At 45.7% G+C, this 62281-nt stretch overlaps 3 protein-coding genes and 1 long non-coding RNA gene across 4 annotated transcripts in view; all 4 read right to left on the bottom strand.

Annotated features, from left to right (window-relative positions):
• Positions 1 to 2063: 2063 nt before the first annotated feature.
• Positions 2064 to 18483, bottom strand: LOC130103404 (uncharacterized). Its single transcript, XM_056269649.1, has 8 exons — positions 17875 to 18483; positions 10858 to 11145; positions 7810 to 8128; positions 6789 to 6883; positions 6304 to 6374; positions 6145 to 6189; positions 5079 to 5133; positions 2064 to 2182 (listed from the first exon to the last, which is right to left on the bottom strand). The coding sequence occupies exons 1-8, from the start codon at positions 17921 to 17923 to the stop codon at positions 2064 to 2066; spliced, it is 1041 nt and encodes a 346-aa protein (XP_056125624.1). The 5' UTR covers positions 17924 to 18483.
• An 805-nt stretch (positions 18484 to 19288) lies between these two features.
• On the bottom strand, positions 19289 to 20079 carry LOC130103409 (uncharacterized). The gene is made up of 5 exons (XR_008809352.1): positions 20019 to 20079; positions 19851 to 19922; positions 19675 to 19749; positions 19517 to 19585; positions 19289 to 19362 (listed from the first exon to the last, which is right to left on the bottom strand). It is a non-coding gene; the product is annotated as an uncharacterized LOC130103409 (long non-coding RNA).
• A 1360-nt stretch (positions 20080 to 21439) lies between these two features.
• LOC130103403 (uncharacterized) lies at positions 21440 to 35975 on the bottom strand. The gene is made up of 6 exons (XM_056269648.1): positions 35794 to 35975; positions 35050 to 35131; positions 25623 to 25722; positions 24563 to 24853; positions 21990 to 22314; positions 21440 to 21642 (listed from the first exon to the last, which is right to left on the bottom strand). Exons 1-6 carry the CDS (start codon positions 35973 to 35975, stop codon positions 21498 to 21500), a joined length of 1125 nt encoding a protein of 374 aa, XP_056125623.1. The 3' UTR covers positions 21440 to 21497.
• A 16323-nt stretch (positions 35976 to 52298) lies between these two features.
• The window catches only part of reck (reversion-inducing-cysteine-rich protein with kazal motifs), an 87699-nt gene continuing 77716 nt past the window's right edge, over positions 52299 to 62281 (bottom strand). Inside the window, exons 17-21 of the mRNA XM_056269652.1 lie at positions 58274 to 58469; positions 57461 to 57671; positions 57302 to 57375; positions 56462 to 56617; positions 52299 to 53432 (exon numbers count right to left, since the gene is read on the bottom strand). Coding sequence (XP_056125627.1) covers positions 53214 to 53432; positions 56462 to 56617; positions 57302 to 57375; positions 57461 to 57671; positions 58274 to 58469 — 856 coding nt within the window. The 3' untranslated portion in view covers positions 52299 to 53213. The remainder of the gene's footprint in view (positions 53433 to 56461; positions 56618 to 57301; positions 57376 to 57460; positions 57672 to 58273; positions 58470 to 62281) is intronic.

Below are 62281 nucleotides of genomic sequence, written 5' to 3'. Positions count from 1 at the left end.
TGAGACACATTAGAAACGCTCCGTCTGGCGGCGCCCAACTCAGAAACACTCATTAATTTACACGGCAACAGTGTTATTACTCTAAAAATAACTTTCTCTGGTTATTAAGCAATGGTGTTAAGCAGAAGTAGGGCAAACAAAAAGTGTGTTCACTTAAGGGAATATTTCAGTCCACAGAGTAATTCTTCAACATAATACGTGTTCAAAAGAAGATAATGATATTTTTGTGCTAATTGAGCAAATAAAAGAGGTACAATGTGTTACATTAAGAACAGCAGCGCTGAGATTGAACAGCGTTATAGAGTTCACTTCTAATGCATCAACACAGCATTTCTACTCTACAGAAACGCTCATAAGAGCTTGAGTTCTGTGGTTGCATCCTCAAATCTCTATAATATTCTGATATGACCTGGATCTGATACATCTATGGGATTGTACTATTTTAGCATCTGCCATTGAAAATTCTAAACTCTTAGAAAAAAGTCTTTACTTAAAGTCTTGTTTATTCACCCGTGATGTACATTTACAGGTCATATGTGTGCTCTATTCAGCATTAAAAAGGTCTGGTTAAATCTTAGTCATTGCACTTCCTTAATGAGAAATGCTTGTTGTTCCATCAGTTTTCCCTGAAGGAGTAAACCCTTCCCCTTACGTCTCCTTCAGCTGTGGGATGTGTGCTGAAATCTGTCTCTCCCACGGAGGAACTTGTGGAGGATCCAGACACGTGAGGAACGAGACGAGCAGATGAATCAGGCCTGGACACACACACACACACACACACACACACGCGGCTCCCTCGCGTCTCACCCGCTGCTGAGGGTCACACACCATTCATCCTTAATTACTGCTATTCCAGTCTGTCTAGAGCACGCTCTCGTCGGGGCAGGGTGTTTTTAAGGGAGGAGAGTTATGTAGAGATACATTCATGTTCTCATTATTTTTAAGGCTGGAATGATTAAACCGTTACGCGTCGTCCAGCAGTGTTCGGGCCAGGGATGTGAATAACCTCAAACTGTGCGAGTTGTTGAGGAAACAGTGTGAAGGTTCTTTCAAGTCAGCATTAAATTATTAATATACCCTTTATTCAAAATTCAAGTTATTACACTCGAATTATTTTTTTTTTTAACCTAATCATGGGTTGAGCCTTTTGGGTCAATTTTTTGGGGTTATTTTTTCAGTGTTTGGGCAGTATTTGTGTTACCCAGCTCCTGGGTCAGACGTAACAACCCAGTGTTTGGGTAGTTTTTGTGTTACCCAGCTCCTGGGTCACCATAACAACCCAGTGTTGTAACAGTGGAAACGGGACAATAGAGACAGGTCAATTACACTTCAATTACTTATAAATGTTTAATTTTTACTTCTAATATTTGTTAAACGAGCGTAAATGTATGCAATATGTATTGAAAAGTAAATAAAATATGCTATACTGTAAAATATGATCGAAAATAAAGGAATTATCATGGAAACCACTGGTTGTGTGAAGTATTTCTTTTTTAAGTTTAGAGGATTTAAGTTAATCTGTAAACATTAATTCATGTATGAAGTAAAATAATAAAAAGCTAATACTACGGTCAAAATGAATCAACCCATTATGCTGGGTTAAATCAACAACCCAATTTGCTGGGTAAAATTAACCCAACATCTGTTCTGTCCTATATTACGCAGCCCTTGGGTTTAAAACAACCCAAATTGGGTTGTTTTTAACCAAATGTTTTTTAGAGTGTTTTGTGAATGATGCATGTGTTTCATTTTTAATCACTGGTCAGTCTTCTCTCTGGTGATGTATGCAGGATTCCTCCAATCATTTAGTGTGCTTAAGCTCCGCCTCTGCAAGCTCATCTGCATACACGCCACGCCCACATCTCAAACATCCAATCAAGAACCGACGCACAGAACCAAGCCCCGCCCTACATTCTTTCCTTTTTGATGCTCCGTTCCACTTGGATGCTCGCGTCGCTCTGATCCCGCAGTCCAGCACGGCTCGCACACAGAGCCTGGAGGATTTCAGCACACTCCTGACGGCTGCCAGCGTCCCGCTGCTCAGGTGACACTGGAGGCTCTCTTTAACTGCTAATGGACATCACCAGCTGTCCACACAGGTAGATCCCGATCCCTGCCCCGAGCCATCTGTGCATCACCACTGAGATGGAGAGAGAGAGAGAAGAGGAGTCTGTGGCCGTAGCTGGGAATAAAGAAACGGAAAGAGGGATTAATGGAGCAGGAATAATGAGAGAGAGTGGTGAGCTCCCGGTGGAATAGAGCCAGCTGTCACTCACAGTGCTGTCGGACACCTGCACTTCTTTCCCACACTCGCTGATGTCAAGAGCTTAATCATGTGACCCAATGCAAATCACAGCCGGGCTCGGATAGGCTGATCTAGGACCAGCTCTCCGTGATCAACTCGTGATGTGTTGTGCTGAACCGGTTTGCTTTTGACATGATGACTAAAGATGTGAACTATGGAGCATTTAAACCATTTATCAATTTCTAAAATATAAATGCCAAATGCAGTTTTATTCATTTAAAATCAAGTGCATGATGTGGAAACACATCAAAATAGGTGCACTTCTGTAATGCATGACAAAACCGTAACAATTTGAAATGTACTTCAAAATAAACTTTTAATTTATTACAAAGAAAAATTTATTGCACTTTTTAACCTGTAGTCAATAATTGTATCCCTTAAAACTCATCTTTAATCACCAAAATGACATATTTAAAAAAAATTCCTTGAATAAAAATGTCTTCATGCCTTAAAATATCTTGAATGTAACTCGACACCCTTGCCTCATTTAGTATGCGCGATGGTTCTATGAATATGCAAATGAGCCCCGCCTCCACTCACTCACTCAGCTCAGATCCACTGGTTGACGATCACACGTTGATCTGATTGGTTACAAGGTCGTTTGTGACGTCAGAAACACCAGCGATTTCAACCCGTGTTTTTGAGACTGTCTTTGGTTCACTGCAGTTTTAAGCAGAAAATACTCAGCAATGCTGTCGACTTATGAACTTACACACGGTGTGTCTTAAAGCATATTAAACACACCACATACACACATAAACAACATTAAAAGCTGGAGTTTCACCACAGCAGGACTTTAAAAATCATAGTCATGAAAGTGTAAAAAGTCATCTTTTATTTTATTTATATATTTTCACCAAGTACGGTTTTGTAAAAATAGACTTTTAAGATTTAAAGTTCACACTAAACTTCACATTTCAAACAATTTGTTTTTCACAAAGGTAGGAAAGAAAGTTTCTGACATTCACAGTAATGGGAAAATTGTTATTGTCACTCACATTCTCTTTATAAAATGTTAAACGCAGTTTATCAGCATTAATCATTAATCATCCATCACTCCCAGAGAGTGTCCCGGGGTCAAAGGTGACGGGACACTGGCTGAGATCAGCAGGGCAGCTGCTCTACTAATCAAATTACATTCTTAAATATTAACCGCTGCACTGTTAGAAATAAATATAATTTTACAGCTATAATGGTCAGCTAGAATTTTCCTGTTTTGTCATACAAAGAAATACATTGTAAAAATACAATTGTTTACAGATCTGTCCTGTAATAGAGCAGAGTCTCCGCTGCCAGACCTTTAACAGGTTTTTTTTTGTTTTTTTCAACAGTGTGGCCTAATAAACATGTACACTGTATGGAAGCCCATTTCTGTCGCTTTAGGGGGAAAATCATGCTTCAATGCATGGTATCAAAAGTCAGAATTATGATATTAAAAGTCAATTTAATGACATAAAGGTTGATGTTGGTTATCAGCATCTAAACACGATTGAAACTAAACTTGTATTGAGATTGAAACGGAAAGCAAGAGAAAGATATCCTTTATCATCACAGTAAAAACTCGAGACTCAGTGGAACGACAACAAACACTCGAGGTCGAGAGAGTTGAAACGCGTTTGCATCGCGTGAGATATGGCAAGCCAGAAGGGTCAGAATTGCGCTATCTGAATCGTGTTTACATCGCAAACGCCGTGTTTGACTGCGTTTAAGAAGGATTGAACGCCTCCTGACAATCTTAAGCTCAAGCTCACTGATTCTGCACTCACTCTCGCCAAAACTCATGTTAACAGAAGCTGTCTTAATTGTAAAATTAATGAGTGTGTTTACCCTGTGTTGCTCATAGGATTCGCAAGCGTGTGGCTCGCACTGAACAAAACAAACCCTCGTGCATGTCCAGTGGTGAGTGGACTCTGGCCTCTGATTGGCCACCGCGATCACGTGACCAACAGATGTGATTCTGACGCTCCTAAAGCATGTTGTAAATAAACTGATGCATGCCGGGTATATTTAGCGGACTGAACACACGCTACTGCAGAAAAGCCGGACACTTTTTTCTACATGTTGTAGGCCTACCTAATGGCACCAGTAGTGCAGGTATTCGACAACCAATCCGACATACTAAGTCATCATTTTAAATTGAAAAAATGTTAATGATAAGATAAAAACTCTGTAGGGCTTCAATCTTCAGCTGGCTGGCAGGAGCCGCCACTGGCATGGCATGAGTCAATTGGGATAACCGTCCCCAAAACATCAATCATAATCACATAATCATAATCATATCAACAGTTGCATAATAAATGAGCCAGAAAGGGAGGAACACAAAAATAATTGGTTTCTGAAAGAGGCAGGTCACGTGACTGAAGCCTGAACCCCCACTCTAAAAACTATGACTTTAGTTTCTATGTGATAATTATGACTTTTTATGTGATAATTATGGCTTTTAAGTCTTTAAGCTTTATTTTATTATTTATCTTTAAGCTATGATTTAGAAAAGCTGTTTTTTTCTTATGTGGCAGAAATGGGCTTCCATAAAAGTGCACTATTTATAAACTGTGAAAATACTGTTATCTAGAAACAGAGTCATGCTAATCATTGGTCATGTTGAAGCACCTATTGAAAAGACACACACACACACACACACACACACACACACACACACACACACACACACACACACACACACACACACGAAAGCGAACAGCATGATGTAGAATGATGATGAATGTCCCTGAGGCCCCCTGGAGGACGGAGCCGGTCGTCACAGCCGTTATACAGTGGCTCTGATCAGCGCTGAGGCTTCTGGGAATCAGTGGATCTCCTCCTGTTGCCTAATGAGACAAAACACAGATCAAGACACAATCAGAAAAGTCACTCTGATCCTAACTACAACAAGTATCACATCAGATTATTGCTGTTTATTTATATACTTATCATTTTGTGTGCACTATACTTTTCTAAGTCAACTTTTTTTAAAGAAATATACTTTTTATTCATCAAGGACAAATTAGATTGATCAAGAGTGACAATAAAGATATTTATAATGTCACAAAAGATTCTATTTCAAATAAATGCTGTTCTTTTGAACTTTCTATTCATCAGAGAATCCTGAAAAATTAAATATATGACGGTTTCCACAGAAATATGAAGCAGCACGACTGTTTTCAACACTGGTAATAATCATAAATGTGTCTTGAGCATCAGATCCTCATATTAGAGTGATTTCTGGAGGATCATGTGACACTGAAGACTGGAGTAATGATGCTGAAATTCAGCTTTGATCACAGGAATAAATTACACTTTACTGTATATTCACATAGAAAACAGCTGATTTACACTGGAGTAATATTTCACTGTTTTACTGTATTTCTGATCTAATAAACGCAGCTTTGATGAGCAGAAGAGACTCTTTCAGAAACATTAAAATAATCTTACTGAACCCAAACTTTTGAACGCTAGTGTATTAATAATCGAAGTTCCCTCAGTTTCTAAATAATAATTCACAAGATCAGGGGATTTTCTTAAATAAATAAAACTTTAAATAAATGGAAAATATTTTCATGCTGAAATACTGATTTATTGACCAATAGAAGATATTAATGAACAGACACACACTCACAGTCACGTCTCCCTGAAGTTCACATAATCTGACTCTCTGCGGGGCTGGAAGACAAAAACAAGACTCAGTTATTAATATTCATATATATATTCATATATTACATTATAAGTATTTACCAAATATGATAAATCCCTTTTTTTTTACCAAAATCGGGAAAGATTTATGGCCAGAATCAGGTGTAATACACACACACACACACACACACACACACAGGTAGATGTACCTCAGCTGTGAGTTCAGCCATGATCTCATAAGCTTCTTCACAGGCCTGAAACAACAGAAACAGCAACACGCATTCATAAGACTCATGATGATGATGATGATGAAGGGGGTGATGATGAAGATGATGATGATGATGATGAAGCACTGCTTCTGAACTCACGTGTGAGGCCTGTTCCCGGTGCATGATCACGTACTGGCCCTCCTCTGCCGGACTCACAGCTCTCAGGAATCCTGAGAGAATAGGTTCAGTTTAAAACAGTTAAACCTATAGACTGTCCATTATGGTTCGCCAGACAACAAAAACATTTCATAAAGTTATGAAAACATTGTTTCTCTGAACGTTCAAAACATCCAGCGTTTTTTAAAAAATTAATTCTTGGTTATGTGAACATTAAAGGAACATTACATTGTTTCATTCTTCAAACATTATGGAATATGACTTTTGAATGTTCCTGAAACATTACATTAAATTATCGTCCGACTAAAATGTTTCAGGAAAAAACGTTCCATAAACGATATATAAATAATGTTTTTGTGCTAACGCTTTAGAACATTAATAAAGTCCTAATCATGTTTGATTAACGTTACTGGGAGAGTAACTCTGAGAGAACTTCACCTTATGTATTTATTCACAGAAAAACTTACTTTCTTTGATAAACGTGAGCAGTTTCAGTGCTGAGTAAATGATTATGATCAGGAGAATTTCCAAAATCACAGGCAACAGAAAGAAAAAAGCCGTCCTACAATAACACAGAATACAGACAATATTTGAGCTTTTGAATAACTGCATGCATGCATGAAAATGGCATAATGTCAATGCTAATATTATTGCAAAAACGAAAAACAAAAGCCACAAATGTACTGTTGGAAGTTCTGGAATTCAAATAGACATAAGTGGTTATGAATAGTTGAATTTTCTGTTATTATCTCGTTCCAAAACTATATGACGTTATTTCTAGATATTTTCACAAATATTGACAACAATTAAGAGAATATCATGTATCCAAAAAGCAACCATAAGCAACAAGCTATTATATGATTTATTTTACTTTTATATTTTGAAACTGCCTGCACTGATCTACATGAAAAAAAGAGCAGCTTGGACATTATTAACAATATCTACTTTTATGCTGCACTAAAGCATGGTTTCATAAACTGGGACTAGTTTAGAGTTGATGAAAAACTAATAATTCAAGAAATTCAATCCTAAAATTGAAAATTAAAATAATAAAATAAACGATTAAATAAAACACTAAAACTAAAAAAACAGAAATATTTAGCATGTCAGAGAACTGTGGATGTGTTAAATTATTGAAATCTTAAAGGGGTGGTTCAGAATTTTGGACATCTTTAACATTATTCTCTTAACAGAGAATTTACATCAATAGTCTGGCGTTATAATTTATTTGCTTTTGCTGTACTGTGGAGTGTATGTTTTTAATGACAGGCTAGCAGTTACCGTTGACTCGCGCTAGCCTAGCACCGGCGAACTATGCAACTGGAAGGACTGGATGAACATTTTTTAAACCTGTCTCCACTGATAAATAACTTGGAAATGAGGCCCGATGTCCAAAATTCTGAACCACCCCTTTAACATTCAAGACAGTATCAGGGGTTCAGCGCTGGAGCCGCGGATGTAAAGGCTGATCTGTGGTCTGTGCTTCACCTCTTGCGAGCGCTGGGTGTGGTCTCGTCTGTATGGTTATGTACAGTAATATGCACAGGCATCTGCAGCCGGCGTGTTGAGCACAGGTACCAGCCCGTGTTCTTCATCTTCAGCTTGCTCATCATCACCGTCATCACGTGATCCTGATTGTCTGTGATCTCGACCGAGGCTCCGTCTATAGTCCCTCGGCCCGTCACGCAGAGCCCGTGGAGCTGACACCACTGCACCGGCGCGTCCCCGTGATGCGCGCAGGACACGCGCACGCCGCCGCCCTCGGACGCGCTCTCGCTCTGGCGCTGCACAGACAGCCTCGGCCGGCCTGGGGAAACATCACTCAGCTGTGTGGCAATCACAATAATGCTGTTTATACTCATGTTGTGTGGAACTCATTACAAGTAGTTTGAGTTACGTAATCAGATTACTTTTTAAGTAATTAGTAAAGTAAGGCATTACTTTTTCAATTTACAGCAAAATATCTAAGTTACTTTTCAAATCAGTAACGCTATTATCGTGTCACATGTATGGACTGACAGCTCTCCTGTCCTCATGTTGAGAGAAATCAACTGAGGAGGTGTGTGTGTGACTGTGTGTGTGTGTGTTTGTGTGCGTGTGTGTTAGAGAGTGTTTGTGTGTGTGTGTGTTAGAGAGAGTGTGTGTGTGTGTGTGTGTGTGAGAGAGTGTGTGTGTTAGAGTGTGTGTGTTAGAGAGTGTTTGTGTGTGTGTGTGTTAGAGAGAGTGTGTGTGTGTGTGTGTGTGTGTGTGAGAGAGTGTGTGTGTTAGAGTGTGTGTGTTAGAGAGTGTTTGTGTGTGTGTGTGTTAGAGAGAGTGTGTGTGTGTGTGTGTGTGTGTGAGAGAGTGTGTGTGTTAGAGTGTGTGTGTTAGAGAGTGTTTGTGTGTGTGTGTGTGTGTGAGAGAGTGTGTGTGTTAGAGTGTGTGTGTTAGAGAGTGTTTGTGTGTGTGTGTGTGTTAGAGAGAGTGTGTGTGTGTGTGTGTGTGTGTGTGTGTGTGTGTGTGTGTGTGTGTGTGTGTGTGTGTGTGTGTGTGTGTGTGAGAGAGTGTGTGTGTTAGAGTGTGTGTGTTAGAGAGTGTTTGTGTGTGTGTGTGTGTTAGAGAGAGTGTGTGTGTGTGTGTGTGTGTGTGTGAGAGAGAGAGTGTGTGTGTTAGAGTGTGTGTGTTAGAGAGTGTTTGTGTGTGTGTGTGTGTTAGAGAGAGTGTGAGTGTGTGTGTGTGTGTTAGAGAGTGTTTGTGTGTGTGTGTGTTAGAGAGTGTGTGTGTGTGTGTGTGTGTGAGAGAGAGTGTGTGTGTTAGAGTGTGTGTGTTAGAGCAGCCTTTCTCAAAGTGGGTGCCGCGGCACACTGGGGTGCCTCCTGACTTTGTCAGGGGTGCCGCCAAAAAATTACGTAGGCTAAAAATATATATATATATATATATATATTTGAATTTACATAAATACATTCTTCTTCTTTTTAAACATATGAACGTATTAATAAAATTGTAAATTCATTTTAGATAAATATATATATATAAAATTAACCATAAAAATCCGTCTCACAAGACCGAAGCAAGACACACACACAACTTGACGCAAGTGACGCAACCCATAGCACCGCGTTATAGCAACAACACCGACCGCGCGAACGCGCGTCACACAGCAACTACAGGCTCTGACAAACACACATACAAACTATACTATACTTCTGCATAACGTGTCTCTTTTTACAACAAAAATGTGAATTCTGCCGGTATTCAGACAGTCCCATGCATACAGATACAGATCCGGCCTACAATCGCCTACGTAGGCGAAATTTGTTTGACATTTCTAATCGTAAACACAGCCATGTTGAAGCCTGCAGTAATGTTTTTCATTGATGTTATGGCAGTCCACTCTGCTTATTGTTTTTCGAGAATCTTGCACTCCTGTTTGTCATTGTGCACGAAACTTCATGCCAATAAATCATCAGAAATATTGCTGACTTGTGCGCGCCTCAAGCGCACTCTTTACGCTCGTGCTAATGCCTGTTAGTTGTCCGTGGATTTGCCTATATTTGGCGCTGAAAATGGAAACGTCTTTAGACACGTTTATGTCTCAAAAATCGATCAGGATTTTTTCACAAAAGTGATAGCCCTGTAAAGTTGTTATTATTATTGTTATTGTTATTTACAGTTCGTATTATGCTCTGTTCATTACTGTTCTGTCTAAATAAACAGGACATTTGCATTTACATTTGGGTTATGCAGTGTTTTTAATTTATATTTTACACTGGGGTGCCTTGAGATTTTATGCACTTTTGAAAGGTGCCCCGACTGAAAAAAGTTTGAGAAAGGCTGTGTTAGAGAGTGTTTGTGTGTGTGTGTGTGTTAGAGAGAGTGTGAGTGTGTGTGTGTGTGTTAGAGTGTGTGTTTACATCTTTGTGTGTTAGAGTGTGTGTGTTAGAGAGTGTTTGTGTGTGTGTGTGTGTTAGAGAGAGTGTGAGTGTGTGTGTGTGTGTTAGAGAGTGTTTGTGTGTGTGTGTGTGTTAGAGAGAGTGTTAGAGTGTGTGTGTTAGAGTGTTAGAGAGTGTGTGTGTTAGAGTGTTAGAGAGTGTGTGTTAGAGAGTGTTTGTGTGTGTGTGTGTTAGAGAGTGTTAGAGAGTGTTTGTGTGTGTGTGTGTTAGAGAGAGTGTTAGAGTGTGTGTGTTAGAGTGTTAGAGAGTGTGTGTGTTAGAGTGTTAGAGAGTGTGTGTTAGAGAGTGTTTGTGTGTGTGTGTGTGTTAGAGAGAGTGTGAGTGTGTGTGTTAGAGAGAGTGTGAGTGTGTGTGTGTGTGTTAGAGAGAGTGTGTGTGTGTGTGTGTGTGAGAGAGAGTGTGTGTGTTAGAGTGTGTGTGTTAGAGAGTGTTTGTGTGTGTGTGTGTGTTAGAGAGAGTGTGTGTGTGTGTGTGTGTGAGAGAGTGTGTGTGTTAGAGTGTGTGTGTTAGAGAGTGTTTGTGTGTGTGTGTGTGTTAGAGAGAGTGTGAGTGTGTGTGTGTGTGTTAGAGAGAGAGTGTGTGTGTGTGTGTGAGAGAGTCTGACCTGCTGTGACCTCCAGGGAGAAGTTTTCCCGTTGACCAGATCCCGAAGGAATGGCAGCAGGACAGGAGAACTGAGCCGACTCCCGGACATCCTCCATGTGGACCGTCAGGACCTTACGGGAGTCTTCAGAGATCACTGGAGCGCTCTGATCCGACCACTTCCCAGGATCACTCCGTAGCCGAGAGCGTGTGTGTGAAAAATCATATTTCTGTTTATATAAACATGGAATTATGATAGACTGTCCACTCTGAACAGACACTGTCCTGACCGTATTGACATTTTGAGCACCTGACAAAAAAGAAAAAATACATATTAAAATATTGAATTAATCCAAAAGTCTGTGGCTTTTTATTCTATTTTGATTTATTTCAACATATATTCAAATAAATACATACATTAAAATAACACTTCCAAATCTTAAATATTTCTCATTTAATAAAGATTTTGTTTTTTCCAAATCCTAAAACAATAAAGGTACATTATTTAACTTTCTTTGTTCAAAATGAACAAAATTAAAAATAATGAGTCAGTTCAGTTTATTTCTTCAGCACGTTTAATAACAGCAACAAGCCTGACCAAAGTGCTGTACAATACAAAATAAAAAGATTATAAGATAACAGAGAAAAGAGAAAAGAGAAGAACAAAACAAAGTGTAAGTGTTAAAAGCCGATGAAAAGCAATATGTTTTAAGACTAGATTTGAGTGCAGATAAAGTAGAAGTTAATGTGGTTTGGAAGCAAATCACAGAAAAGCTCTATTAAAGTGTCGACACATTGAGTGAGTTCTTGGAATTTGAAGTTTTGATCTTCAGACGTTAGAGAGGGATTATAGTGGTGGAGTAAATTAGACAGATAAGTGTTTGATTGTGTAAAGATGTATTTTCAGAAAGGGAGTGACATTTTTACATCTTTTCAGAAATTGTGCAGCTGCATGTTGAACCACTCGTAAACAAGACATCTGACACTTAGATGTACCACAGTGGATGGAGCTGCAATAATCCGGCGTAGTCGTAATAAAAGCATGGATTGCAGTTTCCAGAGAATTCTCGGATAGAAACGGCTTAATTTTAGCAAGCACGCAGAGATGAAAGAAACTAGATCCAATCTCAGAGATAATATGCTTTATAAACTTCAGAGAATTGTCAAACTACTCACAGAAGGAGAAACAAAAGATATCCAAGATCGATCATGCCAGTCCACTCAACCTGAATGTCACACACACACCTGGACAGAGTATAAATGAACACAGGACCTCAGCACCTGAATGGACATGTGGTTCACATATCACACAAGGACAATGATAACACCACGACCACGCAGCCACAACAGTCTCAGCTGAGCCCTGCCCACAGACAGACTGTGACGGATTACAGCCTCCGGTAACACCAGAGCAACAGCCCCTCTCACCAGACACGTCAACCCTCTCTCCAGCAACTCCACTTCTGTGCTTCTCAGAGAAAATGGAGGACCTGGTGTATGCTGGAACTAAACTATCTCACTCTTTTGCTGCAAGCCCAAGATATCAACCAAAAAGGGGCCCTCCCCCTCCTCCAGTGAGAGCTCTCCGGACTCTGCCACAGCACCAGTGCCCTCCCCCTCCTCCAGCTCGCCCTCACCCTCCTCCAGCTCGCCCTCCCCCTCCTCCAGTGGGCCCAGCTCGCCCTCACCCTCCTCCAGCTCGCCCTCCCCCTCCTCCAGCGGGCCCAGCTCATCCTCACCCTCCTCCAGCGGGCCCAGCTCGCCCTCACCCTCCTCCAGCTCGCCCTCCCCCTCCTCCAGCGGGCCCAGCTCGCCCTCCCCCTCCTCCAGCGGGCCCACCTCACCCTCCCCCTCCTCCAGCGGGCCCAGCTCGCCCTCCCCCTCCTCCAGCGGGCCCAGCTCGCCCTCCCCCTCCTCCAGCGGGCCCAGCTCGCCCTCCCCCTCCTTCAGTGGGCCCAGCTCGCCCTCCCCCTCCTCCAGCGGGCCCAGCTCGCCCTCCCCCTCCTCCAGTGGGCCCAGCTCGCCCTCACCCTCCTCCAGTGGGCCCAGCTCGCCCTCCCCCTCCTCCAGCGGGCCCAGCTCGCCCTCCCCCTCCTCCAGTGGGCCCAGCTCGCCCTCACCCTCCTCCAGTGGGCCCAGCTCGCCCTCCCCCTCCTCCAGCGGGCCCAGCTCGCCCTCCCCCTCCTCCAGCGGGCCCAGCTCGCCCTCCCCCTCCTCCAGTGGGCCCAGCTCGCCCTCACCCTCCTCCAGCTCGCCCTCCCCCTCCTCCAGCGGGCCCAGCTCATCCTCACCCTCCTCCAGCGGGCCCAGCTCGCCCTCACCCTCCTCCAGCGGGCCCAGCTCGCCCTCACCCTCCTCCAGTGGGCCCAGCTCGCCCTCCCCCTCCTCCAGCGGGCCCAGCTCGCCCTCACCCACCTCCAGTGGGCCCAGCTCTCCCTCACCCTCCTCCAGCTCGCCCTCCCCCTCCTCCAGCGGGCCCAGCTCGCCCTCCCCCTCCTCCAGCGGGCCCAGCTCGCCCTCACCCTCCTCCAGTGGGCCCAGCTCGCCCTCACCCTCCTCCAGCGGGCCCAGCTCGCCCTCACCCACCTCCAGTGGGCCCAGCTCGCCCTCACCCTCCTCCAGCTCGCCCTCCCCCTCCTCCAGCGGGCCCAGCTCGCCCTCCCCCTCCTCCAGTGGGCCCAGCTCGCCCTCACCCTCCTCCAGCTCGCCCTCCCCCTCCTCCAGCGGGCCCAGCTCGCCCTCCCCCTCCTCCAGTGGGCCCAGCTCGCCCTCACCCTCCTCCAGCTCGCCCTCCCCCTCCTCCAGTGGGCCCAGCTCGCCCTCACCCTCCTCCAGCTCGCCCTCCCCCTCCTCCAGCGGGCCCAGCTCGCCCTCACCCTCCTCCAGCTCGCCCTCACCCTCCTCCAGCTCGCCCTCACCCTCCTCCAGCTCGCCCTCACCCTCCTCCAGCTCGCCCTCCCCCTCCTCCAGTGGGCCCAGCTCGCCCTCACCCTCCTCCAGCTCGCCCTCCCCCTCCTCCAGCGGGCCCAGCTCGCCCTCCCCCTCCTCCAGTGGGCCCAGCTCGCCCTCACCCTCCTCCAGCTCGCCCTCCCCCTCCTCCAGCGGGCCCAGCTCGCCCTCACCCTCCTCCAGCTCGCCCTCACCCTCCTCCAGCTCGCCCTCACCCTCCTCCAGCTCGCCCTCACCCTCCTCCAGCTCGCCCTCACCCTCCTCCAGCTCGCCCTCCCCCTCCTCCAGCGGGCCCAGCTCGCCCTCCCCCTCCTCCAGTGGGCCCAGCTCGCCCTCCCCCTCCTCCAGCGGGCCCAGCTCGCCCTCACCCACCTCCAGTGGGCCCAGCTCTCCCTCACCCTCCTCCAGCTCGCCCTCCCCCTCCTCCAGCGGGCCCAGCTCGCCCTCCCCCTCCTCCAGCGGGCCCAGCTCGCCCTCACCCTCCTCCAGTGGGCCCAGCTCGCTCTCACCCTCCTCCAGCGGGCCCAGCTCGCCCTCACCCACCTCCAGTGGGCCCAGCTCGCCCTCACCCTCCTCCAGCTCGCCCTCCCCCTCCTCCAGCGGGCCCAGCTCGCCCTCCCCCTCCTCCAGTGGGCCCAGCTCGCCCTCACCCTCCTCCAGCTCGCCCTCCCCCTCCTCCAGCGGGCCCAGCTCGCCCTCCCCCTCCTCCAGTGGGCCCAGCTCGCCCTCACCCTCCTCCAGCTCGCCCTCCCCCTCCTCCAGTGGGCCCAGCTCGCCCTCACCCTCCTCCAGCTCGCCCTCCCCCTCCTCCAGCGGGCCCAGCTCGCCCTCACCCTCCTCCAGCTCGCCCTCACCCTCCTCCAGCGGGCCCAGCTCGCCCTCACCCTCCTCCAGTGGGCCCAGCTCGCCCTCCCCCTCCTCCAGCGGGCCCAGCTCGCCCTCACCCTCCTCCAGTGGGCCCAGCTCGCCCTCACCCTCCTCCAGCGGGCCCAGCTCGCCCTCACCCTCCTCCAGCGGGCCCAGCTCGCCCTCACCCTCCTCCAGCTCGCCCTCACCCTCCTCCAGTGGGCCCAGCTCGCCCTCCCCCTCCTCCAGTGGGCCCAGCTCGCCCTCCCCCTCCTCCAGTGGGCCCAGCTCGCCCTCCCCCTCCTCCAGTGGGCCCAGCTCGCCCTCACCCTCCTCCAGCTCGCCCTCACCCTCCTCCAGCTCGCCCTCACCCTCCTCCAGCTCGCCCTCACCCTCCTCCAGCTCGCCCTCACCCTCCTCCAGCTCGCCCTCCCCCTCCTCCAGCGGGCCCAGCTCGCCCTCACCCTCCTCCAGTGGGCCCAGCTCGCCCTCCCCCTCCTCCAGCGGGCCCAGCTCGCCCTCACCCACCTCCAGTGGGCCCAGCTCTCCCTCACCCTCCTCCAGCTCGCCCTCCCCCTCCTCCAGCGGGCCCAGCTCGCCCTCCCCCTCCTCCAGCGGGCCCAGCTCGCCCTCACCCTCCTCCAGTGGGCCCAGCTCGCTCTCACCCTCCTCCAGCGGGCCCAGCTCGCCCTCACCCACCTCCAGTGGGCCCAGCTCGCCCTCACCCTCCTCCAGCTCGCCCTCCCCCTCCTCCAGCGGGCCCAGCTCGCCCTCCCCCTCCTCCAGTGGGCCCAGCTCGTCCTCACCCTCCTCCAGCTCGCCCTCCCCCTCCTCCAGCGGGCCCAGCTCGCCCTCCCCCTCCTCCAGTGGGCCCAGCTCGCCCTCACCCTCCTCCAGCTCGCCCTCCCCCTCCTCCAGCGGGCCCAGCTCGCCCTCACCCTCCTCCAGCTCGCCCTCACCCACCTCCAGTGGGCCCAGCTCGCCCTCACCCTCCTCCAGCTCGCCCTCCCCCTCCTCCAGCGGGCCCAGCTCGCCCTCCCCCTCCTCCAGTGGGCCCAGCTCGCCCTCACCCTCCTCCAGCTCGCCCTCCCCCTCCTCCAGCGGGCCCAGCTCGCCCTCCCCCTCCTCCAGTGGGCCCAGCTCGCCCTCACCCTCCTCCAGCTCGCCCTCCCCCTCCTCCAGTGGGCCCAGCTCGCCCTCACCCTCCTCCAGCTCGCCCTCCCCCTCCTCCAGCGGGCCCAGCTCGCCCTCACCCTCCTCCAGCTCGCCCTCACCCTCCTCCAGCGGGCCCAGCTCGCCCTCACCCTCCTCCAGTGGGCCCAGCTCGCCCTCCCCCTCCTCCAGCGGGCCCAGCTCGCCCTCACCCTCCTCCAGTGGGCCCAGCTCGCCCTCACCCTCCTCCAGCGGGCCCAGCTCGCCCTCACCCTCCTCCAGCGGGCCCAGCTCGCCCTCACCCTCCTCCAGCTCGCCCTCACCCTCCTCTAGTGGGCCCAGCTCGCCCTCCCCCTCCTCCAGTGGGCCCAGCTCGCCCTCCCCCTCCTCCAGTGGGCCCAGCTCGCCCTCACCCTCCTCCAGTGGGCCCAGCTCGCCCTCACCCTCCTCCAGCTCGCCCTCACCCTCCTCCAGCTCGCCCTCCCCCTCCTCCAGTGGGCCCAGCTCGCCCTCACCCTCCTCCAGCTCGCCCTCACCCTCCTCCAGCTCGCCCTCACCCTCCTCCAGCTCGCCCTCACCCTCCTCCAGCTCGCCCTCCCCCTCCTCCAGTGGGCCCAGCTCGCCCTCCCCCTCCTCCAGTGGGCCCAGCTCGCCCTCCCCCTCCTCCAGTGGGCCCAGCTCGCCCTCACCCTCCTCCAGTGGGCCCAGCTCGCCCTCACCCTCCTCCAGCTCGCCCTCACCCTCCTCCAGCTCGCCCTCCCCCTCCTCCAGTGGGCCCAGCTCGCCCTCACCCTCCTCCAGCTCGCCCTCACCCTCCTCCAGCTCGCCCTCACCCTCCTCCAGCTCGCCCTCACCCTCCTCCAGCTCGCCCTCACCCTCCTCCAGTGGGCCCAGCTCGCCCTCACCCTCCTCCAGCTCGCCCTCACCCTCCTCCAGCTCGCCCTCCCCCTCCTCCAGTGGGCCCAGCTCGCCCTCACCCTCCTCCAGCTCGCCCTCACCCTCCTCCAGCTCGCCCTCACCCTCCTCCAGCTCGCCCTCACCCTCCTCCAGCTCGCCCTCCCCCTCCTCCAGTGGGCCCAGCTCGCCCTCCCCCTCCTCCAGTGGGCCCAGCTCGCCCTCCCCCTCCTCCAGTGGGCCCAGCTCGCCCTCACCCTCCTCCAGTGGGCCCAGCTCGCCCTCACCCTCCTCCAGCTCGCCCTCACCCTCCTCCAGCTCGCCCTCCCCCTCCTCCAGTGGGCCCAGCTCGCCCTCACCCTCCTCCAGCTCGCCCTCACCCTCCTCCAGCTCGCCCTCACCCTCCTCCAGCTCGCCCTCACCCTCCTCCAGCTCGCCCTCACCCTCCTCCAGTGGGCCCAGCTCGCCCTCCCCCTCCTCCAGTGGGCCCAGCTCGCCCTCACCCTCCTCCTGTGAGAGCTCAGATATGATCAGATGTGCTGGAACAGCTTCCAGAGGAGATCAGATGTGCTCCTACAGTCACACTCACATCCAGACTCAGAACACTTCTGTTTAGCTGTGCATTTACTGAATGAGCACTGTGCCACAGTGTGTCTGACTGACTACACTGTATTTTATTTCTGCATTCTCCTTTTTTTCTAAACTCAAATGGCACTGAAAATTGGGTAAGAGACAAACATAAATGACTTAATTGGAGAAATTGAGAGATAAAACCCTGCTGATGGCCCGGGTCTGTGGTGGAGTAGTGGGTTTGACGTGATTAAACTCGAGGTTCTGTGGGGTGCGGACTGGATCCACTCCATTCCTAGAATTTCCCAACAAATGGGTTTTTGGGGTTTGGACTGATGGGGCAGTGACCCCGAGGTCCGCCCTAGAGCTCCTCCCGTCCGGTTTTAGGGAAAAATCGGGTCTCTTGGAGACGTCAAATCGATTTTTAGGCGCATCAAAAGATCACCACAGACACAGTGTAATCCCCATCTTTCTATAACTGTATTATAAACTGTATTTATAACTTTAATTTTCCTTGCTTTTATTTTGTGATACATTTTTATTTATTTCTATGTAAAGCACTTTGAATTGCCATAGTGTATGAAACGAAAGCAGTGAAGCGTATGGATGAGTGTGTTATTGTTCTCACCTGAGAGTTTGATCAGGATGAAGATGAACAGAAGACCGTCTCGATCCATCGCTGGCTCATTGTGAAGATGTTGTTGGCTATGTGTGTGAAATCTTTCCCATCTCTAGTTCCTCTTTTTCTGCAACACTCTTCACTATGTTGCAAGAGTATATTTGTGGGCAGTGTGACAAAACGAATTATTTATTTATAACAGTTTTGAAGTCATTGGAAACCAGTGTGATGCATTTCCTCCAAAGAGAAACAGCATTAACTGACAGATTTGTTTGTTGAAAGACCAACTAATGACTTTTACTCTACAAAGTATTTCCTAGGCTAACTAAGAAAGAAAGAAAGAAATAAGCACGATTTACACCCACAGTTTTTCCACTTCATGAATACGAAGCCTCAGACTCTGAAACACTGAGGAAATGAAGCTTTTGAACACAGTAGACGACACTCTATGAACTATAACTCACCGGAAAATTAAACATCTGACATTTACTCATGTCTGCATGCATGCTTTTACACATTACAATTATGCTCAAATTCTGTGTTTGATTGTTAGGTTACAGGTGAAATTGACCGTTGGCAAGTCAAGTTTATTTATACAGCACATTTCATACACTATGGCAATTCAAAGTGCATTACAGAAAGGAATTAAAATAATCACAAAATAAATGCAAGGAAACAGTTATAAAGGAAATAGAGATTTCAAGAGATATATGATACAGTTATAAAATGAATGAAAATAGTAAAAAGATGATACATAGATAAACTTCTCATCTGGCAAATCACCGGTGTATAATATTTAGCACAACTCCCAGTTTTACTCTGAGATTTTCCCAATTCACCAAATTGAATGTGGATTCAACACAATTCACCAGAAATCACAATATAAAAAAGAAAAGAAAGGTAATATAATATAAAAATAGTAAACCTTTAACATTAATACTTCTTAAACATTACAAAAAAGTAAACATGAGAAAATATGGTTTATAAAACAGCATTGAATTTTTTTTTCTCACAAAATGTGAATATTATATTTTATGCCATTTAAATAAATGAAACATTTATATATTTTTTATGTGCTCAAACAGTAGAGCAGGCTCTCGCAACGCTAAGATCATGGGCTCAATACCCAGCAAAATTCACATTAATTTCGTTCACATTTTCATCAACAGCTCAAAGTGTCGAAACTTTACCCTAAATGAGAAACAGTAAGACAACTAAGACAGAAAAACATCTTAGTATGAAAGGCGTTCGGGTCAAATTGACCTGGAACTTAAAAAGTTCAAAAGAAAAAACAATCTTCACATTATTTATTTTTCACATCACAGAAACAAAGGGCTGAATGCAACTAAACATATTGCTGTTCTTCACATGTGCTTTCATAAAGACTGATCAACACAGAGGACACGAACATCATAAACAAGATTGCGTCTGCTTATATAACTATTTCACTTTTCTGACCATAGATTCATATATGTTTTTATTATCCATTTCAGGCAGCTACAACAGCACACGAGAACACAACGACAAAACAGAACAAAAAACAGAGTTAGGTTTACATGAACCCACATTACTGTAAAATGATGTATACATATATAACTGCATATTACTGTACTTTTATTACTGTATCAACAAATATTACATAAAAAAGTACCTGAATGATTTGTTTATTTCCAGTCATGATTTCATAAAGATCTTCAACCTTGCTGTGTTTCTCATTTCCCTGTTTAGAATTAAATGTATGAATACATTAATAATAATAACAACAACAACAACAACAGCAGTTTATAGTTCAAGCAGATAAAAAATGACCTGCATGTTTTGTGTATTTCCAGTCATGTTTTCGTAGATATCGTCACATGTAACCTGCTCGCATTTCTCATTTCCCTATTAAAAATAAAAAGTATAAATAAATTCATAATAATAACAGCAGCAGCAGCAGCGTATAGAGCCAGCAGATGACTGCTACGAATGTTATAAAAAATGACCTGCATGTTTTGCTTGATTTCAGTCTTTTCATAGAGATTTTCATATGTAACCTGCTCGCATTTCTCATTTCCCTATTTAAAATAAAATGAATAAGTAAATTAATAATAAGAAGAACAACAATATTTAAAAGTGCAAGTAGGTATGCTAGAAATGTTTATAAAAATTACCTGAATGTTTTGTTTATTTTCAGTCTTTTTATAGAGATTTTCACATGTAACCTCCTCGTTTCTCCCATTTCCCTGTAAAAAAAAAAAAACATTATTATTATAAATAACAATAAGAGTGATCAGAATCTGTGATTTTTCCAACAGCCATACATCACGAACATGACAGTAAACGTGGGACGCTGGCGATGGACGGCCACTTACGCTGGGCAACTGTTGATTGTTCATGCCTTCGGACGGACCCGGAGCGCCAGCTCTCCGCTCTGCAGAAACACACACACACACACACACACACACACACACACACACACACACACACACACACACACACACACACACACACACACACACACACACACACACACACACACACACACACACACACACACACGCATACACACACACACACACACACACACACACACACACACACACACACACACACACACACACACACACGCATACACACACACACACACGCACACATACACACACACACACACACACACACACACACACACACACACACACATGTGTAATAATGCACATGTTCTGCTCTCTCTGATCAGTCGGTCCACAGACGAGCGGTCAGCCTGTGGACGCGGCAAGAGCGCGCAAGTGGTTTTTCCACTTATTATAATTTATTATTATTAATAATAAATAAATTAATTAGTTAAATTAAATTAATTAGAGTCCCTTATTATTATTTCACTGGTTATATCCAGTTCTCCTGTTACTCAGTTTTGTATTTGGCACTTAAGTATCTTCTTCTCCCTTTCCTTTCACTCAACATGTGCTTTCAATACATTCTCTCTAACAACTTCTCTTTCTCTCACACCCCTCGCCACTCGGTCTTCTCATTTCTAACAACGGGAAATACTCAACTCTCTCTTCTCTATGCAATAACATCTCGTTTGAATATCATGCCATTACACTTACAACTCCCATTGAGATCCATATTGTAGTCATATATCGCCTCCACAACTGGGAAGCTTTGTAGAGGAGCTGGACGTGCTGCTGTCCTCTTTCCCAGAGGATGGCATCCCACTCGTAGTCTTTGGCGTTGACACTTGCTTACAGATCCACCACAGACTCAGCTCCGTCCTACTTCCACTCGCTCCTACAAGTCTACGTCCCTGCCAGAAGCCTACGACCGGTCAATGAGTGACGCTCGTGGTCCCATCACAGAGAGCCTCTAAATCACTCTCCAGGACACCCTCATTCACGGCTCCATGCTGGTGGAGTGATCTCCCGTCCCTCATCCGGACGCAGAATCCCTGACAGCATTCAGGAGACTCATGAAAACTCCTCTCTTCCGGGAGCACTTGACCTCATAACAAATAAAACTCTTTCCTTTTCCCTCAATCCTCCCTTGACTGGCTTATGCTACTCTGAGCAATGCCTTGCGTTATTTTTGCCTCTTCACGATGACTCGCTTTAATTTAGTCCTAATTTGTAAGTCGCTTTGGATAAAAGCGTCTGCTAAATGACTAAATGTAAATGTAAATATCTGAGTCTCTCACTTCTGCTGATGTTTCGTCTGATCAGAGCCACAGCCACACAGAAGACCGCGGGCAGCATCGCTCCCAGAACGGCCCGCCACAGGAGACCCGGACCCCACGCCACGCTGAAAGCAGGAGGAGAGGAGGAGTCATGTCTCAGGAGGATTCAATACATGTGCACTAATGTCAAGTCACGGCACCTCTATTTATATAGTGCTTTTTACAAAACAGAAGCTTTACAGAGATAACAGGAAAATAATGCAACAAGTTTGTTTCCAGAAGAAAATAGTGTCAGCTAAAGTAAGTTCAGTGATGTTTCAATTTTGCTGTAAAAAAGTTATTAATTTAGTTCATTTATATAGAGAAAGAGAGAAAACCGTGAAGTCATCGTCCCGCTCAGTTCAGTTCTCATATAATGGTGTCAATGCAGGAGATCAATAATATTGAATATTAAATGAAATGTGTATCTTACTTGTCTTGGCTGGATGCTGTGGTGTGGCCTGTGTAGTGAACAGTAACTGGTCTTGTGGCCTTCCTCACACTAATATGAACTGGCATCTGGTATTTCCCATCGGAGCAGAAGTACCATCCACTGTCCTCTATCTTCAGCTCGCTCAAGCTCACGCTCAGAGCCTCCCCGTCTCCTCTGACATGAGCTTTATCTGAGCTTTCTTCATCTCTCCCAACACACGAGCCTCCGATCTGACACCACAGTGACGCTCCGTGACAGAGGACGGTGACGCGGCCTCCCTCGTAGCCGGACACGCTCTGACTCGACACGTGGAGCCGGGCTTTACCTGGACAGGGCACACTGAACGTCAGAGACACGTCTAAATGTGTACATTCTGGAATATGACAAGAAGAAAACTATGGAAGCTTGTTTGCGCCACAGAGTAACAGATAAAAAAGGTAATAATTGCAACTTTTCATCTTGCAATTCTGACTTTTTTTCTCGGAATTGTGAGATAAAAATATGCTATTGCAAGTTATAATGTCTGAAATGTACGGTGGCCGAGAGAGCTCAACGCGCTGCAACTGAAGCAAACACATGCAAACAGAAGAAAAACACCTGCAAATTAAAAAAACATCTTCATCAGTTTCACAACACACCTGTGCTCCAAATACAGAAACGCGCTGCAAATAACACAGACCACAGCGGAAATGATTCCAGGGGAACCAAATAAGTCATTAATTTGCAGGTGTTTTTTTTCTATTTGCAGGTGTTTTTTTTCTATTTGCATGTGTTTTTTTCTATTTGCATGTGTTTTTTTTCTATTTGCATGTGTTTTTTTTCTATTTGCAGGTGTTTTTTTTCTATTTGCATGTGTTTTTTTCTATTTGCATGTGTTTTTTTCTATTTGCATGTGTTTTTTTTCTATTTGCAGGTGTTTTTTTTCTATTTGCATGTGTTTTTTTTCTATTTGCATGTGTTTTTTTTCTATTTGCATGTGTTTTTTTTCTATTTGCAGGTGTTTTTTTCTATTTGCATGTGTTTTTTTCTATTTGCATGTGTTTTTTTCTATTTGCATGTGTTTTTTTCTATTTGCATGTGTTTTTTTTCTATTTGCATGTGTTTTTTTTCTATTTGCAGGTGTTTTTTTTCTATTTGCATGTGTTTTTTTCTATTTGCATGTGTCTTTTTTCTATTTGCATGTGTTTTTTTCTATTTGCATGTTTTTTTTCTGTTTGCATGTGTTTTTTTTCTATTTGCATGTGTTTTTTTTCTATTTGCATGTGTTTTTTTCTATTTGCATGTGTTTTTTTTTCTATTTGCATGTGTTTTTTCTATTTGCATGTGTTTTTTTTCTATTTGCATGTGTTTTTTTTCTATTTGCATGTGTTTTTTTTCTGTTTGCATGTGTTTTTTTTCTATTTGCATGTGTTTTTTTTCTATTTGCATGTGTTTTTTTCTATTTGCATGTGTTTTTTTTTCTATTTGCATGTGTTTTTTCTATTTGCATGTGTTTTTTTTCTATTTGCATGTGTTTTTTTTCTATTTGCAGGTGTTTTTTTTCTATTTGCATGTGTTTTTTTCTATTTGCATGTGTTTTTTTCTATTTGCATGTGTTTTTTTTCTATTTGCAGGTGTTTTTTTTCTATTTGCATGTGTTTTTTTTCTATTTGCATGTGTTTTTTTTCTATTTGCATGTGTTTTTTTTCTATTTGCAGGTGTTTTTTTCTATTTGCATGTGTTTTTTTCTATTTGCATGTGTTTTTTTCTATTTGCATGTGTTTTTTTCTATTTGCATGTGTTTTTTTTCTATTTGCATGTGTTTTTTTTCTATTTGCAGGTGTTTTTTTTCTATTTGCATGTGTTTTTTTCTATTTGCATGTGTTTTTTTTCTATTTGCATGTGTTTTTTTCTATTTGCATGTTTTTTTTCTGTTTGCATGTGTTTTTTTTCTATTTGCATGTGTTTTTTTTCTATTTGCATGTGTTTTTTTTCTATTTGCATGTGTTTTTTTTTCTATTTGCATGTGTTTTTTTCTATTCTGCAGGTGTTTTTTTTCTATTTGCATGTGTTTATTTCTATTTGGATGTGTTTTTTTTCTATTTGCATGTGTTTTTTTTCTATTTGCATGTGTTTTTTTTCTATTTGCATGTGTTTGCTTCAGTTGCAGCGTGTTGAGCTCTCTCGGCCACCGTAGAAATGTAAGATAAAAAGATGCAATTCTGAGAAAAAAGTCAAAGTTACAAGATAAAGTTACAATTGCGAGAATGTCAGAAATTTTTAGATATAAAGTCAATTGCAAGAAAGTGTGAATTTCAAGATATAGTCATAATTGTGAGAAAGTCCGAATGGCAAGATATAAATTCATAATTGCGAGATTACAAATTTATTACAAGATTTTGAATGGTAATTTTTACAACTTCTTATTACAAGATACGTTTATCTCATAATTGTGAAAAAAAGTCAGAATTGTAAAATGTAAACTCGCAATTATGAGAAAAAAGAATTGAGAGATAAAAAGTTACAATTGCCCTATTTTTATTCTGTGGGATAAACAAGCTAAACACCTGGATTGATTTACATACGCAAAATACCTTTTATAACCTCCAAGTGGAGTTGTGCGTGCGGATCAGACCCAGTGCCCTCGATGGCACACCAGTAGGAGCCGGAGTCGCTCTCCTCGGCGCTGCTCAGCGTGGCGGTGAACACCTTCTCTGTTCGGTTATCCGCTAAACACATTCTGCCGTGCTTCACTTCTCTACTGAAGAGCCAAACGCCTCCAGAACTCACATATTTACGGTTACTGACATATCTCTCATTATATAAACAAGGGATTATGATGGTTTGATGTTTTTGAACTGATATTTTGCTGACTGTAAGAATAGCTGTGGAAAGAAAAATAATAATAATAAAATTATTATTACACTAAAGATTTTATTTAAGCTGAAGTGAAACATTAAATGTTAGGCTTACAACGCCTTGAATGCATGAGCTCATCTGCATATATATGCATATTCCCATCCATGTTATAATGTTACTCGATATTAATATTTCAGATCATTGGGTGGACTGAAGGAAAGCATCTCCTTTCTCCTGCGCTGTGCTTGCTCTCACTGTTCTTAAAAACTTGCTGAAGCTGCTAACTAGAATCTGCTCCAAATGATTCACTAAGAACGAATCACAAAATTAACTAAGAACCCGCTTATGAATTATTGGCATTGGATGTTTTGATTTTTGATTAAACGGGACACACCATAACTGCTGAAATGTCTCTAGAGATATTCATGTCTGAGGTTATTCGGAGTGCAACATTGGCTGTATATGCTGTTGAATTATCCATCTATGAAATAACCAAAATAAAAGATATGCTAAACTTATGATAATATAATTCTTCTTAAGATGTTAAGATGCTTTTCTGTTTGGTTTCAGTTGAAAACACAATCCTGTATACAGTAGATAAAATGACCATTAAACATTAACACTTAGTTCTTGTCAAGTTGATGGTGATGAATATACAAACCCAGCTAAATATAGATAAATTGTGCTGAAAAGCTTGTTATTCCACACACCATATCAGCACTGACTTCAACACACATTCCCAAACTCCCAGACAGACGGACAGGTAAATCAGCGGCGTATAACAGCTTGTCGTACCTGAAGAGTGTGTGACGAGGAACATGACGAGCAGAGTCGTCTTCATCATGCTGGCGGAGTGAGAGCGAGCCGGTCGTAGCAGGACTATATTTATTTCACTCTAGAGAATATGTGAACACAGTTTACACAGCATGTGTGAGCCGTGGTGTGTGTGTGTGCAAACACTACACACTCCACATCACTGAACACTTTCTCCTCACAATGCACATCATAATAGTTCATATTGTAACACTCAATGCCAAGTGGAGAAAACCTATATAATGCAAGAGCATATTCTTGTTGTATTGTTATATTTGCATGAGCGCTGCTGTTTCTGTTGTTCCTTCCTGCTGTGTCTCAGAAACTCAGCGTTTATAAGAGAACATCCTGCAGATCTGATCAAAGATGAGATCATATGATCAGATCTGTTGCAGATAAGAGGTTTGAATGATGAAACTTACAACCCTTTAAGGGATATATACAGTATGTATATCCAGTGAAATAAAACAAACTACATATATAGCCTAACTCTCAAGTGCAGTATAGCCATAAATACTCATTAGAGCATTAGTAGTTCCTCATACTTACTTTCCATATCAGGCCCAGAAAACACTCTACTGACGCTCTTTAAAAGGGCTTTACGTGAGAATGTTCACTGAACGGCCACCGGTGGCGCTATAACAAGAGCTGCTCAATTCTACATAGAACCTCTTTCACGAGTTCACACTATACAATTAGAGGGGGCAGGGGCGGAGCTAGACTCTCAGTACAGTGGGGGCGGAGCTAGACTCTCAGTACAGTGGGGGCGGAGCTTCATCATGGGGCCCTCTGCTACCAAGTCATTTAAAAATTAAAACCGTAAAAAAAAAAAAGGAAAATATCTGATGAATGCATATGTAATAATGTGTCACTTGTTGAGCCAAGTAAGCTTAGGCCTATATGTTAAATAAAACACAAAGGCTATCTCGTTCTTTTCAGAGAACAGTCTGTTTTCTTTCGCTTTGAATCGTTCTGTAAAAGTACACATTTTGAGCTTCCTATAGATATATTTCTCAGGTGTGTGAGGCAAGTAGGCCTACTCTGTGTTTCGGCAACGGCGCCTCCGTGTCGTGATTATCTATTGTCTGCTATATTTACTTCTTATTTATTAAATCCAGGCAATTGGTTGATGAAACATTGATTAAAATTAAGATAAAATTAATACAAAACGAAATTCGCCTTAATGAATGACTTTGTACTTTGTTTGATGTCTCTGGGAAAATTTTAAAGCATCTTTCAGTGCCGCTTTCAGAGCGCTCGCGTCCGTAACCGGGAACTGTCTCGTAACATTGTTTTTCCCTCATAAATGCGAACACGAAAAATAAGACAAAATTAATGTTTTGTTCTGTGGAGAGCCAGCCCTTCTTCATCCGGTGGGTAGTATTACTTTTTGTAGCTACTTTTGCCACCTAAAAGTTAAAGTTTTTTTGTGTCACGTCCGTGTATTTCCCTCATATTAAATATAAAACGCATGTGTAGACTGATATTTTTCTAATGTCTGGAGTCTGGACTCCTTTATTAAGGAGGATAAACAGACGTTTCAATATATTGGTATTAAATGCATTTTCTGAGAATTTACATTTCAAGTTTTTTACCAAATGTCACGTCCATAACGCTGGAATTGCCCAATTTTAAAGAAATTATCCTCAACTGTGGTGTAGTGTAGGTCTACGCATTTTATAATGTTAACTTCAAACAATAGCCTACTAATAGTAATTTAAAGATGTGGTAGCATTGGATCTGGACGGAAGGATAACGCTGGGAGTTGGAGTGTGTTGCGATTCTGCCTTCTCACTCACATTTCGGTTTCATATCGCATATCAGCCATCATTTCTACTAAAGAAAATGACAAAAAATAGTAACGCACAGTAATTTGGATCAGTAATTTTAATCTGATTACTGGTTTGGAAATAGTAAAGCGTTAAATTACTCGTTACTGAAAAAAGTTCCCGGCATCACTGCTGGCGAGGGCCCGTTCCTGTCCAGTGACGCGCGATCGGCGGCGTTTGAGGGGCCCCTAATTGGCACGGGGCCCTGGGGCGACCGCACCCTAGCACCCACGCTATCTCCGCTACTGAGAGGGGGTACAGTTTAATGCGTATGTGGCGTGCTGTCCGGGGGGAGGGAGCTCGGCCCGAACCCAGAGTACTCCCCCTATGTACGTGTTTAGGACTGGAAGTGTGGAGAAGGGGCGCTGGAGGGACGCTGCTAAACTATCAATGGAGTGAGGTGAGATTGCTGAATCTATATATACACCTCTTATCATTGATTGCTGAGTGCTCTCCACTCATGTTAATTATCTGAACGTGCTCCTCGCGAACTTTGTTAATAAAACATCATATAAAGTCATGAAAGGGAAGCAGCGCTGGTCTTCTCTCCTCTATTGTGTCGTATATCGAGTGAAACGCTTCTGGAACAAGAACACATGTGGGCGGGGCTTGATTGTGTCTGTGGGGACCTGATTGGATGGTTGTGGTCTGCTATTGGCTGATCTCATGTGAGTGACAGGTTTTAGCCCCGCCCTCGTCATCAGAGAAGAGAAGAGATGCTGCAAGAGGAACTGATTCTCATTCAACATTATTAACACAATAAAGATGACGTGCACACATAAATCATTTACAATAAACACTGCGATATTACATAATTTATTTAATGGTGACTTTAATGGACTTAACTTAAATACATCAGAACATGTGAAGAACTGGTCTAAAATACAGGTTTCACACACAATTGAACTAAACTATATAGTTATATAGTTATATAATTCTAAAACTATATAACTAACTCATATCGCCTCCCGTTAGCCGTGATCGTAACTGTGCTCCAGGGTTGTGTATGAACCTCAGGTTAGTACTTTCTTTCAGCTAAATGTCAAAAAGTCTTTGTTGTATTTTCTAGACAGTGTTATCTTGTTTTGTCTAAAAGGTCTGGGCTCTCTATTGGTCGCTCTGGTGGCGTTTCCTTGATAACGAACTCTGACTTCCTGTGTTGGCCACGATACACTCAACACACTCAACACACTCGACACACTCAACACACTCAACACACTCAACACACTCGACACACTCAACACACTCGCGGCCTGTCCGTGAAGCGCTCGTGCGCTGGGCTATAAATGACACACACACAGAGAACCGGAAGGCTGTAAGACACAACCTCAGGGGAAACACTCACTTTAAACTGCACGTCCACATCATATACAGCCGAGGAGAAATGTGTATAAAAACAGAAATGTTTGAATAAGATTTCAATGTGCAGTATTTATCAGACACCATTTAATTAGAATATTGTCTTGTTTATTTTATTACTTGTTATAGCTTTCGTAAGATAACTAACATTAACTAACAATGAGCAATGCATTTGTTACAGTGTGTCTTAAAGGGATAGTTCACTTTGAAATTAATTTTTGGTGTGTTTTAGCTTACCTCAAGGGCATCCAAGATGTAGGTGTCTTTGTTTCCGCAGTAGTTTCAATTTTGGTATTTTTAGGTCAAAGCGTTCTTGTCTGTCAGTCATATAATGCAGGTCTATGGTCACCACCTCAAAGAGCAGCACAGAGAAGTCCAAATTAAACATGATTTAATGACTCGTAAATGTAAGTACACATTGATGGCCTAAGACACGAAACGAGCGGTTTGTGTGAGAAAACGAACAGTATTTATATCGTTTTTACCTCTTTTACCGCTCGTTTCGTGTCTTAGGCCATCAATGTGTACTTACATTTACGAGTCATTAAATCATGTTTAATTTGGACTTCTCTGTGCTGCTCTTTGAGGTGGTGACCATAGACCTGCATTATATGACTGACAGACAAGAACGCTTTGACCTAAAAATACCAAAATTGAAAATACTGCGGAAACAAAGACACCTACATCTTGGATGCTCTTGAGGTAAGCTAAAACATACCAAAAATTAATTTCAAAGTGAACTATCCCTTTAATGAACACATGTTAGTAAAAACACAGCTGTCCACTGTTAGTTCATGTTAACTAATGTAGTTATCGAACGTTAACAAATAAACCATATTGTAAAGTGTTACCGATGTCTCTTTATGTCATCAGTATTTCAGGATTTGTACTGTAGTTTAAAAGGGTCATGAACTGCATTGTTTTGTAATGTTTCCTAGGGTGCACTAATATAATGTTAGTATGATTTATACTTCAAAAATGGTCATAATTGAGAAATAAAAGGCTTTTTTCTACAATGATTTTAACCTCTGATTTAAACGCTCTGTTTAAAGAGGCGTGTCTGTGTGAGTCTTCAGTGTAAACGCCCACTGCTGTGATTGGCTTTGAGACTTCAGTGTAAACGACCACTGCTGTGATTGGCTGTGAGTCTTCAGTGTAAACGCCCACTGCTGTGATTGGCTGTGAGTCTTCAGTGTAAACGCCCACTGCTGTGATTGGCTGTGAGACTTCAGTTTAAACGCCCACTGCTGTGATTGGCTGCTGTGAGTCTTCAGTGTAAACGCCCACTGCTGTGATTGGCTGTGAGACTTCAGTTTAAACGCCCACTGCTGTGATTGGCTGTGAGACTTCAGTGTAAACGCCCACTGCTGTGATTGGCTGTGAGACTTTAGTGTAAACGCCCACTGCTGTGATTGGCTGTGAGTCTTCAGTGTAAACGCCCACTGCTGTGACTGGCTGTGAGACTTCAGTGTAAACGCCCACTGCTGTGATTGGCTGCTGTGAGTCTTCAGTGTAAACGCCCACTGCTGTGATTGGCTGTGAGACTTCAGTTTAAACGCCCACTGCTGTGATTGACTGTGAGACTTCAGTGTAAACGCCCACTGCTGTGATTGGCTGTGAGTCTTCAGTTTAAACGCCCACTGCTGTGATTGGCTGTGAGACTTCAGTGTTAACGCCCACTGCTGTGATTGCTGTGAGTCTTCAGTGTAAACGCCCACTGCTGTGATTGGCAGTGAGACTTCAGTGTAAACGCCCACTGCTGTGATTGACTGTGAGACTTCAGTGTAAACGCCCACTGCTGTGATTGGCTGTGAGTCTTCAGTGTAAACGCCCACTGCTGTGATTGGCTGTGAGTCTTCAGTGTAAACGCCCACTGCTGTGATTGGCTGTGAGTCTTCAGTGTAAACGCCCACTGCTGTGATTGGCTGTGAGACTTCAGTGTAAACGCCCACTGCTGTGATTGGCTGTGAGTCTTCAGTGTAAACGCCCACTGCTGTGATTGGCTGTGAGACTTCAGTGTAAACGCCCACTGCTGTGATTGGCTGTGAGACTTCAGTGTAAACGCCCACTGCTGTGATTGGCTGTGAGACTTCAGTGTAAACGCCCACTGCTGTGATTGGCTGTGAGACTTCAGTGTAAACGCCCACTGCTGTGATTGGCTGTGAGTCTTCAGTGTAAACGCCCACTGCTGTGATTGGCTGTGAGTCTTCAGTGTAAACGCCCACTGCTGTGATTGGCTGTGAGTCTTCAGTGTAAACGCCCACTGCTGTGATTGGCTGTGAGACTTCAGTGTAAACGCCCACTGCTGTGATTGGCTGTGAGTCTTCAGTGTAAACGCCCACTGCTGTGATTTGCTGTGAGTCTTCAGTGTAAACGCCCACTGCTGTGATTGGCTGTGAGACTTCAGTTTAAACGCCCACTGCTGTGATTGGCTGCTGTGAGTCTTCAGTGTAAACGCCCACTGCTGTGATTGGCTGTGAGACTTCAGTTTAAACGCCCACTGCTGTGATTGGCTGTGAGACTTCAGTGTAAACGCCCACTGCTGTGATTGGCTGTGAGACTTCAGTGTAAACGCCCACTGCTGTGATTGGCTGTGAGTCTTCAGTGTAAACGCCCACTGCTGTGACTGGCTGTGAGACTTCAGTGTAAACGCCCACTGCTGTGATTGGCTGCTGTGAGTCTTCAGTGTAAACGCCCACTGCTGTGATTGGCTGTGAGACTTCAGTTTAAACGCCCACTGCTGTGATTGGCTGTGAGACTTCAGTGTAAACGCCCACTGCTGTGATTGGCTGTGAGACTTCAGTGTAAACGCCCACTGCTGTGATTGGCTGTGAGTCTTCAGTGTAAACGCCCACTGCTGTGATTGGCTGTGAGTCTTCAGTGTAAACGCCCACTGCTGTGATTGGCTGTGAGACTTCAGTGTAAACGCCCACTGCTGTGATTGGCTGTGAGACTTCAGTGTAAACGCCCACTGCTGTGATTGGCTGTGAGACTTCAGTGTAAACGCCCACTGCTGTGATTGGCTGTGAGACTTCAGTGTAAACGCCCACTGCTGTGATTGGCTGTGAGACTTCAGTGTTAACGCCCACTGCTGTGATTGCTGTGAGTCTTCAGTGTAAACGCCCACTGCTGTGATTGGCTGTGAGACTTCAGTGTAAACGCCCACTGCTGTGATTGGCTGTGAGACTTCAGTGTAAACGCCCACTGCTGTGATTGGCTGTGAGACTTCAGTGTAAACGCCCACTGCTGTGATTGCTGTGAGTCTTCAGTGTAAACGCCCACTGCTGTGATTGGCTGTGAGACTTCAGTGTAAACGCCCACTGCTGTGATTGGCTGTGAGTCTTCAGTGTAAACGCCCACTGCTGTGATTGGCTGTGAGACTTCAGTGTAAACGCCCACTGCTGTGATTGGCTGTGAGTCTTCAGTGTAAACGCCCACTGCTGTGATTGGCTGTGAGACTTCAGTGTAAACGCCCACTGCTGTGATTGGCTGTGAGACTCCAGTGTAAACGCCCACTGCTGTGATTGGCTGTGAGACTTCAGTTTAAACGCCCACTGCTGTGATTGGCTGTGAGACTTCAGTGTAAACGCCCACTGCTGTGATTGGCTGTGAGTCTTCAGTGTAAACGCCCACTGCTGTGATTGGCTGTGAGACTTCAGTGTAAACGCCCACTGCTGTGATTGGCTGTGAGACTTCAGTGTAAACGCCCACTGCTGTGATTGGCCGTGAGACTTCAGTGTAAACGCCCACTGCTGTGATTGGCTGTGAGACTTCAGTGTAAACGCCCACTGCTGTGATTGGCCGTGAGACTTCAGTGTAAACGCCCACTGCTGTGATTGGCTGTGAGACTTCAGTGTAAACGCCCACTGCTGTGATTGGCTGTGAGACTTCAGTGTAAACGCCCACTGCTGTGATTGGCTGTGAGTCTTCAGTGTAAACGCCCACTGCTGTGATTGGCTGTGAGTCTTCAGTGTAAACGCCCACTGCTGTGATTGGCTGTGAGTCTTCAGTGTAAACGCCCACTGCTGTGATTGGCTGTGAGTCTTCAGTGTAAACGCCCACTGCTGTGATTGGCTGTGAGTCTTCAGTGTAAACGCCCACTGCTGTGATTGACTGTGAGACTTCAGTGTAAACGCCCACTGCTGTGATTGGCTGTGAGACTTCAGTTTAAACGCCCACTGCTGTGATTGGCTGTGAGACTTCAGTGTAAACGCCCACTGCTGTGATTGGCTGTGAGTCTTCAGTGTAAACGCCCACTGCTGTGACTGGCTGTGAGACTTCAGTGTAAACGCCCACTGCTGTGATTGGCTGCTGTGAGTCTTCAGTGTAAACGCCCACTGCTGTGATTGGCTGTGAGACTTCAGTTTAAACGCCCACTGCTGTGATTGGCTGTGAGACTTCAGTGTAAACGCCCACTGCTGTGATTGGCTGTGAGACTTCAGTGTAAACGCCCACTGCTGTGATTGGCTGTGAGTCTTCAGTGTAAACGCCCACTGCTGTGATTGGCTGTGAGTCTTCAGTGTAAACGCCCACTGCTGTGATTGGCTGTGAGACTTCAGTGTAAACGCCCACTGCTGTGATTGGCTGTGAGACTTCAGTGTAAACGCCCACTGCTGTGATTGGCTGTGAGACTTCAGTGTAAACGCCCACTGCTGTGATTGGCTGTGAGACTTCAGTGTAAACGCCCACTGCTGTGATTGGCTGTGAGACTTCAGTGTTAACGCCCACTGCTGTGATTGCTGTGAGTCTTCAGTGTAAACGCCCACTGCTGTGATTGGCTGTGAGACTTCAGTGTAAACGCCCACTGCTGTGATTGGCTGTGAGACTTCAGTGTAAACGCCCACTGCTGTGATTGGCTGTGAGACTTCAGTGTAAACGCCCACTGCTGTGATTGCTGTGAGTCTTCAGTGTAAACGCCCACTGCTGTGATTGGCTGTGAGACTTCAGTGTAAACGCCCACTGCTGTGATTGGCTGTGAGTCTTCAGTGTAAACGCCCACTGCTGTGATTGGCTGTGAGACTTCAGTGTAAACGCCCACTGTTGTGATTGGCTGTGAGTCTTCAGTGTAAACGCCCACTGCTGTGATTGGCTGTGAGACTTCAGTGTAAACGCCCACTGCTGTGATTGGCTGTGAGACTCCAGTGTAAACGCCCACTGCTGTGATTGGCTGTGAGACTTCAGTTTAAACGCCCACTGCTGTGATTGGCTGTGAGACTTCAGTGTAAACGCCCACTGCTGTGATTGGCTGTGAGACTTCAGTGTAAACGCCCACTGCTGTGATTGGCTGCTGTGAGTCTTCAGTGTAAACGCCCACTGCTGTGATTGGCTGTGAGACTTCAGTGTAAACGCCCACTGCTGTGATTGGCTGTGAGACTTCAGTGTAAACGCCCACTGCTGTGATTGGCTGTGAGACTTCAGTGTAAACGCCCACTGCTGTGATTGGCTGTGAGACTTCAGTGTAAATGCCCACTGCTGTGATTGGCTGCTGTGAGTCTTCAGTGTAAGCGCCCACTGGTGTGATTGGCTGTGAGACTTCAGTGTAAACGCCCACTGCTGTGATTGGCTGTGAGACTTCAGTGTAAACGCCCACTGCTGTGATTGGCTGTGAGACTTCAGTGTAAACGCCCACTGCTGTGATTGGCTGTGAGTCTTCAGTGTAAACGCCCACTGCTGTGATTGGCTGTGAGACTTCAGTGTAAACGCCCACTGCTGTGATTGGCTGTGAGTCTTCAGTGAGACTATAGACACATTCCTCAACGAGTCGTTCTCTGGGCTCGGTTATTGCATATTCTTATAGTATGATGACCTCTTATATGTCAAACCTTCAAGAAAAATTAGATTTCTCAGTTCATGACCCCTTAAACAAAATGCCATTTAATCCGCTGACAAACATCTTTCCAAAGAAAAAAAAAAAACTATCAAAAAATGCCATAATATAGATGCAATATATGAGAGCCAGGAAAAATAAGCAGGATTCCTGGACTTTGTATTTATTAAGTGTATAAAACATTTTTCTTTGTTTAAAAGCAGCTGGAAGACTTACCTGTGTCTTTCACATCTCAATATCTGTTCTCTCAGCGTCTGACGGCTTCGGGAATAGAACAAAAGTGTTTACATAAGAATAACACACACATCTAAACCTCATAAGCACCTCTGAGCCGTAACTGACACAAGAAGGTCGCAACCTTTCACTCTTTAACACACATAAAGGAAGGAAATACTTCAGATAACAAGCTGTGGTGAGACAGTAAAACCCATTTACTCTGACCTTCTGTGAGCTGATATTTCTCGGCAACAGCCGCTCTGTTGAACAAAAACACAAGAATATTAGTCGATCATTTCACATTAGTTGTATTAAATAAGTAGCATATGCATATGAATGCTGATTTTGCACAACATGATCACAATCGCTGCTCAAAATCACAATCAGCAACATGATCTGCCATAATAACGAGCGCCTGTATGTTTCTCATACATTTGTTACTTTTGGTTAATCAAGTAACATCCATAATGATAAGACCTTTTATTGTACAACACTGCATTTCATATAACTAAACAGCAGAATATAATATTTGTATTTGTTAGATTTTATATTTCTCTGATTCTCTTTAAAATCACTTTTTTTCTGAACCAAACTATTTACAGTTCAACATTTTCAGTTTTACTAAATAGACTTTGAAACAAAAATAGACAAAAACAACCAAATAAAATTTTAAAATTTCAATAATTCCAAATATGAATAAAACCTATATATAATGATCCTAAAATGATCCTTTAAGGGCAGAGACTGGAGGTTATATAGGATATAGCCTGAAACATTCTGGTCTTGATTTAAGGATTTTGAGGAAAAGACACACACACCAAAGTGTATTCAACATCCTGAGCATTTTGAGATGTTGGTTGATGATGAAAAAAATGCCACATCATTTTAATCAATAAACACCATGTTTAGAGCCTGTGTGTACGTGCTGGCCATTTCCAGCATGAGCAGAGAGTGTGTCGCAGACGCCTGACGCTGTGCAGTGTGTGAGAGTGGGAACATGAGTGTGTCGTCATCAGCGGGAGAATCTTCTGCAGGACTCACGCGGTTCACCACTTCATGTTGTGTTTCCCAGCTTCCTTGTACAAACGTATAGTTCCTGCTCATGTTTCACACTTACTGTAAGCTTGTGATGATGGACATTTCATCATGATAATGCCGCTCGCTCCTCTGCAAACCTCAGAGATCATGTTGCAAACCTCAGAGATCATGTTTCAAGGCATTTTATTAAGATGTAAAAAGTCTGTCTCATCCTGTCATGATGAAATGATGGAGAAATCCTGCCAGACCTGCAGATGTGGGATTTCAGGCTCTGGAATGAGATTCCCATCAATCATTGATATTGATAAAGAATTGCAGGACCCAATTTTTGCTCATTTTCAGTTGCAGGTTTTTGACTTTGAAGCCAAGCTTGTGTGTGGACAAATACATATTATTCTGAAACGCAGCTTTAGTCAAACCTACTGAGAAACTGCGTGTCTATATATTAACAACCTAAAAAACATCAATCTATTTGAGTTATGACAACTTTGAATGCAATTATGTAACAAACCACACTGAGTTAGAGGAACTTGTAGAATAAGCAACAAAAAAAAAACTACTAAAAAACTTACTGAAAACCTAAAAAAAAAAATAAGTTGAGAAACCTACTAATACTAAACCTACTGAAAAACCTCAAGAAAAGCTAAAAAAAAAGGTAACGCTTTATTTTAAGGTGCTTGTAATAAGCAGTAATTAACAGTTAATAAGACACTTATAAGACCTTATAAGATGCATATAAGATGCATATAAGCATTAACTACTTCATATAAGGGTTAATTAAAGGTCCAGGCCCTGAAGAGATCAGGGAAACTACTCCCTCTTGGGAAGGTCAATTTTTAAGGGACTGGGAGTTTGTGTTACCATTTATGTTTGTTCGGCTGTTCTAAAAGTGCAATGTATTGATACTTGAGAAATTTATTATTTAATGTAATTTATTTATTATCATTATTTAACGCTTATATGCATCTTATATGCATCTTATAAGGTCTTATTAACTGTTAATTACTGCTTATTACAAGCACCTTAAAATAAAGTGTTACCGTAATTTAATTAGCATCTAAATTTTTTCAAGTTTTCAAAGTTATCAAGACACTTTCATTGTTACAACTTAGAGAAATTTGAGATTAAATTATACACAATATTAAGTTGATGTGAATATCAATATTATTATGCAAACAGAATTTATCAAAATAATGTTTGCATGTTTGAGATCTCACACACCTGAAGCGCTCACACTCGTGCGTCTGAGATCTCACACACCTGAAGCGCTCACACTCGTGTGTCTGAGATCTCTCACACCTGAAGCGCTCACACTCGTGTGTCTGAGATCTCACACACCTGAAGCGCTCACACTCGTGCGTCTGAGATCTCACACACCTGAAGCGCTCACACTCGTGTGTCTGAGATCTCTCACACCTGAAGCGCTCACACTCGTGCGTCTGAGATCTCACACACCTGAAGCGCTCACACTCGTGCGTCTGAGATCTCTCACACCTGAAGCGCTCACACTCGTGTGTCTGAGATCTCACACACCTGAAGCGCTCACACTCGTGCGTCTGAGATCTCACACACCTGAAGCGCTCACACTCGTGTGTCTGAGATCTCACACACCTGAAGCGCTCACACTCGTGTGTCTGAGATCTCACACACCTGAAGCGCTCACACTCGTGCGTCTGAGATCTCTCACACCTGAAGCGCTCACACTCGTGTGTCTGAGATCTCACACACCTGAAGCGCTCACACTCGTGTGTCTGAGATCTCACACACCTGAAGCGCTCACACTCGTGCGTCTGAGATCTCACACACCTGAAGCGCTCACACTCGTGTGTCTGAGATCTCACACACCTGAAGCGCTCACACTCGTGTGTCTGAGATCTCACACACCTGAAGCGCTCACACTCGTGCGTCTGAGATCTCTCACACCTGAAGCGCTCACACTCGTGCGTCTGAGATCTCACACACCTGAAGCGCTCACACTCGTGTGTCTGAGATCTCACACACCTGAAGCGCTCACACTCGTGTGTCTGAGATCTCTCACACCTGAAGCGCTCACACTCGTGTGTCTGAGATCTCTCACACCTGAAGCGCTCACACTCGTGTGTCTGAGATCTCTCACACCTGAAGCGCTCACACTCGTGTGTCTGAGATCTCTCACACCTGAAGCGCTCACACTCGTGTGTCTGAGATCTCACACACCTGAAGCGCTCACACTCGTGTGTCTGAGATCTCTCACACCTGAAGCGCTCACACTCGTGTGTCTGAGATCTCTCACACCTGAAGCGCTCACACTCGTGTGTCTGAGATCTCTCACACCTGAAGCGCTCACACTCGTGTGTCTGAGATCTCTCACACCTGAAGCGCTCACACTCGTGTGTCTGAGATCTCACACACCTGAAGCGCTCACACTCGTGTGTCTGAGATCTCACACACCTGAAGCGCTCACACTCGTGTGTCTGAGATCTCACACACCTGAAGCGCTCACACTCGTGTGTCTGAGATCTCACACACCTGAAGCGCTCACACTCGTGTGTCTGAGATCTCACACACCTGAAGCGCTCACACTCGTGTGTCTGAGATCTCACACACCTGAAGCGCTCACACTCGTGCGTCTGAGATCTCACACACCTGAAGCGCTCACACTCGTGTGTCTGAGATCTCTCACACCTGAAGCGCTCACACTCGTGTGTCTGAGATCTCACACACCTGAAGCGCTCACACTCGTGTGTCTGAGATCTCTCACACCTGAAGCGCTCACACTCGTGTGTCTGAGATCTCTCACACCTGAAGCGCTCACACTCGTGCGTCTGAGATCTCACACACCTGAAGCGCTCACACTCGTGTGTCTGAGATCTCTCACACCTGAAGCGCTCACACTCGTGTGTCTGAGATCTCTCACACCTGAAGCGCTCACACTCGTGTGTCTGAGATCTCACACACCTGAAGCGCTCACACTCGTGTGTCTGAGATCTCTCACACCTGAAGCGCTCACACTCGTGTGTCTGAGATCTCACACACCTGAAGCGCTCACACTCGTGTGTCTGAGATCTCACACACCTGAAGCGCTCACACTCGTGTGTCCTGAGATCTCACACACCTGAAGCGCTCACACTCGTGTGTCTGAGATCTCACACACCTGAAGCGCTTCACACTCGTGTGTCTGAGATCTCTCACACCTGAAGCGTTCACACTCGTGTGTCTGAGATCTCTCACACCTGAAGCGCTCACACTCGTGTGTCTGAGATCTCTCACACCTGAAGCGTTCACACTCGTGTGTCTGAGATCTCTCACACCTGAAGCGCTCACACTCGTGTGTCTGAGATCTCACACACCTGAAGCGCTCACACTCGTGTGTCTGAGATCTCACACACCTGAAGCGCTCACACTCGTGTGTCTGAGATCTCTCACACCTGAAGCGCTCACACTCGTGTGTCTGAGATCTCACACACCTGAAGCGTTCACACTCGTGTGTCTGAGATCTCTCACACCTGAAGCGCTCACACTCGTGTGTCTGAGATCTCACACACCTGAAGCGCTCACACTCGTGTGTCTGAGATCTCACACACCTGAAGCGCTCACACTCGTGTGTCTGAGATCTCTCACACCTGAAGCGCTCACACTCGTGTGTCTGAGATCTCACACACCTGAAGCGCTCACACTCGTGTGTCTGAGATCTCACACACCTGAAGCGCTCACACTCGTGTGTCTGAGATCTCACACACCTGAAGCGCTCACACTCGTGTGTCTGAGATCTCACACACCTGAAGCGCTCACACTCGTGTGTCTGAGATCTCACACACCTGAAGCGCTCACACTCGTGTGTCTGAGATCTCACACACCTGAAGCGCTCACACTCGTGTGTCTGAGATCTCTCACACCTGAAGCGCTCACACTCGTGTGTCTGAGATCTCTCACACCTGAAGCGCTCACACTCGTGTGTCTGAGATCTCTCACACCTGAAGCGCTCACACTCGTGTGTCTGAGATCTCTCACACCTGAAGCGCTCACACTCGTGTGTCTGAGATCTCACACACCTGAAGCGCTCACACTCGTGTGTCTGAGATCTCACACACCTGAAGCGCTCACACTCGTGTGTCTGAGATCTCACACACCTGAAGCGCTCACACTCGTGTGTCTGAGATCTCACACACCTGAAGCGCTCACACTCGTGTGTCTGAGATCTCTCACACCTGAAGCGCTCACACTCGTGTGTCTGAGATCTCACACACCTGAAGCGCTCACACTCGTGTGTCTGAGATCTCACACACCTGAAGCGCTCACACTCGTGTGTCTGAGATCTCACACACCTGAAGCGCTCACACTCGTGTGTCTGAGATCTCACACACCTGAAGCGCTCACACTCGTGTGTCTGAGATCTCACACACCTGAAGCGCTCACACTCGTGTGTCTGAGATCTCACACACCTGAAGCGCTCACACTCGTGTGTCTGAGATCTCTCACACCTGAAGCGCTCACACTCGTGTGTCTGAGATCTCTCACACCTGAAGCGCTCACACTCGTGTGTCTGAGATCTCTCACACCTGAAGCGCTCACACTCGTGTGTCTGAGATCTCTCACACCTGAAGCGCTCACACTCGTGTGTCTGAGATCTCACACACCTGAAGCGCTCACACTCGTGTCTGAGATCTCACACACCTGAAGCGCTCACACTCGTGTGTCTGAGATCTCTCACACCTGAAGCGCTCACACTCGTGTGTCTGAGATCTCACACACCTGAAGCGCTCACACTCGTGTGTCTGAGATCTCTCACACCTGAAGCGCTCACACTCGTGTGTCTGAGATCTCTCACACCTGAAGCGCTCACACTCGTGTGTCTGAGATCTCACACACCTGAAGCGCTCACACTCGTGTGTCTGAGATCTCACACACCTGAAGCGCTCACACTCGTGTGTCTGAGATCTCACACACCTGAAGCGCTCACACTCGTGTGTCTGAGATCTCTCACACCTGAAGCGCTCACACTCGTGTGTCTGAGATCTCTCACACCTGAAGCGCTCACACTCGTGTGTCTGAGATCTCTCACACCTGAAGCGCTCACACTCGTGTGTCTGAGATCTCACACACCTGAAGCGCTCACACTCGTGTGTCTGAGATCTCACACACCTGAAGCGCTCACACTCGTGTGTCTGAGATCTCTCACACCTGAAGCGCTCACACTCGTGTGTCTGAGATCTCACACACCTGAAGCGCTCACACTCGTGTGTCTGAGATCTCTCAAACCTGAAGCGCTCACACTCGTGTGTCTGAGATCTCACACACCTGAAGCGCTCACACTCGTGTGTCTGAGATCTCACACACCTGAAGCGCTCACACTCGTGTGTCTGAGATCTCACACACCTGAAGCGTTCACACTCGTGTGTCTGAGATCTCACACACCTGAAGCGCTCACACTCGAGTGTCTGAGATCTCACACACCTGAAGCGCTCACACTCGTGTGTCTGAGATCTCTCACACCTGAAGCGCTCACACTCGTGTGTCTGAGATCTCACACACCTGAAGCGCTCACACTCGTGTGTCTGAGATCTCACACACCTGAAGCGCTCACACTCGTGTGTCTGAGATCTCTCACACCTGAAGCGCTCACACTCGTGTGTCTGAGATCTCTCACACCTGAAGCGCTCACACTCGTGTGTCTGAGATCTCTCACACCTGAAGCGCTCACACTCGTGTGTCTGAGATCTCACACACCTGAAGCGCTCACACTCGTGTGTCTGAGATCTCTCACACCTGAAGCGCTCACACTCGTGTGTCTGAGATCTCTCACACCTGAAGCGCTCACACTCGTGTGTCTGAGATCTCACACACCTGAAGCGCTTACACTCGTGTGTCTGAGATCTCACACACCTGAAGCGCTCACACTCGTGTGTCTGAGATCTCACACACCTGAAGCGCTCACACTCGTGTGTCTGAGATCTCTCACACCTGAAGCGCTCACACTCGTGTGTCTGAGATCTCACACACCTGAAGCGCTCACACTCGTGTGTCTGAGATCTCTCAAACCTGAAGCGCTCACACTCGTGTGTCTGAGATCTCACACACCTGAAGCGCTCACACTCGTGTGTCTGAGATCTCACACACCTGAAGCGCTCACACTCGTGTGTCTGAGATCTCACACACCTGAAGCGTTCACACTCGTGTGTCTGAGATCTCACACACCTGAAGCGCTCACACTCGAGTGTCTGAGATCTCACACACCTGAAGCGCTCACACTCGTGTGTCTGAGATCTCACACACCTGAAGCGCTCACACTCGTGTGTCTGAGATCTCACACACCTGAAGCGCTCACACTCGTGTGTCTGAGATCTCTCACACCTGAAGCGCTCACACTCGTGTGTCTGAGATCTCACACACCTGAAGCGCTCACACTCGTGTGTCTGAGATCTCACACACCTGAAGCGCTCACACTCGTGTGTCTGAGATCTCACACACCTGAAGCGCTCACACTCGTGTGTCTGAGATCTCACACACCTGAAGCGCTCACACTCGTGTGTCTGAGATCTCACACACCTGAAGCGCTCACACTCGTGTGTCTGAGATCTCACACACCTGAAGCGCTCACACTCGTGTGTCTGAGATCTCACACACCTGAAGCGCTCACACTCGTGTGTCTGAGATCTCTCACACCTGAAGCGCTCACACTCGTGTGTCTGAGATCTCTCACACCTGAAGCGCTCACACTCGTGTGTCTGAGATCTCTCACACCTGAAGCGCTCACACTCGTGTGTCTGAGATCTCTCACACCTGAAGCGCTCACACTCGTGTGTCTGAGATCTCACACACCTGAAGCGCTCACACTCGTGTGTCTGAGATCTCTCACACCTGAAGCGCTCACACTCGTGTGTCTGAGATCTCACACACCTGAAGCGCTCACACTCGTGTGTCTGAGATCTCTCAAACCTGAAGCGCTCACACTCGTGTGTCTGAGATCTCACACACCTGAAGCGCTCACACTCGTGTGTCTGAGATCTCACACACCTGAAGCGCTCACACTCGAGTGTCTGAGATCTCTCAAACCTGAAGCGCTCACACTCGTGTGTCTGAGATCTCACACACCTGAAGCGCTCACACTCGTGTGTTTGAGATCTCTCACACCTGAAGCGCTCACACTCGAGTGTCTGAGATCTCTCAAACCTGAAGCGCTCACACTCGTGTGTCTGAGATCTCTCACACCTGAAGCGCTCACACTCGAGTGTCTGAGATCTCTCACACCTGAAGCGCTCACACTCGTGTGTCTGAGATCTCTCAAACCTGAAGCGCTCACACTCGTGTGTCTGAGATCTCTCAAACCTGAAGCGCTCACACTCGTGTGTCTGAGATCTCTCACACCTGAAGCGCTCACACTCGTGTGTCTGAGATCTCTCACACCTGAAGCGCTCACACTCGTGTGTCTGAGATCTCACACACCTGAAGCGCTCACACTCGTGTGTCTGAGATCTCACACACCTGAAGCGCTCACACTCGTGTGTCTGAGATCTCTCAAACCTGAAGCGCTCACACTCGTGTGTCTGAGATCTCACACACCTGAAGCGCTCACACTCGAGTGTCTGAGATCTCTCAAACCTGAAGCGCTCACACTCGTGTGTCTGAGATCTCACACACCTGAAGCGCTCACACTCGTGTGTTTGAGATCTCTCAAACCTGAAGCGCTCACACTCGTGTGTCTGAGATCTCTCAAACCTGAAGCGCTCACACTCGTGTGTCTGAGATCTCTCACACCTGAAGCGCTCACACTCGTGTGTCTGAGATCTCACACACCTGAAGCGCTCACACTCGTGTGTCTGAGATCTCACACACCTGAAGCGCTCACACTCGTGTGTCTGAGATCTCTCACACCTGAAGCGCTCACACTCGTGTGTCTGAGATCTCTCACACCTGAAGCGCTCACACTCGTGTGTCTGAGATCTCTCACACCTGAAGCGCTCACACTCGTGTGTCTGAGATCTCACACACCTGAAGCGCTCACACTCGTGTGTTTGAGATCTCTCAAACCTGAAGCGCTCACACTCGTGTGTCTGAGATCTCTCACACCTGAAGCGCTCACACTCGTGTGTCTGAGATCTCTCACACCTGAAGCGCTCACACTCGTGCGTCTGAGATCTCTCACACCTGAAGCGCTCACACTCGTGTGTCTGAGATCTCTCACACCTGAAGCGCTCACACTCGTGTGTCTGAGATCTCACACACCTGAAGCGCTCACACTCGTGCGTCTGAGATCTCTCACACCTGAAGCGCTCACACTCGTGTGTCTGAGATCTCTCACACCTGAAGCGCTCACACTCGTGTGTCTGAGATCTCACACACCTGAAGCGCTCACACTCGTGTGTCTGAGATCTCTCACACCTGAAGCGCTCACACTCGTGTGTCTGAGATCTCACACACCTGAAGCGCTCACACTCGTGTGTCTGAGATCTCTCACACCTGAAGCGCTCACACTCGTGTGTCTGAGATCTCACACACCTGAAGCGCTCACACTCGTGTGTCTGAGATCTCACACACCTGAAGCGCTCACACTCGTGTGTCTGAGATCTCACACACCTGAAGCGCTCACACTCGTGTGTCTGAGATCTCACACACCTGAAGCGCTCACACTCGTGTGTCTGAGATCTCTCACACCTGAAGCGCTCACACTCGTGTGTCTGAGATCTCACACACCTGAAGCGCTCACACTCGTGTGTCTGAGATCTCTCACACCTGAAGCGCTCACACTCGTGTGTCTGAGATCTCACACACCTGAAGCGCTCACACTCGTGTGTCTGAGATCTCTCACACCTGAAGCGTTCACACTCGTGTGTCTGAGATCTCTCACACCTGAAGCGCTCACACTCGTGTGTCTGAGATCTCACACACCTGAAGCGCTCACACTCGTGTGTCTGAGATCTCTCACACCTGAAGCGCTCACACTCGTGTGTCTGAGATCTCACACACCTGAAGCGCTCACACTCGTGTGTCTGAGATCTCACACACCTGAAGCGCTCACACTCGTGTGTCTGAGATCTCACACACCTGAAGCGCTCACACTCGTGTGTCTGAGATCTCACACACCTGAAGCGCTCACACTCGTGTGTCTGAGATCTCACACACCTGAAGCGCTCACACTCGTGTGTCTGAGATCTCACACACCTGAAGCGCTCACACTCGTGTGTCTGAGATCTCTCACACCTGAAGCGCTCACACTCGTGTGTCTGAGATCTCACACACCTGAAGCGCTCACACTCGTGTGTCTGAGATCTCTCACACCTGAAGCGCTCACACTCGTGTGTCTGAGATCTCTCACACCTGAAGCGTTCACACTCGTGTGTCTGAGATCTCTCACACCTGAAGCGCTCACACTCGTGTGTCTGAGATCTCTCACACCTGAAGCGTTCACACTCGTGTGTCTGAGATCTCTCACACCTGAAGCGCTCACACTCGTGTGTCTGAGATCTCACACACCTGAAGCGCTCACACTCGTGTGTCTGAGATCTCACACACCTGAAGCGCTCACACTCGTGTGTCTGAGATCTCACACACCTGAAGCGCTCACACTCGTGTGTCTGAGATCTCTCACACCTGAAGCGTTCACACTCGTGTGTCTGAGATCTCACACACCTGAAGCGCTCACACTCGTGTGTCTGAGATCTCACACACCTGAAGCGTTCACACTCGTGCGTCTGAGATCTCACACACCTGAAGCGCTCACACTCGTGCGTCTGAGATCTCTCACACCTGAAGCGCTCACACTCGTGTGTCTGAGATCTCTCACACCTGAAGCGCTCACACTCGTGTGTCTGAGATCTCTCACACCTGAAGCGCTCACACTCGTGTGTCTGAGATCTCTCACACCTGAAGCGCTCACACTCGTGTGTCTGAGATCTCTCACACCTGAAGCGCTCACACTCGTGTGTCTGAGATCTCTCACACCTGAAGCGCTCACACTCGTGTGTCTGAGATCTCACACACCTGAAGCGCTCACACTCGTGTGTCTGAGATCTCTCACACCTGAAGCGCTCACACTCGTGTGTCTGAGATCTCTCACACCTGAAGCGCTCACACTCGTGTGTCTGAGATCTCTCACACCTGAAGCGCTCACACTCGTGTGTCTGAGATCTCTCACACCTGAAGCGCTCACACTCGTGTGTCTGAGATCTCTCACACCTGAAGCGCTCACACTCGTGTGTCTGAGATCTCACACACCTGAAGCGCTCACACTCGTGTGTCTGAGATCTCACACACCTGAAGCGCTCACACTCGTGTGTCTGAGATCTCACACACCTGAAGCGCTCACACTCGTGTGTCTGAGATCTCTCACACCTGAAGCGCTCACACTCGTGTGTCTGAGATCTCACACACCTGAAGCGCTCACACTCGTGTGTCTGAGATCTCTCACACCTGAAGCGCTCACACTCGTGTGTCTGAGATCTCTCAAACCTGAAGCGCTCACACTCGTGTGTCTGAGATCTCACACACCTGAAGCGCTCACACTCGTGTGTCTGAGATCTCTCACACCTGAAGCGCTCACACTCGTGTGTCTGAGATCTCACACACCTGAAGCGCTCACACTCGTGTGTCTGAGATCTCTCACACCTGAAGCGCTCACACTCGTGTGTCTGAGATCTCTCACACCTGAAGCGCTCACACTCGTGTGTCTGAGATCTCACACACCTGAAGCGTTCACACTCGTGTGTCTGAGATCTCACACACCTGAAGCGCTCACACTCGTGTGTCTGAGATCTCACACACCTGAAGCGCTCACACTCGTGTGTCTGAGATCTCTCACACCTGAAGCGCTCACACTCGTGTGTCTGAGATCTCTCACACCTGAAGCGCTCACACTCGTGTGTCTGAGATCTCACACACCTGAAGCGCTCACACTCGTGTGTCTGAGATCTCTCACACCTGAAGCGCTCACACTCGTGTGTCTGAGATCTCTCACACCTGAAGCGCTCACACTCGTGTGTCTGAGATCTCACACACCTGAAGCGCTCACACTCGTGTGTCTGAGATCTCACACACCTGAAGCGCTCACACTCGTGTGTCTGAGATCTCTCACACCTGAAGCGCTCACACTCGTGTGTCTGAGATCTCTCACACCTGAAGCGTTCACACTCGTGTGTCTGAGATCTCACACACCTGAAGCGCTCACACTCGTGTGTCTGAGATCTCTCACACCTGAAGCGTTCACACTCGTGCGTCTGAGATCTCACACACCTGAAGCGCTCACACTCGTGTGTCTGAGATCTCACACACCTGAAGCGCTCACACTCGTGTGTCTGAGATCTCACACACCTGAAGCGCTCACACTCGTGTGTCTGAGATCTCTCACACCTGAAGCGCTCACACTCGTGTGTCTGAGATCTCTCACACCTGAAGCGCTCACACTCGTGTGTCTGAGATCTCACACACCTGAAGCGCTCACACTCGTGTGTCTGAGATCTCTCACACCTGAAGCGCTCACACTCGTGTGTCTGAGATCTCTCACACCTGAAGCGTTCACACTCGTGTGTCTGAGATCTCACACACCTGAAGCGCTCACACTCGTGTGTCTGAGATCTCTCACACCTGAAGCGCTCACACTCGTGTGTCTGAGATCTCTCACACCTGAAGCGCTCACACTCGTGTGTCTGAGATCTCACACACCTGAAGCGCTCACACTCGTGTGTCTGAGATACATTTACATTTGATACATTTATGTCATTGGTTGTTGCGTTAAATCTTACCCAGATACAATAGTGCTATTTTCTGATTGGCTGTTGTGTAGCTCGACAAACAACACCAGAGGAAACGCGCTTGATTCATGCCGGTTCCACAGTGAGAGCGGCGCGGCCAGAGCTTTTGGGAGCTGCGGTATATTAAATATATTACAAATAGTTTTTCAGCGTGAGAAATACAATGTGTGGCGGGAGAGCGTGACAAAAGACCGAAATGAGTGACTGTCACGCTCAATGAGTGACACTTGAGAGTCCTGCACTCGTGTGTGTTTGCAGTGGTCATCTGATGATGTCATCGCTCTGGCTTTTCTTGAGAACTGACAGTCACTTCCTGTTTTGGTGAAAGCGGCTCAGATTAACCCACGTACAATATGTTGTGTCACTCAATATTGCAATAAAGGAAAACTGCCAGACTTTAGGCTATAAAAAGTCTTGGAAACTAAAACAGCAAAAGAACAACAGTGTCATTTTAAATGGTTGATTTGAAACAGTCCAGAAATGAACATGCTGTGCTTCACGCTCCCTCGTGTCGCTCCAAACCTCCGACTCTCTGTCTTCTGTGGAACATAAAAAAAGAAATCTTGAAAATCATTCTGTTTTCTTTTGTTTTGTTACATTTTTAGGCATTGTTTATTAATAAAAGTGAAAAGAGTATATGATTGTGAGCTCCCTGCTGTCACAGATCATCAGATTCCTCTGATCTCAGAACAGTCTCTGCTGAAGGACTGTGTGTTCTGAAGACGAGGGCTTTGAGTGATGCGAAACACACACACCCAGAGAAGAGAATAGATATAAACAGATATAAACAGATTGTTACTCCTACAGTGTAATCTTATTTGATGTTTTTCTATATTATGTGTGTCAGGCCACTAGGTGGCAGTAGTGGTTGTTTCTCCGCCTTCTTCTGTGCAGGTAAAGCCAGCTGAGATGATCACCTGCTGAGGACTGCTCGGTTGGGATTGGTCTTCACAGGAAAAGAAGAGTATAAAGCCTGCTGCGTTTACATGGTTTAATCGGAATGAAATCAATCCGATTGACGAATCCGAACACGGTGTTTACATGAACTATAAATAAAGTAATGTGCGCGTTTATATTTCACAAGATTCAAATCGGAATTGATTTTTTGACATGCGCACACTGCACGAATATGCCGCTGTTCGCGCATAACTATTCTCCTTTATTGGTTCTTTATATTTTTTAAACAGTAGACTTAATATATATCCGTCTCTGCATGGTCATGATTTGGAGACGATGAGCATGAACCGTTTTGCCGTGTTGCTTATTGATCACGCAGTAAAACCCGCGCCCAAAACCAGTCGTCCATGGATGAGAGTCTGAAACAAGCACTGGTGGGACGTTGTCCTGCTTCACTTCACAGACGCTGAGTAAAATGAGAATTTTTTAATAACGGAACACTCATTTATATCATAGACAGTATAAGAAGTGGACAGAGCATCTCATTGGAACTCAGTTGAGACAGTTGAAGCCCATTTTTAGCGATTTTTGAGCACTTCCGTTCCTGACGCGCAGACTCAGACCGACTCAAACTAAGCTTGATGACGTAAGCAACCTGTCTGACAGACGTTAATCTTCTAGTAGCTGTGCGTGAAAATTGCCAACGTTAATTTTGCAGAGACGGGGAACTTGAGCAAAGAGTCCTTTATCGTGAGTGAGCAGGAGTAAGTATCCCGTTGCTTTTATGGACTCATTATCTATGGGCTTCTCTCTTGACGGGACGTCCCCCCGATCGCCTGCGAGCTTCTCCTCCTGTCTGTACGGTAACTTCTGTACAGCGCGACAGAGAGTCGAGTGGTTATGACGCAATCGTTAGCCTATTTTTACTAAAACTGTTTCTACGGGGCCATAATGTAACATAGAAGGTAATGGAGCCCTTTATACATTGTCGTGTTTCTTTAGAAATAAATAATGGACAAATGGAGTCTTTAAACGCCTCAGATGTAAAGTTATTCGCTGTCAAAGTGACGCCAAAATGAATGGGAGTCAATGGAAATGCTAACGCAAGTGAAGTTCTGCTACAACATGGCGGCACCCGGCCGGCTTCAATTTCCGCTCGATGGATTACCCCCTTGATTTATATTCACTTTATTCAACAGGAAGAACAGCTCGTCCGTGCGTCATACGTCATTACGCTATTTCAACGTCATTGCACATGCGCAGTCCTTTTAGTTTCGGTTTTCAATCCGATCAAGTGTTTACATGTTATCTCGATCGGATTACAAAAGGAGTAAACCATCCCTTTCAATCGGATCGATTAAGGTGTTTACATGACGGTTTTTTAGTCCGATTGAGCCGTCAATCCGATTATAAGTGTCCATGTAAACGCAGCTACTGATCTCCACTGAAGGAAGGCTTGTTGTTCCTGCTGGTTGGATTTGATATGTTTGTTGTTTCTGTACATTGCTGCTGTTGATCAGTTGTGGTTTATTTCAAAACTTACCCACTTTGTTTCTTTTTGTTGTTAAAAGCTTCTGAATAGTGGTACGTTGATGTATATCACTTTTTGTTGCTGAAACCAACTGTTACACTGTTTATTTGATTTTCCCCTGTATACGTGTATATATATATATATATATATATATATATATATTATAACCCTATAATATATAACCCTATATACACTCACCTAAAGGATTATTAGGAACACCTGTTCAATTTCTCATTAATGCAATTATCTAATCAACCAATCACATGGCAGTTGCCTCAATGCATTTAGGGGTGTGGTCCTGGTCAAGACAATCTCCTGAACTCCAAACTGAATGTCAGAATGGGAAAGAAAGGTGATTTAAGCAATTTTGAGCGTGGCATGGTTGTTGGTGCCAGACGGGCCGGTCTGAGTATTTCACAATCTGCTCAGTTACTGGGATTTTCACGCACAACCATTTCTAGGGTTTACAAAGAATGGTGTGAAAAGGGAAAAACATCCAGTATGCGGCAGTCCTGTGGGCGAAAATGCCTTGTTGATGCTAGAGGTCAGAGGAGAATGGGCCGACTGATTCAAGCTGATAGAAGAGCAACTTTGACTGAAATAACCACTCGTTACAACCGAGGTATGCAGCAAAGCATTTGTGAAGCCACAACACGCACAACCTTGAGGCGGATGGGCTACAACAGCAGAAGACCCCACCGGGTACCACTCATCTCCACTACAAATAGGAAAAAGAGGCTACAGTTTGCAAGAGCTCACCAAAATTGGACAGTTGAAGACTGGAAAAATGTTGCCTGGTCTGATGAGTCTCGATTTCTGTTGAGACATTCAGATGGTAGAGTCAGAATTTGGCGTAAACAGAATGAGAACATGGATCCATCATGCCTTGTTACCACTGTGCAGGCTGGTGGTGGTGGTGTAATGGTGTGGGGGATGTTTTCTTGGCACACTTTAGGCCCCTTAGTGCCAATTGGGCATCGCTTAAATGCCACGGCCTACCTGAGCATTGTTTCTGACCATGTCCATCCCTTTATGGCCACCATGTACCCATCCTCTGATGGCTACTTCCAGCAGGATAATGCACCATGTCACAAAGCTCGAATCATTTCAAATTGGTTTCTTGAACATGACAATGAGTTCATTGTACTAAAATGGCCTCCACAGTCACCAGATCTCAACCCAATAGAGCATCTTTGGGATGTGGTGGAACGGGAGCTTCGTGCCCTGGATGTGCATCCCACAAATCTCCATCAACTGCAAGATGCTATCCTATCAATATGGGCCAATATTTCTAAAGAATGCTTTCAGCACCTTGTTGAATCAATGCCACGTAGAATTAAGGCAGTTCTGAAGGCGAAAGGGGGTCAAACACAGTATTAGTATGGTGTTCCTAATAATCCTTTAGGTGAGTGTAGATATATATAATTTAAGTAATAGTTAATGATCTATAATGGTTATAATATTGTTTAGGTAGGCAAGAGTTTTTAATGTTTCTGAAAGAGTTTCTTCTGCTCACCAAAGCTGCGTTTATTAGATCAGAAATACAGTAAAACAGTGAAATATTACTCCAGTGTAAATCATCTGTTTTCTATGTGAATATACAGTAAAGTGTAATTTATTCCTGTGATCAAAGCTGAATTTCAGCATCATTACTCCAGTCTTCAGTGTCACATGATCCTTCAGAAATCACTCTAATATGAGGATCTGATGCTCAAGACACATTTATGATTATTATCAGTGTTGAAAACAGTCGTGCTGCTTCAGATTTCTGTGGAAACCGTCATATATTTTATTTTTCAGGATTCTCTGATGAATAGAAAGTTCAAAAGAACAGCATTTATTTGAAATAGAATATTTTGTAACATTATAAATGTCTTTACTGTCACTTTTGATTAATTTAATGCGTCCTTGATGAATAAATGTATTAATTTCTTTCAAAACAGATTTTTACTGACACCAAGTATAGCGTAGATGGTTTCATCATTTGCTTGTGTGACAGTCTAAACCAGGATATAAACTAGACCATTCAGATGAAATCCTTCGGCAATATGATCACATTTATTATTATCATATAAAAATATACATGGGAAGTGTTACACACATACAGTAAGACGGACAGGACACAGTACGGCCCTACACTGCTACACAGCTGCCTAAGCCAAATAATACTGATGGAAACAAGGGCCCTTAATGTGGTGCAGACAGAAACACAACACGACAACACCGTCAATCAAACATCTCAAAATAGAACATTTTGCTTCTCTTATGAACATAAAGGTTTTGCAATACTTCATTTAAAAAAAATCTATACACATACATTTATTTATATATATAAATTTATAAGCAAGGCATATTGTGTTTACCACTTTACGGATAAGCAGTACGATTGTCATATTTGTTTACATGGCTGGGCTCCTCTTTTCTGGGGGTTTTTAATTGATCAACATTAAAGGAACAATACAATATATCATATTTAAAAAAAAAAACACTTATCCTCAGGCCACTTGAAAGCTGTGGAAGCTTGTTTCTGCCACAGAACAAAAAATGAAACAACTTTAACTAAATTCTGACCTTTCTCGCAATTGCGACTTTTAACTCACGATTCTGACTTTTTATCGCAATTGCGAATTACTCATTTAAAAAAGAATTATCACAATTGCGACTCAGTTCAGATTTTTTCTCACTATTGCGACTTTTTACCTCATAATTTTGACTTATTATAGCAAATTTTGACCTTTTTTTGCAGTTGCGACTTTTTAAGTGACTATTCTGACTTTTTTTCTCAGAATTGCGTGATATGAACTCACAATTGCGGGGAAAAAAGTAAAAAAGTTTAAAAACAAAGAAATTAAAAGTCGCAATTACCTTTTTACATTTTTTTATTCCGTGGCAGAACCAGGCTTCTATAGAAAGCCGATATGTGCTTGAGTAAATCGGGTCCGTGAGAGATCTAAAAGCAGCAATCGTCTGAACTCGACACCTTTCTTCCGTTTCCGGCTTCACTCGACCTTGAGAAACATCTTCCTTTTGAGAAGGTCCTTCATAGTGAGAAGAAAGTCCATCTCCTGATGCTGATGCTGGACTTGATTGTCAGTTTGCAGCGTAATGGTCAGAGTCGACTGGGACAGTGTCCAGTCAGGTGACCTGTGAAGGTCAGAGGTCATGAGGAGTAAGGATGTGGAAAGACAGGATGAGGGCGGAGGAGAGCAGGCAGAGGGAGAGAGAGAGGGATGAGGCGGACGAGAAGCTGACGGTGGAGAGCTGGAGCTCCGAGTGCAGGAACGCCGACAGAGGCACGTGGGACACCAGCGTCGGGCTGCCCGAGTTGATGAGCGCGTCGATCTTCTCTGCCTCCTTACTGCAGGCTTCAATCTGCACACACACACACACACACACACATCGTTCAGTTCCACTGGGCAGAAATAGGGCATTAAGTCCTTGTAGACAGCTTTAATATTTTTAGGCAGTTGCGGGAGCATCTGGAGCTCATGATGCAAGAGTGTGAAAGCCTGCGCCGGGAGAGACGCTCGTTCATCACCGGGACACAGATGAACAACACGGCTTCATACTAACACTGATGTTAAACAGAGAAACCGTGAAAATACTCTAAATTATTACTTCATATCCAGACAACAATCATTTTTAATGGATAGATCTTTAAAAAATAATTAATTAATAAATAATGTTTTCACTAGGTAGTGACAGAGTGAATTCTGGGAAATTAGGACACTTTTGCCATTGAGATGACTGGGGGAATCCATTTTTCATTCTGTGCATTATAATGTTGTGCATGAATTCAAGCGAGCATTTCGGTTTTTATTATTTTAATAACTTATTCAGTTGTAATCAGTTGTGGTCAGTTGTGATCAGTTGTGGTCAGTTGTGATCGGTTGTGGTCGGTTGTGATCGGTTGTGATCAGTTGTGGTCGGTTGTGGTCGGTTGTGGTTGGTTGTGATCAGTTGTGGTCAGTTGTGGTCAGTTGTGGTCGGTTGTGGTCAGTTGTGATCAGTTGTGGTCGGTTGTGGTCGGTTGTGGTCAGTTGTGGTCAGTTGTGGTCGGTTGTGATCGGTTGTGGTCAGTTGTGGTCGGTTGTGATTGGTTGTGGTCAGTTGTGGTCAGTTGTGGTCGGTTGTGGTCAGTTGTGGTCAGTTGTGGTCGGTTGTGGTCAGTTGTGGTCGGTTGTGGTCGGTTGTGGTCGGTCAGTTGTGGTCAGTTGTGATCAGTTGTGGTCGGTCAGTTGTGGTCAGTTGTGATCAGTTGTGATCAGTTGTGGTCGGTTGTGGTCGGTTGTGATCGGTTGTGGTCGGTCGGTTGTGGTCGGTTGTGGTCGGTTGTGGTCGGTTGTGATCGGTTGTGGTCGGTTGTGGTCGGTTGTGATCAGTTGTGGTCGGTTGTGGTCGGTTGTGGTCGGTTGTGGTCGGTTGTGATCGGTTGTGGTCGGTTGTGGTCGGTTGTGATCAGTTGTGGTCGGTTGTGGTCGGTTGTGGTCGGTTGTGGTCGGTCAGTTGTGGTCAGTTGTGGTCAGTTGTGATCAGTTGTGGTCGGTCAGTTGTGGTCAGTTGTGATCAGTTGTGATCAGTTGTGGTCGCTTGTGATCGGTTGTGATCGGTTGTGGTCGGTCAGTTGTGGTCAGTTGTGGTCAGTTGTGATCAGTTGTGGTCAGTTGTGGTCGGTCAGTTGTGGTCAGTATTGATCAGTTGTGATCAGTTGTGGTCGGTTGTGGTCAGTTGTGATCGGTTGTGGTCGGTTGTGATCGGTTGTGATCAGTTGTGGTCAGTTGTGGTCAGTTGTGGTCGGTTGTGGTCAGTTGTGGTCAGTTGTGATCGGTTGTGGTCGGTTGTGGTCGGTTGTGGTCGGTCAGTTGTGGTCAGTTGTGGTCGGTTGTGATTGGTTGAGGTCAGTTGTGGTCAGTTGTGGTCGGTTGTGGTCAGTTGTGGTCGGTTGTGGTCAGTTGTGGTCAGTTGTGATCAGTTGTGGTCGGTTGTGGTCGGTTGTGGTCGGTCAGTTGTGGTCAGTTGTGGTCAGTTGTGATCAGTTGTGGTCGGTCAGTTGTGATCAGTTGTGATCAGTTGTGATCAGTTGTGGTCGGTTGTGGTCGGTTGTGATCGGTTGTGGTCGGTCGGTTGTAGTCGGTTGTGGTCGGTTGTGGTCGGTTGTGGTCGGTTGTGGTCGGTTGTGATCGGTTGTGGTCGGTTGTGGTCGGTTGTGGTCGGTTGTGATCAGTTGTGGTCGGTTGTGGTCGGTTGTGATCGGTTGTGGTCGGTTGTGGTCGGTTGTGATCAGTTGTGGTCGGTTGTGGTCGGTTGTGGTCGGTCAGTTGTGGTCAGTTGTGGTCAGTTGTGATCAGTTGTGGTCAGTTGTGGTCGGTCAGTTGTGGTCAGTTGTGATCAGTTGTGATCAGTTGTGGTCGGTTGTGGTCGGTTGTGATCGGTTGTGATCGGTTGTGATCGGTTGTGGTCGGTTGGTTGTAGTCGGTTGTGGTCGGTTGTGGTCGGTTGTGGTCGGTTGTGATCAGTTGTGGTCGGTTGTGGTCGGTTGTGGTCGGTTGTGGTCAGTTGTGATCAGTTGTGGTCGGTTGTAGTCGGTTGTGGTCGGTTGTGGTCAGTTGTGATCAGTTGTGGTCGGTTGTGGTCAGTTGTGGTCGGTTGTGATCGGTTGTGATCGGTTGTGATCGGTTGTGGTCGGTCGGTTGTAGTCGGTTGTGGTCGGTTGTGGTCGGTTGTGGTCGGTTGTGGTCAGTTGTGGTCAGTTGTGGTCAGTTGTGATCAGTTGTGGTCGGTTGTGATCGGTTGTGATCGGTTGTAGTCGGTTGTGGTCGGTTGTGGTCGGTTGTGATCAGTTGTGGTCGGTTGTGGTCGGTCAGTTGGGGTCAGTTGTGATCAGTTGTGGTCAGTTGTGGTCAGTTGTGGTCAGTTGTGGTCGGTTGTGATCGGTTGTGATCGGTTATGATCGGTTGTAGTCGGTTGTGGTCGGTTGTGGTCGGTTGTGGTCGGTTGTGATCAGTTGTGGTCGGTTGTGGTCGGTTGTAGTCGGTTGTGGTCGGTTGTAGTCGGTTGTGGTCGGTTGTGATTGGTTGTGGTCAGTTGTGATCAGTTGTGGTCAGTTGTGGTCGGTTGTGGTCAGTTGTGATCGGTTGTGGTCAGTTGTGGTCAGTTGTGATCAGTTGTGGTCGGTTGTGGTCGGTTGTGATCGGTTGTGGTCGGTTGTGATCGGTTGTGGTCAGTTGTGATCAGTTGTGGTCAGTTGTGGACGGTTGTGGTCGGTTGTGGTCAGTTGTGATTGGTTGTGGTCAGTTGTGGTCAGTTGTGGTCGGTTGTGGTCGGTTGTGATCAGTTGTGGTCGGTTGTGGTCGGTTGTGATCAGTTGTGGTCAGTTGTGGTCATCACACACACACACACACCTGCAGTGGCGTTGGCTGCTGATCCACAGGCACGATGAGGATGATGATCTCGGAGTCGATGCTGAGATAGCCGAAGATGTCGCACTGAGGAACAGAGATGTGCAGCCGCAGGATCTTCAGGATGTCGTGCAGCGTCACCGGCTGATTGCGGTTCAACTGAAACACACACACACACACGCGCGCAGTGTCAATATCAACACAAACACAGGCACTTATCTCTTAGCACATATACACATTTCCTCAACAGGCCACATCATTTAAAGCATCACTCATTTGTTCACACCACTATCCCTAGTGTGAGTAATTGTGATGATTGCAATATTGAATGAATTGGTACAATGGCCATTAATGAAAGCCAACATCTGTAACAGTAGATAGATTTTGGTTGGTTGGTGTTTTAACGTCAGACAAGATTCCGTGGTTATTTTCATGGCGAGTAACACTAATATAAAAGAGCAATTTATAAACTTAAATAATGTTTTCAACATGCAACTTATACCCACAGTAGGGTAAATTTCATACAGTTTGTTGTTTGTTCACTGATTTCATTCATCCTATTGATAACGTAAGATAATATGGTTTTCGGAGGGAGGCCAGAACCCGAATAACAACATTCACTAATAAAAGTTAATAAACGCAAATATAACACACTGCTTACAGAGCATAAATATCCTCAGAGTGGGTGATGTAACCCATGCTGTTCTGGAGAAATGCATGCATGTGTAGAGCCTTTCACCCCCAGTAATGCACTGAAAGGACCAACACTGCCCCCTGCTGGCGGCCTGATGTCCCTGCAACCCATATCCCTTAAGCGCTGGAGGAGGCGGAGGGACACATTACCTTGGCAAAGGTGTTCATCTGCTGTTTGTTCCAGAGGATCTGCAGCATCCCTGCACACACCGGACAGCAGGCACCTGCAAACCGTTCAGAGAGATTAAAGAAGTCTGTAACTCTACTCTAAATGAAAGATGTTTGGCTTGAGCGTGCGGCGGCGCTGACCCGGTGGAGTGACGGGCCGGCACCGGCTGCTGGAGAGAGGAGCACACGGCACCGCGTTACAGCCCGAGTCCGACAGCACGCCCGACACGACCCCGACCGCGTGACACCGGCCCTGATAGTCCACGGCCACGCGGGCCGAGAACGCCTCACACACCGTACTGAAGCTCTCACCGCTGTGGCCACACACCTCTCTGGGCCTCCGGCAGGACTCCTGCAACACACACACACAGGTTACACACACGTTACACACAACACACACACCTCTGGGCCTCCAGCAGGACTCCTGCAACACACACACACAGGTTACACACACGTTACACACAACACACACACCTCTCTGGGCCTCCAGCAGGACTCCTGCAACACACACACACACAGGTTACACACACCTTACACACAACACAAACCTCTCTGTGCCTCCGGCAGGACTCCTGCAAACCACACACACACACACACACACGTCTGGTCCACTATCTTTGTAGGGACTCTCCATAGACATAATGATTTGACTCGTGAAGCTCGAGCTGAAGGACGTTTGTACAATTATACTAACAGACTTTACTGGATAAAAGAGTCTAAACTCTCAGTCAGACACAGAAGAACTGCAGGAGATCGAGTGTGATTGGGTCATGTTGATCATTAGAGGTGTGTGTATGAGATGTGATCAGTGTGTGTATGAGATGTGATCAGTGTGTGTATGAGATGTGATCAGTGTGTGTGTCGTGCTGCGCCGCACCTGGCAGTGTCCGCTGTACGATCATTAGAGGTGTGTGTATGAGATGTGATCAGTGTGTGTGTTGTGCTGCGCCGCACCTGGCAGTGTCCGCTGTACGCCAGGCTCTTGCCCCGCAGGTTCAGCTGGCACAGGTTGGCGTGCTCAATGTTGTCTGTGTCACACACCGGGTCGAGCTGGTTCTGGTCACAGCCGCTCGGTCGCGACACACACTCGTGCTGCGGGCAGGGATAGTTCGACAGGTCCGTCAAACACACCTGACGTCTGGGGATACACCTGTGGACGAACACACACACACACACACACAAACACACCGTTTGTAGAAGTTTGTAGCAATAAATGAAGAGATGTCTTATCGATCACAAGTTCAGTATGGCGTACCACAAGGCTCAGTACTAGGACCGCTGCTGTTCACTCTGTACATGCTACCATTAGGAGATATCATTAGGAAACATGGAGTTAGCTTTCACTGTTATGCTGATGATACTCAGCTGTATATTTCTTCACGCCCCGACGAAACTTACCAATTCACAAAATTAACGGAATGCAAAGCGGATATAAACACTGGATGACTAGTAATTTCCTACTGCTTAATTCTGAACAAACAGAGATCTAATTATTGGACAAAAAACGTCCTCACGTAATAACCCAGAATACTGTCTAACACTTAATGGCTGCTCTGTTAAGTTCTCGTCGACGGTTAGGAACCTGTGTGTGTGTGTGTGTGTGTGTGTGTGTGCTCTTTGATACCAATCTTTCATTTGAAAGTCACGTGTCTAGTATCTGTAAAACCGCATTCTTCCATCTTAAAAATATATCTAAATTACGCCATATGCTCTCATTGATGAATGTGGAACAGTTAGTTCATGCGTTCATGACCTCAAGGCTAGATTATTGTAATGCTCTACTGGGTGGTTGCCCTGCACGCTTAATAAACAAACTACAGCTGGTTCAAAACGCCGCCGCTCGAGTTCTTACCAGAACCAGGAAATATGACCATGTTAGCCCGGTTCTGTCAACACTGCATCGGCTCCCTATTAAACATCGTATACATTTTAAAATATTGTTGATTACTTACAAAGCACTAAATGGTTTAGCTCCCAGTACTTGAGCGAGCTCTTAACGCATTATAGTCCTTCACGCAGGGCCGTGCACAGACATTTTGAAGGGCAGTGGCTTAAACCAAAAAAGGGGGCACTATAAGGAGTTTGACTGACAACATACACGATGGTGACCCCCCACCATTTTGAGTTTGACCTATAAACTATCAACTTGGGGATTATTAAAAGTATATTAATTTAGCTAAAGTATTTGTATCAATACTATGTGTCTTTTGTGCTGGTTTTACCCCATGTGTAGGCTACCTCCTTGCCACCTCATACATTAATACGATTTTTAAACTAACAAACCACCTTTATGATTTATTTTCACACAAAATCTGTTGCTCCATCAATTTTCAAACATATATTTTTCTGCAATCATATGTGAAAAGCAAATGTTACGGTGTGCCTTTAGCCCCATTGTAACCTAGCTAATATACTAAGGTGCTATTCATTTAGATAAGTGTTAATTTTGACAGCAAATTTTGATTTAGTCTTAGTCTTTTGACTAAAATTCCATTTAGTTTTAGTCATATTTTAGTCATCTGAATTGTTTTAGTTTTAGTCTACGAAATACACTAAGGTTTTAGTCGACCAATCTACAGTAGATTTAGTCGACTAAAATTTAACGGGTTTAGTGTTAAATTGTAATGCATTAATTTAGAATTTCTCTAAAATGTCCAAACCCATTATATATTCCTAAAAAACATCTATTAACCTGATAATATTAATAATTTTTAAAGTTTGAACATGCAATACAGACACATATTTAGCACTGTGACATAAAATAATATCTTAAAATTAAAGTCTTACATACATCATTCTTTATTCTTTCAAGCAGACATATTTATTTGTATGAATTAAATATAATTAATCCTTATTAAAGCTATTAAAGAGCAGTATGCTTTTCTCTTTTTATTTTGTTGTTTGATTAATATTAAGTGCACAGACGGCAGTAGGTTTATTACGCACTGTCACTTTAAGACCGAGTGTGCAGATCCAATTGCACTGATGCACATCCGATATTCTCACAACTGTACGTTCTGTAAAGACATAACTGACTGCGTTTAAGTGAATACTCTCCAAAACGGACATTTAGACATAAATGTGTGTTTGTGTGTGTGTGTGTGTGTGCACGCACAAAAAAAAATACAGAATAAAGGCCATTGCACACTGCGTTTTTTCGTATTCGTGATTCGTTGGCTCTGAATTGTCAAAACACGATTCAAACTCTATTCAAACTGCTGGCAACGGTTCGATTAGATTTTTACCTGATTCGATTTTTTTTATGACGGAGGAAAGTTTCGGAGGCAGTGTGCAAGTGTGATTGACATAACGTGAGGTCGTATTTATTTTTTAACGTGCGAAAATTCTGGAGCGATAACATAAAGTTTTTATGGAAATCCTCTGGAGGGTTAGGGAGGGGGGCGAGAGGGGCACCTCAGCTGATGAGGGCAGAAGGGCAGTGGCTCTAGCCACCAGGCCACCCCCGTGTGCACGGCCCTGCCTTCACGTCTATTGCGATCTCAAAACTCCGGCCAGTTGATAATACCTAGAATATCTAAATCGACTGCTGGCGGGAGATCCTTTTCCTATTTAGCACCAAAACTCTGGAACAGTCTTCCTACCATTGTCCGGGAAGCAGACACACTCTGTCAGTTCAAAGCTAGACTAAAAACACATCTCTTTGACCTAGCATACACATAATACATTATAGACTTCTATAAATTCAATGTTAAGCTGCATAGATTAGGTCAGCCGGAACTGGGAACACTTCCCTTAAATCTTGATGTACTCGTTACATCATAAGAAGAATGGCGTCTACGCTAATATTAGTCTCTCTGTTTATCCCGAGGTTTACCGCAGTCCGCCGGATCCAGATCTGATGAAGGACCTGCTCCTGGACACACACACACACACACACTCCAGATCTGATGAAGGACCTGTGTCTGGACGTGACGACACCGCAGTCCTGAAGTGTCACTAGTCTCTCCCTGTGAAGGCCTCCTCCTTCCCTTGTACAGATAATCGCTGTCGGGATAATGCCGGTTCGCGTGGCTACGCCGAAGCGATACAATTCTGTATTATAAATTTGAAGGCCAGACAATTAGTTTGTTGAGGGTTGTTTTTTTAGGGAAGGACTACATGCCAGCGCACATATATTCAAACACGCATCCCTATAGAATGAGCTCTTAATACGCATGTGTGCGCCGTCAGCGTTCTCACAGGCTACCGTTTTTAAAGTTTGCGTAGAGAGAACTTAAGAGTTTTATGTTAGAGCGGTGTCGTGTTAGCGGCCTCTAAGTTAATAACTTATGATCGTTGCGATGGAAGAGAATCAATCAAAACTAACTTTATCTGGACAATAACTTTATTCTAGAGCTGCTGTAAAGCCTTAACACTCTCTGTTACTGTAATCTCCTGTTATCACTGTAAAGCTGCTGTGAAACTCTGTATTGTTAAAAGCGCTATAACAAATGAAGATGCCTTGACTTGACACACACACACACAGGTCAGTCAAACACACCTGACGTCTGGGGATACACCTGTGGACGAACACACACAACTATCTAAACCTGCTTCTGATGTTCTTCATCTACTCGTGACATTTAACATTCTCCACTTCACTTTATTATCACAGCTAACAACAACTGTGCTAAGAACGATGAGTGGTGACACTTTACAGTAAGGGTTATTAGTTAGCATGACCTAATAATGAACTGCACATGTATAGCATTTATTAATCTTAGTTAATATTAATTTCAACATTTACTAATACATAATTAAAATCAAAGGTTGTATTTGTTAACATTAGTTAATGCACTGTGAACTAACATAAACACACAATGAACAGCTGCATTTTTATGAACTAACATTAACAAAGATTAATAAATACTGTAACAAATGTATTGCTCATTGTAGTTCATGTTAGTTAATGCATTAACTAATGTTAACTAATGAACCTTATTGTAAAGTGTTCCTGTTAAA

This window comes from Rhinichthys klamathensis, unplaced genomic scaffold (assembly GCF_029890125.1).
Source record: "Rhinichthys klamathensis goyatoka isolate OS25496 unplaced genomic scaffold, OSU_Roscu_1.1 h1tg000287l_1, whole genome shotgun sequence".
In the NCBI taxonomy this organism is placed as follows: domain Eukaryota; kingdom Metazoa; phylum Chordata; class Actinopteri; order Cypriniformes; family Leuciscidae; genus Rhinichthys; species Rhinichthys klamathensis.
This window is presented reverse-complemented; position numbering and strand designations above follow the sequence as displayed.

Bases quoted from the DNA above. Each gene is read 5' to 3' on its own strand.
- LOC130103404 (XM_056269649.1), bottom strand. From the start codon at position 17,923: ATGGATCGAGACGGTCTTCTGTTCATCTTCATCCTGATCAAACTCTCA. The intron at 11,146-17,874 runs GTGAGAACAATA...CTTTTTTGTCAG, and splicing joins CATCCTGATCAAACTCTCAG to GTGCTCAAAATGTCAATACG. The intron at 6,375-6,788 runs GTAAGTTTTTCT...CTATTCTCTCAG, and splicing joins GCTCACGTTTATCAAAGAAA to GATTCCTGAGAGCTGTGAGT.
- LOC130103403 (XM_056269648.1), bottom strand. From the start codon at position 35,975: ATGAGCAGGAACTATACGTTTGTACAAGGAAGCTGGGAAACACAACAT. The intron at 35,132-35,793 runs GTACACACAGGC...TTTGTTCAACAG, and splicing joins ATGCTGGAAATGGCCAGCAC to AGCGGCTGTTGCCGAGAAAT. The intron at 21,643-21,989 runs GTAAGATACACA...TCCTGCTTTCAG, and splicing joins ACAGCATCCAGCCAAGACAA to CGTGGCGTGGGGTCCGGGTC.